Below are 67500 nucleotides of genomic sequence, written 5' to 3' on the forward strand. Positions count from 1 at the left end.
CAAAGCTTGAAATGTCATTGAATTACATTTTAACAGGGTATATTACATGTGTTCAGTTGCTATTCTTGATTTATTGAGGCAAAATTGCGTTCTAGTGCCGATTTTGACCAAAGTAATAGCAACAATGGTATTACTAATTTCTAAGTATATATCCAATTTAGAAGTATTTAGTTTCTTAAAATAATATTGAATTTCATTTTAGAGTAGGTTATTGTGCTTTTTTGACTGAAAATAATGATATATTATGGAAGAAAGTGTGATTTGGTGTTGCTTGTGACATAAGTAATGGTGTCACCGGTGTTATGTCACAAGTCACATTCAGATGCTCTAATTTCCATGTATATTTTTATTTTTGAAGTCTTTGGTTTCTGAAATATTATTAAATTCCATATTTAACTGTGGTTATTACACTGGTTTGACTGAAATTAATGATATATTGTCGAAATTGCAATTTGGTATTGCTTGTGACATAAGTAATGGTGTCATCGGTCTAATGTCACAAGTGACACAATGTCGCTAAAAAGATATGCTTTGGTCACATTTTTCCCAACATTTTATTCCAAAAGTTTCTGAACATTGCAGGTAATAAGCATATGCAATATTGTTGTTGTTGTTAATGTACAAACATTTTTATGAAATAATATATTTGCATTCTATGTTGCTTGTGACCGATGACACCAAAAAGCAACATTTTCTCCAATAGTTGGTAATATTATTGTACTGTGATTGTTGTTGATTGTGTCTTTTTGTCTAAAACTTACTAAATACAGTTTGATACTCAACAAAAATCATTTGGTTATTGAGTTTTTGTCTCATTTTGGTGTCACCGGTCACAGGTGACACCAGCAACCTATAGGTATTGTTGACGATATTATGCTGCGTTAGACCTTAAAGTTATCTAAAGGGCCTTTGATTCATGAAGTACAGGGTTTTTGCTACACATATAGCAACATGAATGGACTATTATGTCACTTTCATTTTGAGAAAAAAAATTGGCACCTTTTGACCTTGGCTCATATATATATATATATATATATATATATATATATATATATATATATATATATATATATATATATATATATATATATATATATATACGTATTTTAAAACAAAAGGTGAGTGATTTTCATTTTCTCGAGACATTGATATGCTCCAATTAATTTTGTCGAGCAATGTGATTGTCACTTGACAGAATATTACTTTTAAAAACATGTAGCCTCGCTTCATGATGAACAGAGTTGGGCGTCTGGAGCACCAGATTAACCAGACTACTATTGCTACTACTACTACTACTACTACTACTACTACTACTACTACTACTACTACTACTACTACTACTACTATTACTACTACTACTCATATTTCAGAGTGAGCAGATAATGTGGTCTAGTGGTATGACCCTCGCCTTCAGATCGGAAAGTCCTGGATTCGAGTTCGGATTTGAATGGCGTATAGTTAAATCCTTGGAAAACGCTCTTTACTCATATTCTTTCATCCTACACATTTGTAGAATTTGTAAAATGAGTAACTGGCCGTGAACAGCGTTTTCTCTCTCGAATAGAATAATATTTTTGCCCAACAGGCGTTACATCTCGTCCTATACGTCAAGTGTTGTTGTTGGCTAGGGACCTCTTGTAAAGCGTTTTGAGTACGTTAGTGGATATCGTTCTATATCAATGCTCATTTTAAATTTTGAGATTCATCATTAAGAAGAATGGATGTCGTCTCTTGAACTCTCTACTTACCGATCATTTTCAGTATTTTCCAAAAGGTGGCAAGGTTACCCAGCAGAAAATGGATTTTCTAAACTCAAACAATCTCTCTACAAAACAACTCAATGTTCTTATCAATTAAACAAAGATCATTGTGATGTACAAAATAAACTGAATAAGAAAAAATGTATATTGTGTCGTAACAAATGTGACGATTTTGCTGTAGATGGTAAGGAGAGGGTTAATCAAGTTTCGTAAATCTACACATCCTTACTAACAATCATAATAATTTTGCATCATGTTCACCCTACGTAAATAACAAATGAGACAGTTTGTCACATGACTCTAGATATCTAAACATATTTATAAAATTACTCAAGGGAAAATCTAACTTCGTATATCTAAATTATGACATAAGTAGAAAAAAAATCAATTTTTCCAGTCGCAAACAATATCTGACTAATACTGTCATCCATCGTGATAACAAACTTCATTTTTGTTAGTTATGATAACCATTTTCATTTTTTGCCCTCCTTAACCCAAAAACAAAATGACACCTTAACCCAAATAAATCGTTATTATCACAGATAACAACGGATATAATCTTTGACATTATCTCATAATATGATAAATTTGATACAACCATTGCACCAAGCCTGACATTGCACACCAACAATTGATTTTTTAAAAATTGTTTTAGTGCCTCTTGACCAAAAGCAAAAGAGAAAATGAATACACAGAACTGCTCAATGTGTGTAGTGCGTTCAAGAATTAGAACGGCATCCCTCTCTTCTGGGTTTCCTCCTCTTATCAGTTACCAGTCTATTTTCACAAAATTGCATCATCGGTGGCCACTTTCTTTTTTTTTTAATGTAACGTTGGACTGACTATTCTACTCATGCCTGCGTACACATATTTGCAGGTCTGATAATCGGACTCAACTATGAACTTTTTAAAACTTTGTTGTAATGGGCAATGTTTTGCATTGATTTGAGATTATTTTCATTGCAACAACAATGAACCCATAGTAACTTTGTGTATCAGACCTGCAAAGGCTGTTGTGCTGAATGACTACTACTACTACTACTACTACTACTACTACTACTACTACTACTACTACTACTACTACTACTACTACTACTACTACCTACTACTACTACTACTACTACTACTACTACTACTAACTACTACTACTACTACCGCTACTACGACTACTACTACTACTACTACTACTACTACTACTACTCTACTACTACTACTACTACTACTACTACTACTACTAACTACTATACTACTACTACTACTACTACTACTACATACTACATACTACTACTACTATACTACTACTACTACTACACTACTACTACTATACTACTACTATACTACTACTACTACTACTACTACTACTACTACTACTACTACTACTACTACTACTACTACTACTACTACTACTACTACTACTACTACTACTACTACTACTACTACTACTACCACTGCTACTACTAATTATACTTTTACTGAGGTTCGATCCCCAGACAAGACAGGCTAAATTTTGGGGAATTTTTTTTTCTTGTATTTTTCTTTCAGCCTTGACTGCCGCTGTTTCAATCTCACTTTTTCATATTTTTATACTTCTTTTCATTACTTGCTTTTTTTAGAAAAGATGATAATGGCCAATAATCAAAATTCTAATTTATCCTTGTTAATACTTTAGCTATTTGACTACGGTCATGTTACAATTATCAATTTGTTATCAAATATTTTAAATGAACATAAACTTCAAATTTATTGACTCAACATAATATCTACTTCTAAGTAAGTATGAATGGTGTAATTTTGACTCGAGACATAGCTATATTCTACTTCAAATTTATTGACTCAACATAATATCTACTTCTAAGTAAGTATGAATGGTGCAATTTTGACTCGAGACAGGGCTATATTCTGCACTCGCGATCGTAACATTAAATCTTTCGTAATCTCGCCCAATGCTGTGTAATAAAGTTATGTATTGATGCTATTCGTTTATGTAAAATCTCACATCTACCAGCCGGATTGAATGCACAAAAACATACAACTGTGGGTAACATTTAACGTTTATAGTCTGATTGATATATATCAGTGAGAAAGAATAATTAAAATGGCTGTCTAAAACATTAACAAAGAGCTGAGTGACGTCATTTTCGTTCTTTCTATATCGGTAACTACTACAGTAGTACCGAAGTATGTAGTGATGTCAATGCATGACTTTTCAAAAAATTAAGAGTTTTACAAACGATTTCTTTATGGTATTTCCGGTTTGGTATAAGGATTGGCCATTAAAAGATAAGAGATATGGTTTATTTACTCTTGACACTAAACGAAATGTTGAAGAAAAAAGTGAGCCAAAGATTACAAGTTCAAAGAAAAGAGCACGTGAAACTGAACAATTGTCTGTTTATAAAGGTGTGTGTGTGTGTGTGTATGTGTATGTGTGTTTGTGTATGTGTATGGGTGGGTGGGTGTGGGTAAATGGGTGGGTTTGTGTGCGTGTGTGTGGGTGGGTGAGGGTGTGGGTGGGTGTGTGTGTATAAAATGTGTAAGTCTTAATAGGTTATAAAGAAGTCTAGCATTATGTCTTCTACTGCAGCGTTAAGCAAGCGAGATAAATCTTTAAAAAGCAAGGCTAATAGACGAATCTAAACAGTTTTTGATCGAAAAGTTACAAACTCGAGCAACTGTATGAATCTGATGCTAAAAGTTGTTGGAAAAGGATCCAACTCAGAAAAACCGGGGTAATATATTGTATTTGATTGTCCTCAAATTCATAATTCAAATATTGTCTAGAGAAAACTGATGTCGAAGGGTAGGCGGGTAGGGTACTGATCATTGGTACTTTGAGTAATCAAAGTTTTAAAACAAACAACAACAACAACAACAACAACAACAACAACAACAACAAAACCTAACTAAATCCCAACAACAAAAAAGAAAAAGAAGATTGTATCTATTGGACGCTCATCCATGATAACCGCAATGCTCCTATTACTTTGTAACATTGAACAATAACTTCTGATTGGAAGAATAGCGCTTACAAGCTTACAGTTAACTCACTCAACCCTAACATCGACTATATCCGTAGTTTACCCGGGTTACTTTTACCCCATGCCTATTTATTACATTTTTCTGAGACAAATTATAGGCGTTATATCAAAGCTAATGTTTTTAGTTTTTGCATGTTAATGATAGTTGAATAAAACTATCTGTGCACATGCTCATTATTAATGCATTGTTTTCCAATTTTGAAAAGTATCAAAAATCTCTAGGATTGAGTGAGTTAATATACATGACAAGGCAAGTAACTTGTCAGGTGCTTGTAACATTCAAAAGCAATCGACCATGAAATTTTAGATTAGCAATCTTTGAATGTTTAAGCGTTTTTTAATCTCAAAACTAAACAACACAGCATTAATGTAATCAAATTAAAAGATACCATCTATTTTATTATCATCTCAGCAATTATAATGTGAATTACTGATTTTGCGTTTCGAGTAATCCTTCGATCTAGTGGGGCAATTATTAAAACACTCAACTGAGATTTTTTAAAAATTAGAATAAAAGCATCAACTTACAGGAAAATCCCTGTCTATAGTAATGAGCGTTTTGTTTGCTTTCGTTTGGTTTTTTTTTTTTTTCGTTTAAAATTCAAATTCAAACGTCATATTGTTCAATTTTGTTAAGAAAACTTCTAGTTCATGTCACGATCGATTAAAATGGCCCTCATATTGTCAAACCATCTCTAGCCGACACTTCTGTAGAGAACGAAGGCTTGTGTCTCTGAAAAATAAAACAGATTTTTGGGGTCACGATTGATATTGAAAGCAAAAGTATTGTGATCGGGATGAAAAATGAATATCGCTTATTCAAGCACCCTCTAGTTGTCATTGTCTAAGGGTATGCAGGATCATTATCAAGATTCAATAGTCTGATGTCACGTCCGCCCAGCAACGAGCAGCTTGGTTCTAAACACAGAAAATCGGTACTTTTTATTCTCCATGCTGGCTAGAAGTTTTTCAGCTGTCATGTGGTCAGAATGTATAAAAGTCAAAATATGATCAGATTTATAATGGTTTTTTTCCCTCTGGATACACTTTCATGCTCGTTGGAGAAGTATTTCATAAGGACGTCTAATAGTTTAAAACCAGTTACTAAGTTACTATGCGTCATTACGAGGGAAGTGAAGTCACGACTGTTGGACCCTATTTCAAACGGAGAAGTTAAGAATCTTATTGTTTTACGCCTCCAATGACTTAACCTATTATATCTGATTAAAATGTATTCTTTTTTTACAATGGTTGGTTTTATAATATAACAATTTGACATTAAGAATTACCATTGTGGTCCAGATACCATCCTGCATGAAAATGTATTTTAGTAAAAACCATAGATATAATCTTGAGCTGTTACATTATTTAGATAGATAAAAGTGACGCCTTATAATTCTGTTGCTATAATGCAGTAGTAAAATTGGGTTTTCCCCAAAACCAAAAGGGTTTAATAATATAGAGTCCTTGTAGTCATGGATCAGCATGGAAAGATAATTTAATATTCTTGCAGTCGTGGCATAGCATGAGATGATGATAAGATTCTTGCAATCTTGACTCGGCGTGGGAGGATAATGTAGGACTTTTGCGGTATTTGCTAATCATGAAGGAAAATTTAGGATTTCGCAGTCTTGGACCAGCATGGGAGGAAAATGTAGGATCCTTGCATAGGATTCTTGCAGTCTTGGATTAACACGGGACGAAAATGTAGGATCCTTGCAGTCTTGGATCAGCACGGGAGGAAAATGTAGGATTTTTGCAGTCTTGCATCAGCACGGGAGGATAATGTAGAATTCTTGCAATCTTGGCCGAACACTGGATTATTACGTGGGATTTCAGAAATCTTTGTTCAGCGGGCGAGTATAATATAATATAAATATTGCAGTCATGTGTTTGGAATTCTAATCAAGGACACTAGAGTGACGTGTCGTCTGAAAATATATGCTCTGTTTTGGAATTACGATAGAAATAAACTTGAAAGTGTAAAAAACACTTTTCTTTCACTCCTTAACTGTGTTGCTTTTGTAAAGTATAGAGATCTTTAGTTTTAGAATGTCGTTCATTAATCTTATCAGTTTGTCTTGTCTCTGGTTGAAAAAGAGGCTTAAGTTTAACATTACAAATTTGCATGAACGAGATATTACTGAGGTTCAGCATTTATTCTTGAAGACAAGGGTACTTGTGTTGAACATTCGTAATTTAAATATTTTAATAGCAACGAAATGTAAAGATATATAATAGCATACTGCACGCCCATGTTTATGTTCCTTTGTTTTATTGTTTGTGTTTTATTGTCGAGTTTTGTTGCTAATTTGGACACATCGTGATGTATGGGACACATTGTTCATTAAGAATGCCATGCAATTCAACTCATCAGGTTTTAAAGATGATTCTGCAAATTGAAATTACAAAGCCATTCATTTATATAAGCAACAAGTTATTATTATAGTCCTAAAGGACAGGGTAGTTCATTATTATAAGAACATAATTTATATTCTGGTATGAACTCAATCAGATATTGGGGTGCACATTTTGTAATCAAAAATACAAGCATGTCACAAATACACGAACATGTCAATGAAACAATCTGACAACTTTAATCTCGGTAAAAAGCTACTTGTTTATCTTAATGAAAAATCTCAGCGAACCAAATAATATTCTTAACAATATTTAGGATCCTCAATCACCTCCATGTTGGTCTCTTTTACGCACTCTGACATTTTAAAACGTATATTTTATAAGTTAAACGTAGAAACATATAACATTATTTCATATCTATACAATAATTAAGCCGTATAAAGTGCTGAAAAGTTTATAATACATCGAGGGGTCGTGTATAGATAGGGCAATTTATATGTGCAACTAACCCATCGCCCCTTTTTGGATACCCTTGAGGCCCTGCAAACAATATTAACCCGAATATGAATATACTTATAACCAGTTACCAGTTACCTTTGACTTAATTAAATCAGGCTTTGGACTTATGCTTGACTTAGCAATAAAAGTATGTTGTCACAATGCCTTAGTTACTGATTTAGTTCACTATAATTATAATAATAATAATCATGCATTTCGAAAACATTTTCTTCACACATCATTTTGGTGCCAAAGAATAGAAATTCATTTTAATACAGTGTCGTCAGCAAATTCAGTCTCAAAACTACTTAGGTTTATAATTTTGAGATCATAAGAACCTCGATCTAGACTTCGCATTTAGCTACTCACTTCCTTAGTAACTAAGCGACGTCATAGCCAACAAAACGGCAGACGTTGTTGCAAGGAAATTGAGAAGCTTCGCTCTGGGACGAAGATATTACTTGTATTTCTAGAATAAAAGATATCCTTCTGATATTGCCACTGCCTAAGAAAGTTGTAAAGACAAAAAGTCAAGGTCGTTAAAATGCGTGGAAACTGAAAATACTCGACTCCAACTGTGTTTAATGGGTCCAAATATCGGTGCAATGAAAGTCAAATAAAAGTCAAGCTGCCTTTGTGCTTTAGAAGAATAATAAAACTAGATATATGAAAAAGAGACAAGACTTATCCTGCTCTATGATAGGAAACAAAAGTGTGATGTCAAACATTGGTTCCAATCTCATTGGAATATTAAAACCACTCTTCCAGAGGACTGGATACGCACCTTGTGAAATTGATGTTCTGATTTCAAAGTGCTGGCATCTGTTTTTTGTTGTTGTTTATTTTCTAGTCTAAATATATGCTGATCGTTAATAAGTATCATCCTCGCCCAGCCAAGTAATCTGCATTTAATATACATCCTGTTACTAAAATAGTTATGCTATTTTATGATTCAATAAGAAACTTATTCAGTATTAGTCCTCCAAAAGACTATATACATACACACTTCCAAGGATTTGGATCCGGAAGAGTAGATGGTGCGAGGTTAAGACTTCTCTGCCCCAGTGTGGAATTTTTAAAATCTAAAATTATGTAGTTCATTTGATGCTCACTTTTGTATTTCATTGTTCTGTGCGTGTCAAGGAAAATATTAGGGGAAAGGATACCCATCTTTGTTTGAGAATCAGAGGTTAGAGCGAAGAAAGTATGTATTCAATCCCCGAGGGGAATAGATCCAATGTATGTAACACGTCGTAAAGAAGATGATTATCTTTATTAATGACCAGGATCATGTAAGTTGGTAAATTAGATGTCATTGATTAGAACTCTAAAACTAGAGGAATGGATAATACCTCATCCATTCATCCGGAGGGCTGATTATACAAAAAGTTTTGCCCGCCCTTCGGAGGGCTGAATACACATTCCCTGTGCAAAAAAGTCTTCTCTCCTACATATTATGTGACAATCTGCTACAAACGAAGCTAAAAATTGAAAACAGATGAGGCATTGATTAAATCTTTGTGTTACCAGCACAAAAATTATTGATTGGCTCAAGCAATATTCCAATCTAAAGTCCAAAACACTCTTAAGAACCGATTTTTCCGTCTCTGGTTTCACTCAAGACTAAGACTAAAATTCTTTTACTAGGTTAGTTACGTACTGAATTTAGAAAATCTTCATAAGAACGGGCCCATGAGGAAACGCATATAAGAAGACCTATGGTAATGTTGAAACGAACGATGGGGACATTCGTGAAAGAATGGTTCAAGACTTGGAACTCATTGAAGATGGTCGCCATGGACATTGAACACTCATGGAGGTCTTTCTTTTCTGCCGATCGCCATAAAGGGTGACTTACTGACTTAAGCCACTTGATTCCTTCTTTTTCTTCGTCTCGTGGAAATCTCCAATATTGTCGAGGGTCACTCCACAGTTTGTAGGGTCTTACATTGTAAACTTGTTAAAACTCTGCACATAGTACTAATTTTAAAAAATACATAGATTAAAAAGTCACGTTGTGAACTCTAGCAATCGCGTGAAGGCATGTTGGCAACCGTTTTCAGCCACTTCAGCTGGGAGACTATTCCATAGTCGGGCAGTGGAAGGAAAAACGAATACACGTGGGCGTCTTTTTTTATGTTGGAATGGTTACTCTTGTTGTGTATCCCCTCGTAGTTCTTGTGCCGATAATTTTGTGGATCATAGCCGCAACAGCACTCTTCCATCTGACTCGGTTTTTTGGCGGTCTTCCTTATCCGGGCCCAGGTTTGTCCGACTGCCTTCAACTCAGTTTCAATGCTGCGTCGCCATGTTTGCTTTAGTCGACCAATCCTCCTCTTTCTCTGCTTGGTGATATTACTTGCAGGTTTCCTGAGGGTATGGTCAATCAATCAATTCCCATTTCCTATTCTTTATTTCCGTTTCAATAGGTGACTAGTTCGGTTTTTGGTGCAGTTCTTCATTTGTGATGATGTATGGCCACCTGATGTTTAGGATGTTTCTGAGGCGCACATAAAGGGTAACGAGTCGAAATATAGTTAAACCTTGATTTTTTTAAAGCACGATTATTTCATAAAACAAGTGAGGAAAATCAGATTGAATATCCGGGTTTAAATAATTGCATACAATGTTTATTGTTACAGTGAATGACATAATCAGTCGGATGGTGAAAAGGTTTGAACTGAGATATTGCCAAGTTCAGGTAGAAGATCAATTTTTATCAAAAATGAGTACTTTTCATAAATGATTAAATCAACCCTTTTTGTACATCTTCGGGAAATATCAAAGCGTAACTTCACTTCTAAATACTTTTTACAGCACGTCAGATTGAAAAAGTATGAAATTTGCGAAAAGTTGCTGGGTACCTTTCCCATACATCTGACCATAACTTCATGAAAAATCACCCGATTTACTTCAACTTCAAATAAAGATTAAATTGCTCTGGGGAGCAAATTCTTTCAGAAAAAAATGCAAATCCAAAATGTTCACCTTCCGACTGATTATGTCATGCACTGATATAAAAGTGAACCACAAGGGGTCAATCGTGTATTGTATCTGATGATAAATCTGCCTCCTTACAGATATGCCAACGCAATTGTTTACCACCACCCCCCCCCCCCCCCCCCCCCCCCCAAAAAAAAAAAACGCAGTACATTAACAAAATACTTTTTGTTTATTTTGGCCTGACTTTCATCTTTTTAGAATTTAAAAATTTTAAAATTAGACTGAATTGAAATCTCTGGTGCACGATCTTTTAAATTATCGATGTAATCTTTATCGACATTATGGTCTAGTTGTATGACAATCGCTTTCCGATAGGACTACCCTGGGTTCGAGTCTGAGAGGCGCATAAATGAGTCCATGGAAAAGTCTTGTAACTCACATCTTCTCACTGTATTTAGATGTAAAATGAGTACTTGGCCAATAACAGGGTTGTTCTTTTCGGCAAAAAAATGTAATATCACATAACAAGCGCCATGTCCTACATGTTAAGCATTCCTGTTAACTTGGGACCACTTATAAAATGCTTTAAGCATGCTTGGTGGATATTAATAATAATAATAATAATAATAATAATAATAATAATAATAATAATAATAATAATAATAATAATAACAATAAAAATAATAATAATAATAATAATAATAATAATAATAATAATAATAATAATAATAATAATAATAATAATATAATAATAATAATAATAATAATAATAATAATAATAAATCTTTATTGTCCTCAAAATAGTGGCAATTTGTCATTTGGTTACACATTTATAACAATGCAGTATTATTGAGTACATACATGATATAATATTATATTGACATATATTACGTTGTAGAAATGCCCAAGTAAGTATTAAACTCTGACCAAAATGAAAAAAATAATGTTTTGTCAGTGTAAGGCAGGTATAATGACACTTAAAGTGCAGCCAATTGTATTATGAAATCTCCATAAAAACTAGTTGTGTCACCCTATCTGACGTTTTATCTGTCACCTGATACATGCGACCGACCCGTCTTCTCAAAACGGTATTTGTCGCAATTGTTTAGATTGATAGCCAGAAATGGGTGACTCGTGCCAGTATTTTTGTGTCATGAAGGTGAATAATTCAAATCTCAAAGAGCTATAAGAGTAAAGTGACATATTATCTGTGTGTGGCTATGTGGTCTAGTCGAATTACATTCGTCTTCGGATCGGAAGGTCTAGGGTTCGAGTCCCGCTCTGAGAAGCGCATGGTTGAGTCCTCGGAAAAGGCTCTTTACTCAAATTCTCTCACAGTACTCAGGTGTAAATGAGTACCTGGCCTTTAACAGCGCCTCTGTCTGGAAAAAAAAATTGTAACACCGCCTAACAGGCGTCGTGTCTCGTAATACATGTGAAGCGTTGCTGTTGCCGTAAACCGCTTTGAGCATGTTTAGTGGATATTGCATTAAAAAAAAAAAGCTCAAGCTCATATCACTGACCATTTTAACTTTAAATTCACATTGCGTCTTCTGTTTCACTCCTCAGTCTTAGGGCAGATCTTTGTTTTATTCCACGTCATTCGTCGATCGCTGTAGGTAGGAAACGTAATCGTTAACTTACTATTACCGTTTTGAGACGATTGGTCACATATCAAGGTATGCCAACGCGGTGGTCCAAAACTATTTTATAGATTATAATATACCTAACCCAATGGAACCCCATCATTTACTGGTTACTGTACAAAACTATGCCTAATTCTAAAAGTAATAAAACAACATGATAAATTAAATATGTTCAGATCATAGCATGTAAAATGTTAAAAACAAAGTTGTCATTTAAATATTCGTTTTATAGTTTTTATACCTCTGCCTAATCGTTATCTTTTAGTAGAAAATAGGGCATTGTTAAGGAAGTGGCCTACATTATTGATTACACAATGTTTATCTCACGTTTTTTTGTTTGTTTGTTTGTCTGTTTGTTTTTGTTTTTTTTTTTCTTTTGTTGTTGTTTTTTTTTCAATGTCATTTACCAAAAAAAAAAAAGAAAGACATTGATAATAAAGAAAAAAAAGATAATGATAAAACAGATATCTTTTTGATACGATAAAAAAACAATGAAAATAAATATCAAAATTTATTCAGAATATGTTTCACCATTGGCCTACTTCGTACATTTCAAAATAATTCATAATTTATTCATTTATTCCCTCAGCAAGCCATATATAAATATGTTGTACATCATAAGTTTGGCTTCATTTTAAATCAATACTCTTACAACATTTGTTACCACAAAACAAATGTCTTGTACTTATTCACACCTGAATCGAGTGGGTTGATATTTAAAAAGACCCAAATGACACCACGAAGGGAATAGTGTATGCTATAATAATAATAACAATAATAATAATAAAAAGAATGAATTGATTTAAGAATAGGAAGAAGAAGAAGAAGAAGAAGAAGAAGAAGAAGAAGAAGAAGAAGAAGAAGAAGAAGAAGAAGAAGAAGAAGAAGAAGAAGAAGAAGAAGAGAAGAAAAGAAGAAGAAAGAAGAAGAAGAAAGAAGAAGAAGAGAAAGAAGAAGAAGAAGAAGAAGAAGAAAAGAAGAAAGAAGAAAGAAGAAGAAGAAGAAGAAGAAGAAGAAGAAGAAGAAGAAGAAGAAGAAAAGAAGAAGAAGAAGAAGAAGAAAGAAAAAAAAAAGAAGAAGAAAGAAGAAGAGAGAAGAAGAAGAAGAAGAAGAAGAAAGATAAAAGAAAAGTAAATAATAATATAAAAAAATGAATAATAAGATAAAATAATGAAGAAGAATGAGAAAGAAGAAGATAGAGAGAGAGAATAATGATAATAATAATGATAATGTAATATAGATATGAATAATAATAATAGATTGATGCTGATAATATAATGATATGTATATGATAATGTTACGATAATGATAATACTTTTTAAAGACATGTTGTATATATTTTTTAAGAAAATGTTTTATAAAATAGATCCATATTGATAGAAAGAAATTGCATTAGTATAGACAGATCATCCATTATACTCATTACGATATTGTATTGCATTTTTATATTTACCCTCTAGCCTGCATTGACGATAAGTCAACCTTCCTAATTGTTTCCAATGTACATCTGCTGTTTAACCATTAATGAACGAATAGCCGTTTGTTTCTAATTTCATTGCATTCTTCTTTACTTTTTCAAATTTTTAATGATTTTTAAATTGTGTGGATCCCAGATTAAAGAATTGCAGTCGAATATTGGAAAACAGCAGCGACATGTTGTAAGCTCTTTCCATTAAAAATAAATCTCCTGATGATGGGAACACCGTACGTGAGCATCCAGAATAGATATGCAGCCTGTTAAATGATAAAATAAATTTTTTTTAAAAATCAAATTCCCTCTATTCATCCCAAGGGGAAATTTGTCTTTAGAGTCTATTACAACGGAAGACAGGAATAACTCATGCGTTAGCCGCAGTGTAGCGTCGCGTAGTGAGCTAAGGCAATGTGACTTGCTCAAGGCCACAATGCGCGGCAAATAGTCGAACTCGGTACAATTTGGCTACGATGCAAAGACCATTACCGCTAAGCCACGCTGCCCCATATCGTCGAACAACGAAGACGACGACGATGATGATGATGATGATGATGATGATGATGATGATGATGATGATGATGATTATGGTGATGATAATGATGATGATGATGATGATGATGTTGATGATGATGATGATGATGATGATGATGATGATGATGATGATGATGATGATGATGATGATGACGAGGACTTGATGATGATGTTGTTGATGATGACGGTATGCTGGAATTACTTTACTGTTGAAAGTGATACAATAACAATGTATTATATAATCCTCCATGTTCAAAGAAAGATAATTATCTTAAGAATAATTACTGAGGAAAACAAACACCGCTGACACTTCATGAGATTTGCATAATCGAATGCAGTTCATGAAATGGATCGGGGTCTGGAATTAGCGTCATTGATTACTGATGACGCCAACTACCATTACAACAATTTTTGATCAACAAAATGCTCAGAACTAACAAATGAAATGAGTAGTATCTGTGACCCAATAATTAGTATCTGTGACCCACCGCCTCAAACTGGTGTTATGTGGGGGTGAACCAGATGCTAAAATTGATTTCATTGTCAAAATGATTATGAAACAGGATATTTACTTGGATTAATTCTATATTATATCATGTCTTATAGAAGACAACAAAGTCATTTCCTCATCTCACCACCTCATTCTCCTGACCGTAAAGGTCGTAGAGGAGGCATGAGTGCAGCTTTGCCTGCTAGTCTTCACCGTGCCAACCTGCCCTGTCATCCGCTTTCCTTACCAAGGTTGGGCTGGCTTAACAAATAGCATAGTTTCTTTCAAAGTGATTTTTTTTTAAACTCTCAAATACGACTCATTATCTCAAAAAGTCGGGGAGAATCAGACATTGAATTTATAGTGAAAATGATGTATTCAAAAAATAAAAACAAAAACATAACAAACAAACAAATCAACTTTTGCAGCGAAAAATATTGTATGTATACTCCACCGTAAGGTAAAAAGATATACCCAAAGTTTCATGTTTGAATGTATAAATTCAATTCCCAGCACAAGGGCCATCCTGACATAATAACACTCTGAGACGATGGGCCACAAATTATTGGTCACTTTTATTATCATTAAAGACTTTTCGGCATTTTGGACGGTTGGCCACATTTTTCGTATACTCGTAAATTCGTTTTCTTTATTATCTTATTCAGTCAAAGTATTTCGAGGACTTTTGTGATTTTATCTTAATTAATGAAGTAAATATATTTAGCCCGACCAACCTATTCCTGTAAATGTAACCTAATACAATTTGCAGTAGGTTATTTGACTAAATTTAACCAGTTAATTGCCGTACTCTGGAAAGACACGAATTAAAATTTGGCCAGAAAACTCGTTTTTCAAATATCAGTTGATTTAATTGACACCCATCTTGGCAAAAACATTCAAACCTAGGTCCTAGCGAGGTCCCAGGTTTGAGAGTTGTTTGGCAAGATAAGAGTCATTTGATTTAATCGATATTTGAAAAACGGGTTTTCTGGGCAAATCTTTATATTCGTGTTTTCTAGCCTACGGTTAATTAGAGATAGCGTTGAATGAATAGAGTATGACTGGTCATCGGCGAGAGGTGGATAGAATTCTATGTATGAGTACAGTAAATTATTCATGATCGACAATGTGGTGTTAATAAAATCTTGTCCCAATGGATTATTAGAACAAAACACCCACAACAAGTCATTAGTGTCCAGTTGATTTAATCACGAATAGAAGAAAACACCTAGTGTCCAATTGACTTAAGTACAATGAATTATCTGTATATGTATACACACACACACACACACACACACACACACACACAAGTCGTGTTTTTGACGAGCAATAGATCCATTAATTTTAACTGTGACAAAACAGCTACGTTTTCATTTGTTATTCATATATTCTATCATCTATTATCACACATTTTCCCAATCATTAACAATGACATTGGGATGCTAAGATAGAATAGACATTTTGCTTGGTTTAAATTTGAGAATTCCAAAACTTACTAAAATAGATTTGTACATAGGAGAGTAGTTAAAAGCTTAACAATTACAAAATCTTTAACTTCATCGAATTTAGATTTAAGATTGGTAACGCTGATTGCATAAACAACATAAAAGCGTGAATATATCATTATAAACTTAGACAGATAGCCGACTGTCTGGATTTCAAGTGAGGTGTTAATTAATGTAGGTATCCCAAACTACCGCTGTGTGGCAGGCGAATTTGCCGGGATCGATCAAAAAGTGGGGTGTTAATATCTGTCTCTCTCTCTCTTGAATTAAACTTTATTTAATAAAAAAAGGATAATATTATATTTCAATATCTGCTCTACAAGATGAGCTAAATATTTAAACTATTCAAGCTATGTGAACTTTTTAACAGCTATTCAAAAACGCTCTCATAAAGAGATCCGATTGCAAATTTTCGCTGTGAAAACTGCGTACCGATCGACCGAAATTCGGGTCTCGTCACAAGATCTGCTCGCGCTAAAAGCTGAACGGACAGGGTTGCCAGATTATTTTTCAACAAAATGCCAGGGGAAGACTCAAAAAATGCCAAAACACTCAAAAAAATGCCAAAGTCTGTTGACTCCCACCCCCACTAAGAAAACTACTCACTTTTGATAGACAATTTACTATCATATCCTGGTGGCTTGCGTGTTTTCTTTTCTTTTTTTTTTTGAATTATACTAAATTTCCTGGTGGGGTAATGAAATAATTAAGAAAAGGTGTCATTTGAAGTATAATATACAAGAAAAGAAAATGCCAAATGAAAATGCCAAATGCCAAATGATTTTTCTAATGCCAAACGGTTTTCAAAAATGCCAGATTTTTGGAATCTGGCATTTAAAATGCCAAACTGGCAACCCTGTGAACGGACCAACAGCTGTGAAATCAAGTGTGGGAGAATCTCCTTTTAATGCCCTTTCGTGTGGTGTAATTTTTTCGTTTATAAACACAACAAAAATATTATTAAAATTTAACTGAATTTGCCCTATTTTTGACTGAAAATTTGACTCTCTTAACGGTTAATAAACGGCGAAAAAATTACACCATAAAAATCTGCAGCATTTGAAGGCTATAATATCAAAAATCCAGCATGCTGGCTTGATTCAACACATAGCGCCATCTTTAAAAGCAAAGCCTTTGTTTCCGCTTTCTCTTTCTTTCTCTCCTACCGTCCGACGCGTGAGTTGATACACTGCCGGTGACCGAGACCGATTGTATTGTAACGTTTCCAAACAGCCATCTAGAATAGTCAAAAGTGTTTCAATTATGGACATGGACTTACTTGAATTATGTGGTAAGTAAATCTTATTGTTTTTTATTTTATTATGATCGGTGTTTGAGTAGATCGAAGCTTTTCTCTATCTTGTCTTAATCTTATCATGATACTGTTTGCTCCACTCCACTAACTTTTCTGAATTAATGGATAATGTTTGTATTCGTGTTCATTCATGAAGGCTATTATTATTATTATTATTATTATTATCATGATGATTATTATTATTATTATCGGAGCCCACCGATCGCTAAGAATGAACGTGTCATTATCACTGATACTTCTAGATGAAAAATAAAATAATAGAAACTGGTCGTGTCAGTGTCCGTCCTGACTGCTAGACTTGTGCTTGTGATTGTGAGTCCTACTAGTACTAGGAAATGGAAAGTATCACACTATCGACGTCTAAGTCTAGTTGTTTCTCAATTTTCTGAAATTTAGATTAAGTCAAGCTCATTCATTAAGAAATTATTGACAATTGGGACGAAATCTGGTGCACATTGTTTGATCTTATAATAATAATCTTAACAGGATTGCTCCATTCTTCATCAGGTGTCATCAATGAGTAGTATCCAACTTGTTTGTTTTTCAATCGTTTTTTAAAGATCCAGTTTCACCCATGCCATGATTGATGGAACTATTACTATTATAATATAGTGACTCAAACTCCAGTTTAAATTTAACTTTTAACCTTTTACTGTATAGACTACTTGGTAGAAAGGCTTGTTTTTATTTGATGCTATGGGATTGACTTGGTGATGGTTGCTTGTTTATAATATAAGTTTTAGATTTATATTAAATTCTTGAATCCTGCCTATTTGAATTTGACAGTTGAGTTTTGATAGATAGTGTTGATGGTAATGAGTAATCATTTAGCGCGTTGAGCTTGTTGAAATACGGGGTAAGGCGGTGTATAGAAACTATTTATTATTATCACATCTCAAATAAGTTTGAACATTTTAATTCTCCATTTTCAGATGACGAACAAATGAGTCGTCTCAGGGCTTCATTTTTGATGAAGGGAGAAAGGTCGTAGACCTGCACTCCCACCTGTGCAAGTGACACCTGTTTGTCCAGCTTTATCATCTGCGCTTTGAAGCCAAAACGACAGTGTCTGAGGTAAGGTTTCTATGAATATATGACACATCTGTTTTCGTTGTCACAGGCCACCATTATATTTTTTTGATAAATATTTTGGTTGTTTTTGATGTTTTTTACTGCGCTAATATTATCAGTACAGTGAGGCTAAACCAGCTTATGATTTGATTTTTTGTTGTAAAACACAAGGTCCCGCTATGGAGCTTTCAGATTCATATAAGTTCATGATGGTTGCCAGTAGATTTTATTGTTAACATGTATGGTTGAGTTTATTTGGGTTTGTAGTTACAAGTGACTGAGTGACATAGACAAGTAAAAGACGTGTTTATGGCTCTTTTTATGATATAATTTAAGCATGCCTGCAACAGTCAGCAATTAGCAATGGGCCATGTGCTGTTGGTATAATAGCACTAGTTGAAAAGGTCTTTACTAGGTTAGACAAGACTAGATGTTTGCTATGGAATACAATTAAATTCTAAACCATCCCTGTGTTCCTCTCTCGAGCAAAGTATATTAATTTTTTCATACCTAATCCTTATCTTTTTTTAAACTTGTTGGATTCTGATGTATTATCAAGGGTTATCTTTTTGTATAAGGTTCTATTTTTTTTCTGTTCTAATATACTAATGCATTAGTTATAAGCCCTTCAATATTTTCTGGTTATTTTTTCCCTTCTAGGTGGAACAATGGTTCTCCATGTTAAGTCCAGACTCAAGTTATCCTGTCAATAGTATCTGGCGAAAAATTTTGAAGGTGGTGAAGGCGGCAAAAGGGAAAGATAAAACGTTTTTGAATGCACCTGTGGATCTTCACCACCTCAGTGATGCCCTCAATGCCATTGGTGTAGACATGACATTGGAGAAGAACAATTTTAAAAAGACTGTTGTGTCAAAGGAAATTGCTGTGGACCTCGGCAATTTTCTCCTGAAACATGGACATACTTATGGAGACTTCCATAAATTTCTAGGAGACATATCGTCTTCTCCTGTAATTTGCACGAGAGAGAAGTTGCGAGGCATGTATCTCGCTGCAGAAACAAAGAAGGGGAAGCTGATAAAAAATATCAGCAGGGACCCAGCAGCACTTCAGGCATGGCTCAGGAAACCCTTCTTTCCCTGTCATCTGACGGAAATTCAGCTAAACTCTCCTCCTGCCACAGCCACAAAGCCACCCTCGTCATCGCCACCACCACCACCCCCACTGTCATCTACTGTTGACTGGCCAGCACTGAGTCCTCAGCCAACCGTTTTATTTCCTTCATCTGTACTATCATCATCGAGTCAACCTTCTACTTCTACTAAGATTCTCAGCTCACCACCACCGTCGTCTACTGTTAACTGGCCAGCACTGAGTCCTCAGCCAACCGTTTTATTTCCTTCATCTGTACTACCATCATCAAGTCAACCTTCTACTTCTACTAAGATTCTCAGCTCACCACCACCGTCGTCTACTGTTGACTGGCCAGCACTGAGTCCTCAGCCAACCGTTTTATTTCCTTCATCTGTACTACCATCATCAAGTCAACCTTCTACTTCTACTAAGATTCTCAGCTCACCACCACCACCACCATCGTCCTGCATTTCTACTGTATCTGGTTCTACCCCTCATCTCTCCACGAATATTAATTCTCGGAATGTGTCCACACCTGATTCATGTTCAGCACCACTACCGTCATCGTCATTCACTTTTGGTTCTACCCCTCTACCCTCTACGTCTGTTTCTACTCAGAATCCAGCCAAACCTGAATGTACCCCTGCATTGATCACTTCTGTTTTATTGCCAGAATCTTTTTCAGAGTCCCACATCCCACTTTCTTCCACAATTGTTAATGTTGACCATGTTAGAAGATTATCAAAGTCTGTCTCTTCCAAAAAATTGTTTTCATCTATAAAGTCGATTCATCAGAATGTAATATTTTAAAGAAAGAAATTTTTAATTTAAAATTAAAGAACAAAACTTATGTCCGATAGAGCGGCAAATATGAAACTTTTAAATAAAAAAATTCATGAATGGCGTAAGAGTGTTTTGCATGATGAGGAATATAGACGGTCTATGTACACATTTTTTGTATTGTAACGCGCATTTTTTGCTTGGTCTATCTAAAGCTGTTGAGAGTGCTGTGTTAGAATTTGAGAGGGATGTAATTAAAGTGGGGGGTTCACTTGGGAGGGACAGTCAGCAAAAGTTTAATCATTTTCAGTCTAGTATTGGTAAAGAAAGTGCAGCCTTACGTGCTATAAGACTAACTGCAGAAGTATTGGGACCTCGGGGGGATGAGAAAAATGGGGCAAGGGAAGAATGGCTAAATTATTCTGAAGCTTATAATATTAAGTCTCAGTTTTGCAGTTTTAGAAGTAATCGTTTCAATAATATATTTGAAAATGCTCATGCTCTTTTGTACCATCATAAACATGTTCTTGATTTTCTAGAAAATGAAGTTTCAGGTGACAATTTAAAGCTTCAAAGTATTGTTGCAGATTTGAGGGATAGTAGGGTAATTTCTTTAGTTGCTGCTATTTCACTGTTTAATCTATCACTGGGCCATACTGGGAGTTGATGAAAAGTAAAATTCCTTTTGGGTCATTCCTCTCTTATGTCAAAAAGATTGATGTTATTTTTGAGAAATTTATTTGTTAAGGATGATTACTGATGATGAGGCAGAAGCATCTTTTTTGTCAACTGCTGTCAAACGAAGAAGGGTTTCAGATTCTGATGTTGATTGAATAACACTATGAGATTAAATTCAAGCTTCAGTTTAATTACAAAACCAGATAGAATGGACGTTTCAGGTTTCTCCTTTGTCAACAAACAGGATGAACCAAACAGTATAGATGATGTGGTAGTGCCGTTAAGTTGAATGCGTTTGTTGGTAAAGGGGAAACACGAAACATCCATTCTTCTATCTGTTTTTATAATTAAATTGAAGCTTACATTAGCGGGTGGTTGGATGGGAGCATCACCCTTGAATCATATACCTATGATGTTCGCATGGGTGTACGATCCGATAGTGATGTCGTTTCTTTTCTCTTTACTAGCCTATCCTGCTTCTTTGGTTTGTGATTGTATTTTTGACAGGGGATATTTTTTTTCCTGTAAATCCTCTGCCTGTTTGTTCTTGGTTATTTATAATTTAGCTTATGATATCTTTAGGTTATGATTTTGATTGACATTTGTACTATTTTTGTTAGATTGTTTGTTTTTTTGTTTCAGCGGTCTCTCATATAACCTCAATTGTGTTGGAAGAGACCTAAAGCAACAAACAACAACAAACAACATTCAATTTCACATTATTTATCGCTTCGAGTAGCAACATTTACATTATATTGATTAATGAAATTATGTATCTATTTCCATCACTTTACATTTGATCAGTGACATGCTTTGTTTAAACAATTGTTGTTTCTCATAATTATGTACCTATCATGTAGCTTTTCTGATTATTACATATGTTTTATTTACTCATCATGTTTAGCGTCAAGCAAGATGGCTTTCTATTATTTCAACATTTTTAACACGTCTGAGTGTACTTAAACACTTTAATATGTTTTTTTTACCTGGAAGTTCGTATTCATACAATAAGGGAGTCCAATATAATGTCTATTTCTATTTAAACATTTTATAGATGCATTTAAAATGTGTATAGTGGAGAGCCAATGATAACCCTTATACTCATACTGATGTTGGGCTATTAGACCATAATAGCAATATTATAGTCCGTGTTTAAATTAATCTTTATCATTTATAGGCTATGTGGATATGATCAGCTTCCAGAGTCCGCGTATGTATAATCTGTTATTAGATATTATATTGGACTCCCTGTATGAATATGAACTTCCGGGTAAAAAAACATATTAAAGTGTTTAAGTACACTCAGGCGTGTTAAAAATGTTGAAATAATAGAAAGCCATCTTGCTGACGCTCAACATGATGAGTAACAAGAGCGCTAAGATAGGTTTGCCCGGTGTCTGTGCATTTATATGCATTAAAGCGTGTCCTTATACCGTTGCCTTAGTTATATAAACTAAAATGTGTTAGGACAGGGCGTTGAATTTTGGGTTGATTGTTGAGGTGTCTCAAAATATGTACTTATGGATAGGTATAAATTTTCATGTTCGTGGGTTGCATTGGATATTGTATGCTTTTGTGTACTGACTTTTTTGTCTAATGTTTTTATTTATTTATTTTATTTGATCGACTGTGCGCCACCAGTAGGTGCAGCATTAACTTCCATTATTGTGTTAGGTCGTGGTATGAATTTTTGACTTTTCCCCCTTTTTTGACATATATTTCTGTTGATTTTCGAGAGCTTAAATCTTGATTTCTTCTCATAACTCTGTTTTTGTCATTCTTATTGTGAAAAGGACATAAAATTTGGATTCCCCATCCCTCAAATCATTTGTATGTGAAGTTTCATAGCCATATCTCATCATTTAAATTTTTTGTAGCGGAAACACTGTTTATTTCTCAAAATGTCTTCCTTTGGCGATTTCGGCCTTTTTTCGAATTTTGAGACGTAAAATCTCAGTAATTATTGCCTCTATCTCTCTGAAAAAAATTGGGCTTACTGTCTGGTGCCAGTTCTAAGGCTCAGATAAGTTTCATGCCTTAATTTAGATTACTGACGAGTCTGCAAAGTGCCGAAGATGGTACATCTGGCGATTTCGGTGAAATTATTTTCACGCGGGTCATGTTTTTTCTTGATTTTGATGCTGTATAGTAACTGAATTATACTAGGTGAATATTTGTTTGAGTATTTTTCTTATTATCTATGTCCATGGCTTGCGATTGCTTGCAAATTATTCAATTTTGTTATTATTTTGTTTGTTTTGATGCACCTTAAACTTGCTGTTTGGTAGCATGTTCTGTTGGTGTACGAAAATTACAAGTTATTAAATAAATAAAAAATTCGTAACTTTTTTATTTGTTGTCCGATTTTAATCATTTAAAGACTGTTGTTCATGGTTTGACAATCTGTATTTGTTCAATTCAAAATAACAGCAGTTTTCTGCAGTTGAAATTTTAGTTTGGGATACCTAATTAATGTCTTTATTGTTTTTCTTATTGGGTTTTTATTTTTTATTTATTTATTTATTTATTTTTTTTTTTGTCCATTTTCAATTTTTTTTGAAGCTGTTGTGTTCCATTGTCCATGAATTCAAATATCGATTGATTTAGGCAATTCTAACGTCGAAAATTCTTAGACCCAGAACTTCATAAGAAGGAACGTTTTTTAGACTTTGCTAGTGTGGTTCATATTGATAAATCGATACGAAATCCTTTTTTATGCCTTTTTTTCAAATTAGCATTGAAAATAATTAAATTTGTTTGTTTTGTTTTGTTTTTTGTTTGTTTTTTTTTCATTCTTTCATTCATTCATTTATTCATTGCAAGAAACATTTGTTGTTAAATCTTTTGATGATCTGATATAAAATGTTTGAAAAAGAATTGTAAACTAAATACAAGCGATTTTGTCAATAAAAGAGCAAGACCAAAAAGAAAATTCATAAAATGAGCACGAAATCATTGACAAAATAGAACTAAAGCTAAACCCAAAATGTTTGTTTTCTTGCCTTTCTAATAAAATCAGTTTCTCTAATTTGTATCCAATATTTTCATATTGGTATTTTATTGGAACGAGCCCGATGTTTAAATTGAATTTTCTTTTTAAGTTATGAAAGTTGCGTAAGAATATTATAGATTGATGATATCTGAAAAAAGGCAGAGAAAATAATTACAAGAAGAAAAAACATGTTGGTTGCTTTTTTTTTTTTGGGTCCTTTTTTTCCTTGTATTTTTCTCTCTCCTTTGTCTACTATTGTTTAATATACACTTTTTTCAGATCTGTATCTTCCATCATTGCTTGGTCCCTAATGTGTCACCGAATTGATGATATGAGTTATGGTTTTAAAACACAAGCTTTAATTTTTAAAACCTAGATAATAATTTTCTCAATAAATGTTAAAATCAATGACTCGTATTGCGTAAATTTCTATGTAATACCATATTGATCAATGAGTCCGATGCAGGCCTCATTGTAATGAAAACACTATCAAACCAACCCAAAATAATGTCCATTATAACAATATTAAAACTAGCCCAAGATTGCCTACATTTACTTGCCGACGTCTGTACTTAATCAAATGCAAGGATTTTAATCTTCAACGTCCAAAAATAAATCCTACTCTCGTAGGAGTGATTAAGATTTCTATTTTTGAAGCCAGGTTGCATAACAAAAATCAAAATGATAATATAATATGCTGCTTCTACCTTTCCTTCTTTTACCTTGTTTGTTCCATGTAATTGCTACTTTTGTTCAAAGAGACGAATTCAATTCAATGTTTTTATTAGTACCGGTGACGGGGAAAATATATATACATTTGTTGTAAGGCCAGCAATGTTGTATGGATTAGAGACAGCAGTTATGACAAAGAAACAAGATAAAGAAGTTGAAGTGGTAGAAATGAGGATGTAAAGATGGTCATAACGTGAGAAATGAACGAATTCGAAGGTTGACTGAAGTGAATAATGTGTCAATAAAATGAGAGAAGATAGATTGAAATGGTTCGGACATGTTAAGAGACGAGAGAGGGAGTACGTGGGAAATAAAGATTGGATATACACTTAGCGAGAAAGAGAAATAAGGGACGCCCATAGACTAGATGGATAGATAGGGTAAAGGACGATATGAAAGAACTAAGCCTGGAAGAAGATGATGCTATGAACCGAGATGCATTGAGATGTGGCCTCAAAATGCGGGATAAGCTGAAAGAAGAAGATTTAGTACCGGTATTTGTTTACATTTCTATGTACACACGCATGCTGAAATGATATCAATGAGATAAAAGATTTATGTAAATAGAAGTCTTGTTAGCTGTTACATTTTTGCACTGCAGTCTATTGACATAAATCTCTGTAATGCGTATGCTAAGTTAGTACAAATCTATCTCGTTCAAGGTAAGGCTAAAAAAAAAAGAAAGAAAGAAATAACTCTCTCAATAACTAACACGAAGAAATTATTTTAGTTTTCTAAAGATTATGTACCAAAAAAAAAATAACGTAAAGGATCAAATAATACGTTGTTTTTCTTTTGTTGTTATATTGCTTTTTGATATAATGTTTTTTTGTGATCACAGCCCTTCAGTGTATAGTTCTGAGTTTGGGTGGATTCTTTCCACTTATGTCCACGGGCTGGATCTCTCACAGCAGTGGATGTGTCTCCAGATACCATGGTCACTGTCTGGATGCGTTGAAGAAGGAGCGGTTACTGTGAGCAGCTGACAAAGCGCCTATGGGGACTAAACATTATACACACACGTTAAGTCATGCCATTCTAACTTGTTCATGTGAAGGCGACGAGTTTATGGGCTAAGTCAACAGAACAGGATTGTACTCCCAACAAGGAATCTGCTCGAGTCATATCTGCAATTATACAATAGTTTTATGTCTTAGATTGCGCTCAACTGCCTCTCTCAAGAGGGATGAGATGCGCAATATAAGTGCTTATCATTATTATAATTATCATGATTATTTTAATTATTATCAGTCATAATTATTATCATTATTATCCTTATATCATAATCATTATTGCTGGAATCACTATCATGATAATAGACAAGACCATCTGTCCTCTGACTGCTAACACGAAAGGCATCGAATTGTCTATGATGAATCACAATATATAAAATGCAAAAAAAAAATAAAATTAGATAACATAATCCACTCACATTACTTGAATTATGACACTTTTTATAACTATCAACAATTCTGTACAATATGATAATATCATATATTTTACCTACCGTAGAATTAATAATGTCAACTATTTGATGATTCCATTAACATAACAATCTCTCTCTCTCTCTCTCTCTCTCTCTCTCTCTCTCTCTCTCTCTATCTCTATCTATCTTGCTCTCTCTGTATGTGTGTGTATATATATATATATATATATGTGTGTGTGTGTGTGTGTGTGTGTGTATGTGTGTTTTGTTTTTTGTTTTTGTTTTTTTTTGTCATATGTTTGGGTTGTTTCTCTATGTGAAAGATTTATTTTTCAATATCTGCACATAGAAGTTGTGAGACGGAATGACTCGGAATTCCAACTTGGTGTTGAGACCAATCAAACAGTCGTCTCTACAACAAATTTTGACCAATCAGCTTTAAGAAGAAGGAAGATAGAGAGAAGAAAGGAAGACGGAAAGAAAGAAAGAGAGCGAGAGAGAAAGAGAGAGAGAATGAGAGAGAGAGAGAGAGAGTTAAAATAAACCATCGTGTTGGGGAAGGGGTAAGAGGAGAGAGATATATTATAACTGAGAGTGAACTGTGCTCACTCCCGATATCTTGACTTGACATGACTTAATCCTCTTCTCTCCTTGTGGAACATAGGGCCTCTTTGAGCTTCCGCCATCTACATTTGTCCTTGGCCATCTTCTTGGTGCCCTCTTCGCTCCTTGTGGACATAGGGCCTCTTTGAGCTTCCGCCACCTACTTTTGTCCTTGGCCATCTTCTCGGTGCCTTCTTCGCTCCTTGTGGACATAGGGCCTCTTTGAGCTTCCGCCATCTACTTTTGTCCTTGGCCATCTTCTTGGTGCCTTCTTCGCTCCTTGTGGACATAGGGCCTCTTTGAGCTTCCGCCATCTACTTTTGTCCTTGGCCATCTTCTTGGTGCCCTCTTCGCTCCTTGTGGACATAGGGCCTCTTTGAGCTTCCGCCATCTACTTTTGTCCTTGGCCATCTTCTTGGTGCCTTCTTCGCTCCTTGTGGACATAGGGCCTCTTTGAGCTTCCGCCATCTACTTTTGTCCTTGGCCATCTTCTTGGTGCCCTCTTCGCTCCTTGTGGACATAGGGCCTCTTTGAGCTTCCGCCATCTACTTTTGTCCTTGGCCATCTTCTTGGAAGCCTCCCAGGTGATGCCTGCCATTTTCATTGCTTCTGTCAGTGAGCGCCTCCATGTCTGTTTTGGACGCCCAATCTTTCGTGTTCATTTTCCCCTCGTGATTTCGGTGTTGACGATATCACAATTTTACAATGCTAAAAATTAAAATCGTACATTTTTTGATCATTTCGGCTTTCCATTCACTTTTCTGCATTGGATTCGCTACACCATAACACCCGATACAACAATACAACAATATTAAAGTAATTGCGTTCCGTTATCGGGCCTGATACATGTATGTTGATTTAAAGTTTTACTCTGCAACTTTGAGTTTAGTGAATACCTACATTGAGGAGATAGAATTTTGTTTCTTAAACTAAAAGAAAAAGACACAAAAAAAAACGCACACACAAAAAAACAAACAAAAAAAACACTTTAATTTTCAAATTTCTGATATTAAAACTCAATTTTCTTCTAGGAGTCATCCCGACATGACACCATAGTGACGTGTTGATACATAGAATATTCTATTAATTTTCTAACAAACAATTATTGATGTATTCAACCTACGGTCACAGCTATTTGATATTAGATTGCTGAATAGCTGATAATTAATCAAACTTTAATCATTTGAAAGTTGATACTTTAAATGATGTCAAATCTGGTATGTGATGACAAAAAATGATTAATGAAATGTCAGTTGGTGCTATAATGACAAATGGCTAATTAATGGCTAATTGGATGGCTTGTCATGAAACACATTCTCACAGCGATAAACTGTTAATGTCAACAATAGGCTAGGAATACATGATATTGATAGAACTGTATATGATATGATTAAATGCTATTTTATGGCGTAATTATACACCATGTAGCTAAATTAGAAATCGGCGATTTTAGAAAGGGAAATATATCTGACCGCACCTACTTTGACAAAGAGAAATAGAAGATTTTAATTTACGGGGTGTCTTGATTTCAGACTCATTATTCTATGACCATTACAGATATTTGCATCTAGTTTTCATGATCTAATATGGTAAAGCCATACATTTATACCTTCTATTATGGAACCACAACAGTGTAACAAAACTATCTTTGTGTAATGTGATTGCATGAAAAGAAATCGCCAATGTAGCTCAACAATATTGGTCTTGTCAAGACTTTTAATTTGATACCAAACACGGCAACACTTGGGTCATTTTACGAGACGAGCTTGGCAGTGGCCTTGACTTTTTGGATCTTTAAAATGCTCATAATTTGTCAACTATTCGTTCAATTTTAAAAATAGAAGTATTGTTGCATTTAATTTGATTTAAATCTTTCATTCTGTATAACATAAAATTATTTTGAGGGTTTTAAAAAATGACCTTTTTGTGACCTTTGTGACGTAATTTCTCAAAATGCCGGCTCAATATGCTCAAGCAAGATATTTAATCTAGAAATTTTCAACTTTGATAAAATGAAAAAGAAAAAAAATTAGCGGACACTTTATTTTAGGTTATGGTCAAATCCATGATTTGGAAATTAGACAGACTTATCATTCAGTGGTCATGATTGTATCCAAATAAACATTATTATAAAAGGCACAATAGTTTTCTGCAGGGGCGTGGCTATATTGGTTGACTAGGTGCCTGGCACCGCATCCATCTTATAAAAATGGATTACAGCATTAAGAAAAACAAACACCCCCCCCCCCCCCCCCCCCCCCCTGAGAATTGGTATGTATCGCCTCTTATTTATTCGAGTAAGTCTTTTCTTTAATTTTAAAAATTTCTTTTGTATTTACAAATATAGTATGTTTTAGTTATGTTCTTCTGATTCTGGCACCACCTTATACTGTAAGCATGACACGCCACTGGTTTTCTGCATTTCATGGTCATACCGTTTGGCATACAATATATAATTTAAAGAGATTTAAGATGTTCAAATGTGAACGAAAAATAACTTTGTTTAAATATTCGTGTATTAATATATTTTGTATAGTTTTAAAAAATCATTTCATATGGACTTGCTTGCCATTTTGACTGCTTGGCAAAGCTTGCAGTAGTCAAGTACTCCGTATCACAATTCTTCATAGGTGAGCCAATTGAAAAGTATACTCAATTTAATCTTTGAAGAATACATTAAAATTTAATGCACGATGGTTGCAAGGGCAAACAAAATACTTATTTGCTATGATCTCCTACAGTGAAGAGTTCCATTACAATTTGTTCAAATAATTGTGTAAGACGGTCTAAAATTATTATTTGTGAGGTGTCAATGGGTCACGGCCGTATTTTTATATGTTTATTGTCTATGATTTTACAAAGAAGATGAGTATTGCATACATTGTATTCCTTTTAATCGTGTTTCATCGTCAATCTAAGACTAAGAGAATCTCTTGATCTTGAGTGATACATTGTAGCAAATAGCAAAGAGTGGAATAAGCTGCTTATATATGGGACCCGATTTGAAGAGTAAATTATCCCGTGCAACGTTTTATAGGGAAATAAGCATTTATTGTGATTCATTCTTTGTATCTAACGTTATAAACTAAATGCATTTACAATAATATCCGCGCTTTGTTAGTGGTTGCTGAATCCTCTTGCGCAAACCGCACCTGCACACAACAACAAAAAAGTGGACATCGATCCGTGATAGGATTCAGTATTCTGATAATGTCACGTCCGCCCAGCAACGAGCAGCTTGGTTCTAAACTAAGAAAATCGGTACTTCTTATTCTTCATGCTGACTAGAACTTTTTCATATGTCATGGGATCAGAATGTAAAAAAAAAAGTCAAAACATGATCAGATTTATAATGTTTTTCTCCTCTGGATACACTTTTATGCTCGTCGGAGAAGTATTTCATAAGGGTGTCCGCCATTGTTCAGATAGTTTAGAACCGGTTACTAAGTTACTATGCATCATTACGAGGGAAGTGGCGTCACGACTGTTGAATCCTATTGGTCAACAGTCAGACTTGGGGTTTGAAACTCGTTTTTCTTTTTAGATCCAGGCCAAACTCTTGGAGTGGGTGTGGTTGACGTAGTAAGATTTGTTGAACATTCGGCTAAACTGATCATGAGGTTGAAGCAAGGTTTTATTTACTCTGTCTTTGTCTTTTGATTGATTCTTCTGATAAAATACCTAGATCGAAAATAAAACAATCATCTAAGAATTTAAACACCGTTTCATAACTGCATATTTGAAAAGATGCATACTAGAATTTGTTTCAAAAAATCGTTTTTTATTAAAACCACCTTCATTAAAATGCAGAGAAACCTTGGCTTATTTGTTTATTTTTAGCATTGGTTTATTTTTATCAAGGGAGTGAGAAGGACAGAAGTGGGAGTAAATTCGATATAGAGATAAATGAAAAGGTCGTGCATGAGTGGGAGTCTTACATATTTGATATATGAAAGGAGAGCTTGACTGCATAAATCTTCCCGATTGCCGCCTCGAATATCTATGTTTACTGACATTTAATATCGACAATGATCAAGCTCATTTCAAAGTTAAATCCATTCATTATAATTCCAAAAGTGGCGATACTAGATGAATAGTCAATTAAATTTTTGACCTCCAAGGATTGAAGCTACTTGGGTTAAGATACATTGAATACCAGCTATTATTTATCAAATTAAAATAAAAACAAGATACAGAAAATAAACACAACTTTTATGCCCGCATCGCCTTAAAAAAACAATAGAAAACAAGCTTGCACAAAAGTAAGATGGTTGATAATATAGTATTCTTGAACTCCTACATTTGGAAGATTGAACAAGTCCCAGTAGTGCCGCGCTGAAGATCGGTCTGGACCGCGGTCCGACGGTCTTTTAGCTGTGAACCGAAGACCGGTCCCAGAGTGGAAGACCGGCGACGGTCCTCACTTCTTATCACCTTTCAACTAGTGCGGGGCGGTCCTTGCAAGGACCACGGTCCTACGGTCTCGCGCCATAGCCTACTACTTCCCCAGCGATTCGTTGCTTCGGTTGCCTATCTTCCACCAATCACCACCCATCCCACTTAATTAATCGCACCCACCCCCCTTTGCCATACACTAAACGACACAGACGACCATACAGGCAGACGACCACCAACCTCCACTCCGCAAACCGCCCTTTCGTGTGTGAGATGGGGGGAACAGGAGGCGCACGCCTTGGACGATTCCATTATACGGGGTAAATTTCAAAATTTACTACACCATAATGATCGCAATGACAATGATCTATGGTGAAGGCATGACCTCTCTTCTCTAATGGGTTATTGTTTGAAATGTATGTGACTACAAAAGATGTGTGTGTTTGTGTGTGTGTGTGTCGAACCTAGCAAGTAGCAAATCCGATTTTTTGTTTTCTTTTGTCCATCTCTTGTCACCACTCCTTTCTATCGCAGTGTTGTCATTTAAAATAATACAATAATATTAAAATTTCGTTTGGTGTTTTTACTAATCAAATAATATGAGTTTCATTAGTTTCTTCCTTCCAAAAAACCCAGTTATAACGTCTGAATTTTAAAAAAGTCCAATAGAATATTTGGGGACCCCGATAGCTCAGTTGATAGAGCACTCTCTTTATACGCAAAGGGCCAGAGATCGATCCCGGGTGCAGTCGATTTTTTTTCTGAATCCCTGTCTACTCAGCAATGAATGGGTAGCTGAGTTTGTTAGATCTGGCGAAAAGTCACCATCGACCCCTCTTATCACCTCATCCACCCCCTCTTATTATAACTTCACGTCTCTCTCTTACTCTTCAATGCTCGCTGCCCTCTAATGTGTGTGTGTGGGGGGGGGGGAGGGGGGGAGGGGGGGTATGAGTTGCGTGTGTGTATCAACGCCACGAACAACTCGAGCAACGCCTTGGGCGATGCCATTATCTCCGTTAATGGGGATAAATTTCAAATTTTATTAAATTATCGAAGTAACAATGAAGTACGGTGAGCAAATAAAGAAGGCATCACCCCTCTTCTCTAATTAGGTTACAATTTGAAATGAGTGTGACTACTCCGTGTGTTTTACTCCTGTAGGCCACGGTTTTCATCGTGTAGCGGTCTTTAACGGTTCAAGAATGAACGATCCCACGCTCTCAAAGGTCAAACCGGTTCGAATTTCCAACAGTCTCTCAGGAATGTTCAATGTCGAAAAGGACCGGTCCTACTAGGACCGGTCCTTTCGGTCTTCATTTCCCAAGGACCGTAGGACCGTGGTCCTTAAGCTTGCCAAGGACCGCCCCGCACTAAGTCCCAGTTGAGCCACACGGTTTGAGTTTTCGTCTTCTTATATGTTCAAGCAATTGTGAGCATGTCAGTGATCGGATTGGTGATAATGGTCATAAAATCCTATCACGAGTTCTTGGGTATAAAGTTTTACATACAACACTTCACTCGACTCAGGTGGAATGAGTACCTGAGGTGGTAGTAAGAAAGTAAAGCTTAGCAGGCGACATGTACTGCATGAAAATTATATTTGGTTCAACATAGTCCACTGGGAAAATAGATATTATGTTCTAAAATATTCATAGTTATTATTGTTGAACCTACACACAGTTTACACCAGTTAATCAAGAATAATTTTGTGTCAAGAAAACTAAGTGATTCAATATGTAGAATGACGCAAATAATTTGCGATCACACCCAGTACTTAACACTGGACACAAACACCAACTCCGCTATCCAATAATGATTATTGTAATTAAATCAACGTAGATTCAATTTATTCCATGGAAAAGTGTAAGTAATTGTATACTCGTGATTATTCAACACTTTGATATTTAATTCTTGATATTAGGATTTAGTAATAAGATCAATTCATGTGTTAAAATCACGTGATCTGGCATCCAAAACAGGGAATCTGATTGAGATATCTAACCCAACATTTTAGTCGGAATGAGCGACTTAAAATCAGGTTTAAGTCAAAATGACAAGAAATAGGAAAAGTTTTCTGAAGTTTAAAAAAATATAATTATATTTCTCAATCTATTTCAACTAAAACTTAATTAACTAAGCCGTTATGAGACGTCTGTTAGGCGATTTTAGACTTTTTCTCGACAGATACAACGCTGTTAAAAGTCCTTTTTACATCTGAGTACGGTAAGAGAATGTGAATAAAGACCAAGGACTCATCTATGTGCCGCTCAGAGTGGGAATCGAACCCATTATCTCTCGATCCGAAGGCGAGTGTCATACCACTTGACCACATATTATCCGTGATACAGTGATCTGGAAAAGTGAGCAACATAGAACCGGACAATACAAAAAGGAAATACAAAAACAAACGTGAGCTGATATCGAACACTGCCACAGGCAGATTTTTAAAAATCCATTGTCTTGGTCAAAACTATTTTTACCTCAAGTTTTAATTAATTTTGATGATTCCTGCACTTGTCAAAAAGTCTAAAATCAGAGACTTCTGGGAAATTTGGGTAGTTCCGGGTTTGAGACTTTATGACAAATTGAGGTCGATATCTCGATCAATAATATGTGAAGATTTTTTTTCTGGTTAGAAGTGATACATTTGGTATGTTATGTAAGTGTGAGACAGAATAGCGTTGGTAGAAGAAGAATGGAGATCTTGCATAATACACGTCATCTTCTATCATTTTAAGACTAGGTCTGGGGTGAAATTATCAGGCATGAGGCAAGAGAGGTCCGCCAAAATTAATCTGGAAAAGAATTCTTGATGATGCCAAAAGTGGCTAGATAGATAGATTATATCTGATAGATAGATAGATAGATAGATAGATAGATAGATAGATAGATAGATAGATTCATAGACGGATGGATAGATTGATCGATAGATAGATGGATAGATAAATAGATAATGGATTGATAAAATGATAGATTAATAGATAGATTTTATGGTCTGTGCTGATGTGATGCTTTCGTCAACATTGCCACGCGTGATCACGAGGCTGTATCCGTGACACTGTTTCTGTAATATGTATTTCTTTGTAACTTATATTATGATAACGGAGGACCTACCTAGATCTTGCTACATGGAAATTTGAATACAGTTACAGATTTGGTGATGCATCATCAGAGGTAAAAGGTTGATAGGATAGTGTTTTTAAAAATTACGCCCTTCGTCAGATCACGGATTCGTGGGATGCCGTCGCCTAGGCATTCCACGAAGAAATATAGATAATTTATCAAAGTCTGATGTTAAGAGGGATCACCCGTGTTGTCCGAATTGAGCTATTGGGGGTTAATTAAGCGAAAGGGTCTGCAGCGGGGTAGGTCACAGTGCAATGCTTTAACACGTCGGCCTGCTATCAAGCCTGTTTTTCACCTAAATGTATGTTTTCGGACATAAAAATATTGAGATCATCTTAATCATCGATAAATTTTCTTTCTGTTTCACCTACCTTCCTATTAAAAATCGATACAAAATTTTGTTGTGTTTTTTTTTTCATGCGTAAACCTACGGTTCACAAAAGCCGCTTCAACACCCGCGATTTTGTGAAATTATTAAGGGGTGGCCCTAATTTCGACACACTCCAGGAAGACGGTTTCAGAGCCATTTTGCCCATGGAACAGGAGTTTATCCCGGTTTCTATAGTGTGAACCTTACAATAACAATTACTTACTTTCCTTTGATAGGACGTTAGGCTATCGTAAAGTACTTTCCGCCAAATCTAACAGACCCAGCTACTCACTCACTACTGGGTGGACAGGGGGATCACAAAAAAACTCGACTGCACCCAGGATCGATCACGGTCACTTTGCGAGTGAAGCGAGTGCTCTATCAAATGAGCTATCAGACACCCGAGCCTAAAGTAGGTTTTAAAAAAATAATAATAGGCTACGTCCATTCTCTCCAGTGGGCCTAATCAATTCAAATCAACTTTTGTAATTTCAAAATCAATGTTTCACGCCGACGTAACACCACATTGAGACAGATGGTCATTAATGTATCTGTTTGTAAATAAAATACAAAGAATCCTGTGGAATAGTGTGGCCATTCGCACGTATATAAAATGTGTGAGTGTGCGTGTGTGTAAATGTGTGTGAAAGAGAGAGAGAGAGAGAGAGAGAGAGAGAGAGAGAGAGAGAGAGAGAGAGAGAGAAGAGAGAGAGAGAGAGAGAGAGAGAGGAGAGAAGAAGAAGAAGAAAAGAAGAAGAAGAAGAAGAAGAAGAAGAAGAAGAAGAAGAAGAAGAAGAAGAAGAAGAAGAAGAAGAAGAAGAAGAAGAAGAAGAAGAAGAAGAAGAAGAAGAAGATTATTGAGAAGGAGGAAGAGGAGTAGGAGGAGGGGGAGGAGGAGACGGAAGAAGAAGAAGAAGAAGAAGAAGAAGAAGAAGAAGAAGAAGAAATACATACTTAAGGACAAATTATCTCATTTTATGTCGTGATTTATCATTATACAAATTCGTTACCAAAGAAACCAACGAGCAATCTATTTATAGAACAGAATGAAAGGATGCTTTGTCACGACTTACTTCCGGTGTGCCATTAACATTTTGCAGCTGCCTTTGTTCAATGCACATAGAATTCCATTAACTATCCAAAGATTCATTGTTAAATGAAGGTTATCGAAGTTACCGTATTTCGTATGTCGTGATTTTGTTATATTTAACCTAGTTCGTGCTCCCTTAAAACTCAAATTCCGGTGGCAATAATGTGACCTTGTGATTTTGCCAGTAATTTTGTGCTCGTTGGCAAAAATTCAACATTTGCTGTACCAAAATATTTTGACTCCCAACCCTATTTTTTAAAGAATAGATTGTCATTAAGGCACGTGATGAGCACAAATCGCCAATCCATTTAATTGATTAAACCTCGGCCACCTCGCCCCGATTTGTTCTGACCCCCCCCCCCCCCCCCCCCCCCCGCCACCACCACCACCACCACCACCACGACCACCACCCTGTCCACCCAGCAGATTATCTGGCGGAGAGTACTTTGCGAATTCTAGGGCCCTATCTAAAGGATAACAAGCAATTGCTATTGTCCGTTTCATGCTATAGAAACCGGGATAAACTCCAACTCTTTGGGTCTAATGGATCTAAAGGACTACCCGAGGCTCATTTGCTAGATAGTTATAGTCAGAGATGGAGCAGATATGGATAGAAGATTGAAGAATGAACAGAAAAAGGCTGTTACTGTTAGAATGCTGACATCAAATAATATAGCCACGGAATGAAAGAAGAAATGTCACGATAACAACAAAATAGAGTGAAATGGAATGATTAAATAAGGGCAGGTCAACTAGTGTGGCCCTCGAGATTGACAATGCAATACAGTGAAAGGATTGCAGCTTGGTATAAATAGACACTTATTGAGCAACTCCAATTAATAATGAAACAAGCTTTGACATGTTGTATTGATGTTTTGCATAATACCTACTTGTTCTCCTCACCAGACTCATTGCACCAACACACAAAACCGTGTTTAACATTTACATTTTAGAGGGACTTTAATGAGAATTAATCACCCAATTGGCGATTCAAAGACAGTAAAAGATAGAGCAGTGACGTCATTTTCATTCTTTTCATACACGTGGATTGTCCTCAATTTATTACTCAATTTTTTATACGATTAAAGGACACAATCGGTGACAAACGCATTCCTTCAATAAAGAGCATCGCTAAATTTCTGATTACAAACAATTCAACAAATATGTATGAATATTCTGATGTAATGATACAGTGAATTTAACCAGTTGGCTGTTGTCGTACTCTGGAAAGAGACGTATCTAACATTTTGGCCCGAAGACTCGTTCTTCAAATAACGATATATTTAAATGACCCTCATCTTGGCAAAAAAATCTCAAACCTGAGACCTCTTGACGTCGCATGTTTGAGAGTGTTTGCTATGATGAGGATCATTAAAATAAAATCGATATTTGAAGGACGAGTTTTCTGGCCAAATTCCTAAATACGTGTCTTTCTATAATGGCAGTCAATTGGTTAAAGTGCTGATTCACCAATTAAAATGTCTCTAATCTATTTTGGTTACCGAATTACGGATTTTCCATCCCACGGACCAGAAATATCACTTCATCCCTATATTAATGTGATGATATGTGGTCTAGTGGTATGACAATCGCTTCCGGATAGGAAGCTCGACGCATAGTTGAGTCCTTGGAAAAGACTCTTTACTTACATCCTTTCACCGTACTCAGATGTAAAACGAGTCCCTGGCCGTTCACAGTGTTGTCTTTGTCCGCAAAAATTGTAAAATTATCGCCTAACAGGCGTCATGTCTCGTCTTACATGTTAAGCGGTGCTGGTGGCTAAGGACCCTTTGTGAAACTTTTTGAGCGTGTTTAATGGATATTGTTCAATGTAAATGTTCTAGTTTAATGTCAGTCAGTCAGTGATTAGACTCACCGCGTGATGACAACGTGTCACTCTTCCAATACAACAGGCTGCCAAAATCTTCCATAATGGACATACTACTATCAAACGTGTCATTTATTTCGTTGACACATTTAGATGAATTTCTCACAATTCTGGTAATAGAGAACAATAAAGTGTTATGTGAAAATGCTGGTTCCATTCTCCTTGGAAATGTGAAATGTCATCACGAGGACTGGATAAATACATTGTGCAACTGGTCTTCTAGTTTCATAGTGATAAATAACAATGTGAAATTGAATGCCAGCTTCAATTTAATATACGAAAACAGATAAAATGGACGTTTCGGGTTTCCCCTTTATCAACAACAAAGGATGAATGAAACACTACAGACGAATGAGATAATGTGGTAGTGGTGTTGTTAAGACCACATTATCTCATTCGTCTGTAATGTTTCATTCGTCCTTTTTTTATATAAAGGGGAAACCTGAAACGTCCATTTTATCTGTTTTCGTATATTAAATTGAAGTTTACATTCAATTTCACATTGTTATTTATTTCTTCGAGCTTCGAGCAGCAACATTTACATTCGTTTCAGAGTGATGGCATCTAAATAATTGCTGGTCGTCAAGAACGATCGTTCATCATCGTTCTTTTACGCGCCGTTATCAAAAGAATCTGCCGCAAATTGTAATATCGCCAAACCGGCGTCATGTCTCGTCCTACATGTTAAGCGTTGCTGTTGGCTAGGGACCCTTTGTGAACCTTTGTGAACCATCCTGATACTAGAGTAGTTATAACACCTTATGACTCAATTTGTCACCTTTGCATTGTTTATTCATTGTCTGGTTACACACTTCCCGGGAACTTTGAATCGGAAGGCAGGACAGTGTGGCATCACGACTTCTGCTTCCCATTAAACGTTTTTCCCATTTTGATAGAGAGGACGAATGAAAGTGTCCGTAATAAAACCTTCCGAAGAGAACAAAAAAAGGTTTAAAGAAATGTCACAATGCAATTTGCGTCTCCACCGCTCACTGCTGTCAAGAAGAGTTCATGAAGTCTATTAATATCTATTCTTCCTCTTATCAATTGCATTACATTATTGATGCGATTTTCTTGTCAGATTAAATTTGAGAATTGTAAGAACGCCGCTTTGTTTATCAAAACAATAAACAGCCTACAGGCCATACCGGGAAAATGACCAAATTTATGGACTGTTGGAAGTTTCAAAAGATGTGAGCATTTTTCATTATCAGACTTATTGTTGAAATCTTTATTCTTAACGTTACACATCTTTTATATAATTAGACCTCTATAGTCAAATTTTTAATAAGTGGCGCGTGTTTTTCTTCTTTTTCTCAGCTGCCCCCCAATGCATAGCTGCAAAAATTTGTATGAACCTCTGAATCAATTTGTCTTAATAAAAAAAAAATTTTTTTCATGAATTTTAAAAAAAAATGGAAAGGATTTCGTTTGTTACAGCTATATTAAAATTGATAACAGGTGAGGATCGGAATTCATAGAAGATTTACATTATCAAAGTTATGAATTTTCCGCAAATCCATTTTGAAGGAATTCGCTAAACTGGAGTGTTCGGTTAATTGAAGCTTAAACGATGTACGTGCAGTATTTGAATATGAAGCAACGTAATATGGCAATTATTAACTATGAGACATCTACATTTTATAACTATCAATACACATTACGGTTGAATACAAAGGAAAGTGAAGATAACGCGCTTCCAAAATAATTTTGATTGCAAAAGTTTGAGAAATAGCGTTGTTTATGCCAAAGAGGATTACATAAATTTATGTAGACTGGTCAAAAGTAAAAATTCATCAATTATGAGACAGTGTCTCCACAAATATGTGTCCAACAATAACAACAACAACAACTACATAAACAACCAAGGAATACTGGACACATCAATCAGCACAGTCTGTTGACGAGGATAATGAAAAGGAGAAATGAAAGGACTACAGAAAGATTCCGAGCATTACTCTATCCAATGAAATGTAATTTTCCTCTAGTTTGCGAAGGTTGAGGCATGCCTGTTCTCAGTCTACTCTTTATTATTTATTGCCTCGTCGGTGAGAGTAAATTTGGTGTTCCTCCCCTCAATCTTTCCTCTACTTAGGCCCAATGACCTCGATTGGATTGCGCTCACAGTGATATGGGGGAAATCGCGCAACTTCGTGTCAAAACTCCCTGATTAGACAGTCTGCTTTGAAAGCTGTTTCTGTTTCATATCTTTTTTTTTAAAACTAAGGAGTATAGTTAGCATTTTGATAAATGGTCAGAATATGCAGTACTGTCTGATTGAAACAATGAAACCATGTCAGCTTTTATAATTGCCAAAATTGGAGCCTTAAAATGACCATGGGCCAACGAATGGTAGTGTTGTCCAATACAATACAGCTGGATGCTTCCATGGAGGGCAGCAAACGATATTTAGTCAGTCTTAAAACACTTTTGCATTGACCCCAGAATAATATTCCAGATGATGCAGAAAAGAAAAAAATGGCATGGCATCCTTTTAAATATCCAGTATCATCACCACCTGCAAGAATAACAATGATTCTCTGTCCAGAACCCATGGGCCTTTTTCTGCTTGAATAATCAGACGTCCAATATTTTTTCGGATGTATATTTACGCTCACCCATACATCTTTGGATGATATCCAAATCAAAGTTATCTATGATCCTTTTCCTGCCACGTCGTTCTACACTGGTTATATTTCTGTCGTAATTCGATAACGATCTTCTCATGATTGATTGTGAAATTCCAAAACCATTGTCGTCCTCTTTAATGACTTATCGAGAGTGGAACCGATAGAGATTCCGTACCATATTGTGTTGTTTTAGAGCCTAATATGTTTTTAAAACCTTTAAAGGCCATGTGAAAAGTTCATAGACACAGATTTGTCAAAGTTATGTAAACAGTGTTTGTTAATTTGACAATATTGAGTATACAATCACTATTTCAAATGATTTAAAGCGAGAGATTTCATATCAGTCTTTGGTAATTGCGACATGATGTAGATAATATGCCATAAATAATAAATTCAAAATTTAATACAAACTACATAAGTCGTATGTTTATAACACTTAAAGCGAATTATTATTATTTGGAAAGAATAAGCATGACGTGAACTCATAATCACTACGTCAGCACAAGATTTTTTGGATATACGAAGAATTCATTCATACTTTGTGGTGCGTAACTTTTTTCATTTTTTTACAGTGTAAAATCTCTAATTTTATGTCAGCTGTTTTAAAGTAGTTTTTTTATAGGTCTTAAAGAAGAAAACTTTTTTAATATGGCATCAATACGATCCAAAATCTAGATCCAGTTAAGACAAATTGATTCAGAGGTTGACACAAATTTTTACAATTTTTGATGGAGGGACAGCTGAGAAAAACCAGAAAAACACGCGCCATTAATAAAAAAATCTGACTATAGTATGATTATTATATAATTATTATTATGATATTATTATAATATCATGCTATCATCATCATCATCATCATCATCATCATCATCATCATCATCATCATCATCATCATCATCATCATCATCATCATTATTATTATTATTATTATTATTATTATTATTATTATTATTATTATTATTATTATTATTATTATTATTATTATTATTATTATTATTATTATTATTATTATTATTATTATCATTATATTATTATTATTATTATTATTATTATTATTATTATTATTATTATTATTATTATTATTATTATTATTATTATTATTATTATTATTATTCTTAACGGCAGGATATAGGTATTGAATCGAATTGCTTTCACCATGGCAGTGAACTCCAGGGGGTTATATTATAACTAAATGAGACTGGTCTGAACTGTCGTGATAATTGAATACTAAGCTCAAATCTCAGATCATTTTGATACCGACATAAAATTAAATAGTTCTGGTCACATACTATTTCAATCGTTACTGCATTGGATATGGTCGAACAAGCCCCCATTTCGACTACAACAAAACGCCACTGTCATTTTTTATCATATTAGAACCATGCATAAGTTATAAGTCATAAAACATCCACACCTCTCTCAACCCTCACCGCCCCCCCCCCCCCCCCCCCCCCCCTTTTTTTTATCCGCGCCTCTCTCCACCCTCGCCCCCCCCCCCGCCCTCCCCCTCGCTCCCCGCCCTTTATAAACATTTATTTTCGATTTAACCTTTGAATGGATATCCTATTTTTAGAATAATATTTGTGATTCACCACCTCAAGCTTGTGGCTCGGTGGCTTAGTGGTACGGATTTTTATCTAGTCACAAAAGTTTAGCGATGTTAAGCGTAATCAGTCCCCATAGTGCACATTTGTGGTCCTCATGTTGTGTCCATGAGTAAGGCACGTTCACAAATGACCCCACTTGACTCAGGTGCGAATGGGTACCTGACTATAGACAGGGACGGATATAGTAGAGCGCTAGTATAGAAAGGACACCTAACAGGGGCCGGTACTGAATGAAATGAAGATATTATGGTTCCATGTGACCTATAAAGGAAATAAATGAAACAATGTGAAGTGCATTGAGCATGGAATACGTGAAGATGCGCTATATATTCACAGTAATTTGTAACTTAAGCGTCTAACAGATTCCTAAATTTAAAATTAAAGCCAATGTGATCAGAAATATGGGATCTATTTTTTATTTCCTTTTTTATCTTCTTCCATTTTATTTCTAATTTTTATTATACATTTCGTTTCAATTAATACTTATTATTATTATTATTATTATTATTATTATTATTATTATTATTATTATTATTATTATTATTATTATTATTATCATTATTATTATTATGATTATTATTATTATTATTATTATTATTATTATATTATTATTATTATTATTATTATTATTATTATTATTATTATTATTATTATTATTATTATTATTATTATTATTATTATTATTATTATTATTATTATTTACAGTGCAAGAAACTTTTCAATGAATTATCGTTTTAAGCCAAATTTTACAATTTTCGATACTTTGTACTTGGTACTTCTCTTCATAATACCGGGTTGAGGTAATGAGTCACATATCCTTGTCAATGGATGCTATACGTTTAGGTAAAATACTCAGAATAACCGCCAGTCGGATATAACGTACCAACAATGTGTAACATATACGTTTTTCGTTTGGTATAATTTTGTGAGAACTAATTACAATAAATTGCTATCTTAAAACAATAAGAAAGAGCGGACTGACTTCAATTTCATTCCCTCTACGCGCCTGCGAACCGAATATAACGTAACAACACACAAAAGTATGTGTAAGCTTGAATGTTTATAGTCTGATTAATACAATTTAGTGAGAGCTAGTCACTAAAAATGGCTGTCTAAAAACAATAACAATGAGCTCAGTGACGTCAATTTTGTTCATTCTGGTACGTTATAGATAGTATGCAGATGACGTCACTCAGGTCTTTGTTATTGTATTTTGCCATCCGCGTTTATGAGTAATGATCACTGAACAGTATTAACCTGATTATAAACGTTCATGGATACACACAGTTTTGTGTGTTGGTCCGTTATACTTCCGGATGGCAATGTTATGAGCTTCTTAGCCAAGCGCATACTATCTATAACCGGCCGGCGTATTGTTGTGAGTTTTTATTGGCTAAAGGCAAATCATTATTAAAGAAAGGTGAGTTTATGTAACTAGGCGATAAGCTGCATCAATTCTAGCACTCCCTTGTAACCATTTTCTGTGCTACCATCATCCCCTCTCCCCCCCCCCCCCCCCCCCCCCCCCCTATTCCCGCATGTCCCTATCGACCACACGATCCCAGTTGACTCAAAAGAGACCCATCCCACCAACTCAATGCAAATCACACAATGATGGACATCCAGCCAGAGACGTCACTCTCGACACTAGTCAAGGTCAACTAGCCACCCTAAGGTTAAATCAGTACTTTACTTGACCCCAATAAAAGAGGTCAATAATTGCAGGGAGTGGCTGGGAATGTCACTCAACCTCTTCTAATTTGTACGAGGTTCGTATCTTGGGAAAGTCAAAAAAAGGCCGTGGTGAAAAATTGATAATAATAATAATAATAATAATAATAATAATAATAATAATAATAATAATAACAATAATAATAATAATAAAATAATAATAATAATAATAATAATAATAATAATAATAATAATAATAATAATAATAATAATAATAATAATAATATAATAATAATAATAATAAAATAACAATAATAATAATAATAATAATAATAATAATAATAATAATAATAATAATAATAATAATAATAATAATAATAATAATAATAATAATAATAATAATAATAATAAAAATAACAACAATAACAATAATAATAATAAAATAATAATAATAATAATAATAATAATAATAATAATAATAATAATAATAATAATAATAATAAAAAATAATAATAATAATAATAATAAATAATAATAATAATAATATAATAATAATAATAATAATAATAATAATAATAATAATAATAATAATAATAATAATCTCATTATATCGGAAACTCTATGTTGAAAAAACCAAAGTGTCAAAACACAGAAGGTCTACAAAATGTTAACCTGTTTCATTGTAATACTCTACTCTACAGATCAATAAGCAATAATTTCACTTTAGAATCTTGTCACGTCTTCGTTTCCAATAACGGTCTCTGATATAACTATGATATATCAAACGAACTGCTGTTTAAATCACGTACTTACAAACAAAACATAACAAAACCAAAAGAAAACAAAAAAAAACAAAAAACAACAAAAAAGAACATAAAACCCCCTGTTAAGTATAGATAATTCCTGTTGTGCCAGGGTTGCGATACTGTAATAAATTGCTTCTTTCCCTTCCCGTAGTCGATGCCAACCGGAAGTGCCGGTAATAAGAATTTGAGCCAGTATCTTTCATTGATTCTTTGTTGTTATCCCACAAATTGTGTGTTTTTCTAATAGTGTCAAGGAAACATTTTGTTTTATGAAAACAATTAAATTAAGATTGATATCTATAATATCACCATGTTTAAATTCTAATAAGTTGAAACAAATAATAATCGAATTTCCTTTATTCTGCCCAAGGGAGAAATTTTTGTTCACGATCTATTCCTTACAGGTACAAAGCAAAGACCATACAATTGGACCACACTAGCATGGAGTTCACCAATTACTGTGGTAGCAGTAGCGATCGCTAAATATCTCCAAACAGGAAGTCCCCAGCCAGTCTTTAAATTCTTCACCGCAGCTGAGGACAGCATCGAATAACGCCCCCCCCCCCCCCCCCCCCCCCCCCACCCCAATCTCGTCACAGAACAGTGCAGGACTGCTGTCTCTGACTCACTCATACTAAGTAGTCGGTTTGATGCATGCGACCCAGTTTTCGATTTCTATACCCGAAGCCTGGCATCAGCTCTGTCAGGTTTTTGATTACCCCGCCTCCCTTGGGCATGGTATTTGACCAATATACCCTTCAGAATTCGCCAACATCGAAGTTTTTAAGTTCTGAGTGCTAAAATGTTTATTTTTTGCTGGATTCGAGTCATTATGTTCTGGGAGCTTCATTTGTGATGGTTTTAAAGAGTATTAAGGGTGAAGCCTTTCAGGCAGTGGACTAATTTTTGAGTTGCTTCTTCTCGCCCGAGTTCTGGCGGTGCGACTGCGCACTTAGTTTGAAGCCAATGTGTTGGTGTCTATTTGAGGCATCCAGTTATTATGCGCATGGACTCCCGGAGTTTGATGTTGAGAGTTTTCGTGTGGGGGCTTCTGGGCCAAACGGGGTCGTAGTGTTCTCCAGCAATATAGCAGAGTGCTAATGCTGACGTTCTCATGACATTACTGTGATAAGACTTTTGTAACAAAAAATACAAAACAATCTTACAAATCTTTTTTGTCAGTGCAAGAAACTACCATCGTTACTTTTCAATGAATCATGCATGTTATAATAACTGGACGCAATTAGGCCTTGTTTTAATGGACATATGTTCATTTGTTTGAAGGTGTTTCCATAACAACTAAAAATAATAAAACCATCGACCAATGTCTTTGTCATTCGTAACCGACGTATTTTCCTTCTGAATCGAACCTCTCTCAATCTAAAAATAGCTGCTATCTTGCCGTCGCTATGATGTATCCTAGTAGTAGTAGTAGCGTATGGCTACACCTCCAGATTATGTTTGTCGATCCATGATGTCAGGTCATCTCCGGCTTCAAAGATTGTTTTGTACCCCTCTTCTAATTTTGTTACTGGGCATTGTAGGACATGATGATCGATGGTTTGACGTGCCCCTTTGCAGTATTGGCAGATTGGTGAGTCAATGAGTCTCCATCGATAGAGGCTTTCTTTGCTGCGACCATGGTTGGTTCTAAGTCGGTTCGCGGTGGCCCAGTGTTTTCTTTTTGCTGTTTTAAAGTCAGGAAGGCGCAGAGTGGGGTTGGTAATAAATTGTCCATTTTTTGATGGTTTGATTGCCATTCATTGGCCCAGGCAGTGGTGATGTCATGTATACTAGTAACTAGTCTCAGACTAAGTTTGAAGTCCTGCCTCAGTAAATGACTAAAACTTGGCCAAACTTAGTCCGAAGGTGACGTGATTTTAGTCTGGGACTTGCTTAGTCAGCTCACTTGAAATCCGATTGTTTAAGTCCTTGACATAGTCAGAGACTAAGCTCTAGTCCGCGTTCATGAAAAAGGGCCCCTAACTATTTGGGTCATCAGACTTGTAAATAAGTACACTTAAAAATAGATCGATCCTCCTACTCCTTTTCTACAGCCGTTTTCAAACCTGAGGACCACACGTGCGTATGACCTCGATCGACGCGTACAACACAGAACATTTATATTTTCTGTGGCTTGCATCCCCAGACAGTGATCGAGTTACATCCAAAGCAATTGTACAATATGGAGTTACTGATTCGATCCAGCAACAACTATAGAGAAAGCCTAGGTTCCGTCCAGACACAAGAGAACTACCTGTCTGACGTCATTTATCCCTGATCCATGTCCTTCCTACAATACTATTTTTTCAAACAGGATAGTTACCTAATCCCCGTTATGCACTGGAGCGTGACACACACACACACACACACACACACACTCTCTCTCTCTCTCTCTCTCTCTCTCTCTCTCTCTCTCTCTCTCTCTCTCTCTCCTCCCTCTCTCTCTCTCTCTCTCCTCTCTCTCTCTCCTCTCCCTCCCCTCTCTCTCTCTCCCTCTCTCTCTCTCTCTCTCTCTCTCTCTCTCTCTCTCTCTCTCTCTCTCTCTCTCTCTCTCATACACGCATCCTCTCTCCCTCTCAATCCGTAAAATATAATTTTATAATTTTTAGATTTACCAATTTATCTGTGCTCGTTGCCAATATTTAACATAAGTTAACATAGGAACAATTTTGAACCTCATCCCTAATATATATTTTTAAAGACTAGATTGACGCTGTCCCAAGTGTTCGTTTTCGTATCAATCGCCACAAAAATTCTCCAAAACTTATTTATTTTGAAATACCATGGAGGAAAATCGTGATCGTCTGTTTTTTCTGAGTTTAATAATGAATAAATAATCCAAACTTTCCACAGAGTTGAACCTACTCGTGCTGAATTATCTGGTTTTGATTCATTTTTCATAATATTTACTGGGATTTTCCAAATGACTTAAAAATGAAGTATATTTGTGGCGAACGTTACGAAAATGATGTTTTAGCACAACCCCATAGGTCTATAAATTTTAAATAAAAGTATTCAAATTCAAGTCAAAAAATAAATCTGTCTTTTGTTAGCAGTGTTTATTGTAAAAATTCTTGTAAATGACAATTTTGTATCCCCTTTACTACTCTCTCGTCATTTTCATCGTGACTTTTTTTAGCCTTAAAGATAATATGTCTGAACCAACATTTACGCCTCTTTGTTCCCCAAACCATGGAATGAAGGGAGGTGTGGATGGTGGGACAGGGGAGGGGGGTGGGGTGTCACGTCCGCACTACACCTTGTCCTGCCCTTTATGACCTTAGCAGCATTCAGTGGGGAACTAGGACACCAGATATTAACCCTCTTCCGCACTAGGACAGGACTGTCCTGGGACAGTCCTGTCCCAAATCTGTAACATATAGAATTTAGAGAAATCTTCCGCACCTATTGGGACGGGACAAAACAGTCCCGTTGTGTCCCAAGCCGTTGTGAAATGCTACAAAATCAACGGGACAGGACTGTCCCAGTCCCGTGTTCATATCGTTTGTGATAGTAGAAAAATATAGCAGACTTCCGCACTAGGACAAAAAAGTCCCAGACTTGGCGGCGCCGTGTCAAAATTGAAATGCCTGTCTTTATTTTCTACATCCCTACTACTACTACTACTACTACTACTACTACTACTACTACTACTACTACTACTACTACTACTACTACTACTACTACTACTACTATTTCTACTGTTGATTCTGCTGCTGCTAATGCCACTAATATATTAATACCTACATCCCTTACATTTTGTATTTATTTCCAATTCCATTGTATTTATTTTCCAACAATAGTCCACAATTTATTTTAGTTCACTGTCTTCTATACTGCATTACACAGTTCCTACCCGCCTCCCCTCTTTTAACATAATTAAGTACGCGCCTTTTATAAATTTCTATTGCTCTGTTTTAATTCGCGCTTCCTCACAAAGTAGCATACAATTTCCTGCCCATCAATGTTATTGTTTATGCATCTTAACAACGCCACTACCACATTATCTCATTCGTCTGTAGTTTTTAATTCATCATGTGTTGTTGATGAAGGGGAAACCCGAAACGTCCATTTTGTCTGTTTTCGTATATTAAACTGAAGCTTACATTCAATTTCACAGTTATGATTTATTTATTTATTTCAATTCTGAATATAAAAAAGCAAGAACAATTCAAAAAATAATTCTATGTGATGAAACCACGTACAGAAGGCATAGCAACATAAACATTTTCGGCAATTTAAAAACGTATGTTTATAAATATAATTTAAGAAGTGTCACACTTTGTGACACAGCAGTAACGTGTCTAAAATCGGTCGCACATCCTTTCGGTACCTTGTGGGATCAATTATCTTTATCGTTATTTATTTCGGGAATTTTCAATGAAAATATTTTTAAGTAAGTCCTTCTGAGCCATTTGGACTCATTGTAAGACAAATTAACTCATTTAGAGCCTTGTAGCCAATGGTGCAGGAGTTATTCCGGTTTCAATAGCGTGAAGCGGACAATTAACGTATTTGTTTGAAAACCTTTGAACAGGACGCTAGTCTATCGCAGATTACTATCCCAGCTTGACAGGTACACTTTTACACCTGAATGGAGTGAGTGATTGGAGTAAATTTTCTTGCTCTAGAAAGTACAAATTGGCTTCGGTCGGAATCGAACACAGAACCTCTGAGTCCAGAGTACAACGCGCTAACCATGGGCCATCTTGTCTGCTAAGCTTATAAATCCGGAACTTATCCATGTTGCTGTAGCGTTGAGCAGACAGATAACAGTTTAAAATTTAAAAAAATAAAATTCCCTTTTTCATCCCATAGGGGAAATTTTTCTCGAGGGTCTATTCCAAGGGAAGACTGGAATAACCCAGGCGTCAGCCGCAATGCATACCGCAAATTGAGCTAGGGAGAGGTATAACCCAGGCTTTAGCCGCAGTGCAGCGCCGCGAATTGAGCTAGGCGAGGTTACTTACTCAAGGCAACACAGCGCATCAGCGGGTGATCGAACTGATGGCTTTCGGGTACGAAGCAAAGACCGTACCACCGAGCCATGCTGACTTTCTATTATCCTCTTGAATGATGCTAGTCCGTCAAAGATTACTTTCATCAGCGAACTGGTACTCATTTGCACCTGGGTAAAATGAGGTGATTCCAAGAAAGTCATTTTAAGATAAGATCGGAGATCACCATAGAGTCTACGGAATTGACCCTTGAGCAATCTTTGGGTCATTAAAGGATGCACCCAATATTGTTTTCTCTTTCAATTTGTCTTTTTTTTTCCACGTAGTAAAGCACAGAAATATGCAACCTCTATTTCATCCATTACTAGTAGTAGTAGTAGTAGTAGTAGTAGTAGTAGTAGTAGTAGTAGTAGTAGTAGTAGTAGTAGTAGTAGTAGTAGTAGTAGTAGAAGTAGTGGTAGAAGAGGTGGTAGTTGTAGTGGTGGTAGTAGTAGTAGTAGTAGTAGTAGTAGTAGTAGTAGTAGTAGTAGAAGTAGTAGTAGTAGTAGTGGTTGTTGTTGTTGTTGTTGTTGTAGATGTAGTAGTCGTAATAGTAGAAGTAGTAGTAGTAGTAGTAGTAGTAGTAGTAGTAGTAGTAGTAGTAGTAGTAGTAGTAGTAGCAGTAGTAGTAGTAGTAGTAGTAGCAGCAGTAGTAGTAGTAGTAGTAGTTGTTGTAGTAGTAGTAGTAGTAGGAGCAGCAATAATATTACTCTTGCTATAAGTATATTTCATGATTATATAAATCTTATGTAAACAAATCCCATTGTACAGTGTAAAAAATCATTATCGTCATGTCGTATCTTATGTTGATTCATAAAATGTGAATTATTAGAGTTGTACCAAGGACTTATTTTTTTAATTATTAATTTATAATTCAAACTATTAAATAACTAATCTATTAATTAGAAGATTTTACATTATTATTATCACCATTATAATTATCATTATCATTATTATTATTATTATTATTATTATTATTATTATTATTATTATTATTATTATTATTATCATTATTATTATTATTATTATTATTATTATTATTATTATTATTATTATTATTACTATTATTATCATTATTACTATCATTGTTTGCCTTGCTTTATACTTTATTATTGATTTTATTTACTTGATTTGTTGATGAAAATATTATATTCTTGTATGAGTTATATTGACTTTGCCTGCAAATAAACTTTTGAATCTTGTAAAAAAAAATTTAAAAAGAATGCATTCGCGCAGGTGTGTCCCGGGACAGTCCTGTCCTAGTGCGGAACCCCTTTTGAATAGAAGTTTTCTCCAGTGGGACAGGACAAATTTGTCCTGGGACAGTTTTGTCCTAGTGCGGAAGGAGTCTTAGAAATCAGAGAGGAGAGAGAGAAATATGCAAGGTCATAACATATATTTCTATATCATTTGTAATAAGCATAGTGAATTTCCACGGTTTTATTAAGGTCAATGCACTTCACGTTTCGTCGTCAAACCTCCTTCAAGCCTTAAAGAAACAATGATTGATACAAAACACAATTTAATTTCTGTAACACATTTTGATTAACAGTATATTATTGTACCACTATCGGCCTTCAGAGTTGATTGAGGAAGTGTGGGCATCAAAGTCTTATTTCGAAATTCTCGTTTAATTGTTATTTTGTTCGTTTGTTTTTTTTTAATTTGTTTTTGTTTTTGTTGTTTTGTTTTATTTTGTTGGTTATGTATTGCTATGTTTGTTTGTTTGTCTTCTTTATGGGCTTGTTGTTCTATTGTTTTGTTGTTTTGTGGGGGGATTAGGGTTGGGGGAGGGAGGGGGGGATTGCGGTCGATGTGCACATCACATAATATTATTTGCAGGCCTGATATCTGAACGCAGTTACGGGCTTTCTATTTAGCATTGCTGTAATGGTGTGATGTCACGTCCGCCCAACAACGAGCAGCTTGGTTCTAAACAAAGAAAATGGGTATTTTTTTTATTTTTCATGCTGGTTAGAACTTTTTCATATGTCATGTGATCAGAATGTATAAAAGTCAAAACATGATCAGATTTATAATGTTTTTCTCCTCTGTACACACTTTTATGCTCGTCGGAGATGTAGTTAATAAGGGCCATTGTTCCGATAGTTAAGAATCAGTTGCTAAGTTACTATGCGTCATTACGAGGGAAGTGACGTCACCACTGTTGAATCCTATTGACAGTATTTCGTGTTGGTTTGAGAGTATTTCCATTACAACAATGAGCCCATAACATTTTGTAGTTCTGTACTTTTCAGACCTGCATATATAAGTACACATTGGTAAAGCTTTTTTTTTTTCTCATCCTAGATTGGTTCATAATCTTGTGACAGATCACACTCGTTGTAGCTTGATATCCTGAGAAGTTATTCATTTTTTTTAGCTTTATGTGGCGCAATATCCACTAAATGTGTTCAAGGCGCTTTACAAGGGATCCCTAGTCAACAGCAACATTTAACATGTAGGACGGGACATGATGCCTGCTAGGCAATATTACAGTTTTTCGGACAAAGGCAACGCTGTTAACGGCCAGGTACTCATTTTACACCTGAGTACGGTGAGAGAATGTGAGTAAAGAGCCTTTTCCAAGGACTCAACTATGCGCCGAGCGCGAGGCTCGAACCCAGGACCTTCCGATCCAAGCGAATGTCATACCACTAGACCGACATAGCCGCACATATTAATCACAAGACCATTCAAGGACACATCACCCTAATCCGCCTTATCTTTGACAATCTACTCTACGTCAATCTGCCAACACATCATCAACAGCAATCATAAAACATGTGACGTCATTGGTTATTCCGCTACCGTAAACGTTCGATGTGACATCATTGATTGAATGATGGATTGATTGATAACCTGCTGGAATATTATTAGAAACGCGTGTGACGTCACAGGTGAATGTCAAAGGTTTTATTTGATAACGAGACGGGAGTGGTCATTCTATTATGATACATTTGTATGTGTGAGTTCGTGCATGAGTGTGTGGGCGTGTATGTTACAAATAAACCGTGTTTAAGCTTTTATTATTACTATTTTATTATCTACAGATGTATAAACACTAGATAGATAGATAGATAGATAGATAGATAGATAGATAGATAGATAGATAGATAGATAGATAGATAGATAGATAGATAGGTAGATAGATAGATAGATAGATAGATAGATAGATAGATAGATAGATAGATAGATAAAGAGAGAGAGAGAGAGAGAGAGAGAGAGAGAGAGAGAGAGAGAGAGAGAGAGAGAGAGAGAGATTTCCTCTATGTTCAATGACCTTCACCGTACGTTTTGCCCCGGCCGGCACTGCTGCCATCCACTCTCGGTCACTGTCCATGCTCACTGACGCTTGACCCAGTCATGATACCTTAACAGCGGCCAATGCTCCAGTCACCACTTCTCCTGCTGCCCATTGCCACACACGGATAAAAGGTGCCTACCTTTTAGTTTTAGTTTCTGGTTTTCCCGAATGACGGGTTCGAAACGCACGGAAGGTCAAACTGTCGACAACCTCCAAGACCCTAACTCATTCAAGGTTGACCTGCCCAGTGACGTGTGGTCTAAATTTAGATTTGTTTTCCTTTCCCGCACGGTCCTGCCATGTGAACACACCGTGTGCATCATTGTTGAACAGACGTCACACATTTCTTTAATTCTGGTCTGAATTTTTTTACTTTTTTTTTACAGATGCATTCAGATATTCCCAACTCGTCATAAAGTCACAGAACTATTTTGACGTCCCAGGTTTAAGTATTTTTAGCAAGTTTGGGATTACCTTAACCATCCATATTTAATTTATTGAAGTTAATGTATTCTGGCTTTAAAAGAAAAAGTGTGGACAATGTAGAAGATTATGATATAATTATGTAAGGATATACAATTTACCTGCCTCTATCTATCTATCTATCTATATATATATATATATATATATATATATATATATATATATATATATATATATATATATATATATATATATATATATATATATATATACTGGGTACAGCTGGGGCGACCATCCCCAACCCAGCGCGTCCACAGGTGGCGGATCGTGGAACGGCCTACAGATCCTGATCTATAGGTTAGCTGTAAAGCCGCGGACCAACTGGCGATAGTCGTGGAGAGTGAGGTTGGGTAGTCTGGCAGCACAGCTACACATACAAAATGCCTCATATACTCTATGAAGGGACTATCAAGGTGAATGGGAGGCGCCTTAAAACCTGCCAAATGCTCCCACTGCCTTGTGGGTTATGACCAGGAGGTCAAAAGGCTATGGAGTAAACCAGATAAAAATCCGTCAGAAGGCAACGGGAAACCACTGACGTATCATCCCAAGATCGTCATGATGTCCGTCCAAGCGAATCTAGTCAACGACGTCAATGGATGTTTTTCGAGCAACTCGATTACAGCCTCGTCCGGTAGAGATAGCCATGCAGGTGAACAGGTGACTCTCGACCGTCATCCAGCTACTGTGCACCACCAAACATTACGAACAGCAACATGGAATGTAAGAAGTCTGTACCAGAAAGGAAAATTAGCAAATGTAGTTATGGAAATGAAGAGATTGAATATCAATGTTTTAGGATTATCAGAAGTTAGATGGAAAGGAGCAGGAGAACTTAATTATGATGACTGTAAAATTATATACTCAGGAGGAGGAGAACACCAAAGGGGAGTTGGAATTATACTAGATAATAAAACGGCGCGAGCAGTCAAAGGATTCTGGCCCATATCAGACAGAGCAATGGCAATCAAACTACAAGCAAAACCTTTTGATTTTGATATTTTACAAATATACGCCCCAACCACCAGTCACGATGATGAAGAAGTGGAAAATTTCTATCAACAAATAGATAAAGCAATGCATCAGTTTAAGTCTTCAGACATAAAACTCATCATGGGCGATTTTAATGCCAAGGTGGGCCGAGAAAGAATAGAAGATATTGTGGGCCCACATGGTCTGGGAGACAAAAATGACAGAGGTGATCGTCTTATTCAATGGTGCCGTCAACATGATCTGACAATCACAAATACCTGGTCAACAAACCACAATAGAAGGAAGTGGACATGGAAAAGTCCTGGAGATGGAGTGAGAAACCAAATAGATTACATACTCATCAGCAAACGTTTCCGAAACTCGGTTTTGTATGCCAAATCTATGCCGGGGGCTGACTGTAACAGCGATCATATACCTGTGCTATGCCCCATACGAGTTAAATTGAAAATCTGCAAAAGAGCAAAGGCTAAACCTAAATACCAACTAGACATTCTCCGGGAGGAACAGAAGATACAAGAAAAATTTGAACTATCAGTAAGAAACAAGTTTGAAGTGCTTGGAGAACTAACAGATATAGAAGAGAAATATGAGCAGTTTAAAGACAGTGTTGCTGCATCATTAGAAGAAAATGTTCCAACCACACTTAAGTTGCAGAAGAAGAAATGGATTACTCCAGAAATATTAGAACTAATGAATGAGAGAAGAAAGGCCAAAAATCAGGAAGAAAAATACAAGACTCTGAACAGGCAGATAAAAAGAAAATGCAACGAAGCTAAAGAAGACTGGATAAATGAACAATGTCACTATATAATGTCCTGCAAAGAAAAAAATGGCAAATTCTTCCATCAGAAAATCAAAGAAGTGACAAACAAAACTAAATCAGGTGCTAAAAGTGGATGCATCAAAGACAAGCGTGGAAACACCATCATGGACAAAGACTGCATTCTAAACAGATGGTCAGAATATATTGAAGAACTTTTTTTTGATAATCGAGGAGAAATGCCTATGATAAAAGAACTGGAAGGGCCTTCTATAATGAAAGATGAAGTTAGGAACGTCATGAAAAGCATGAAAAATGGAAAAGCTGCAGGACCTGATGCCATAACAATTGAGGCCTTGACTGGCCTGGGTGAATGGGGGATTGAATTCATCACAAACCTTCTAAATCAAGTGTATGACACAGGAAAAATGCCAACTGATATGAAACGATCCATTTTTATAGCACTACCAAAAAAGCCAGGGGCAGTTGATTGTGAACAACACAGAACTATTAGCCTAATGAGCCACCTCACAAAAATTCTTTTGAAGATAATTTTACTAAGAATAAGAAATAAAATACGACCTGAAATTGGGGAGATGCAATTTGGTTTTGTTGAGGACAAGGGTACCAGAAATGGAATATTCACATTATCAATGCTGATGGAAAGATGTATTGAAGTAAATAAAGATCTGTATATGTGTTTCATCGACTATTCAAAAGCCTTTGATAAAGTACAACACGAAAAACTATTCAAAATTCTATCATCCTTGGACATTGATGGTAAAGATTTAAGAATATTACGGAATTTGTACTGGGAACAAGAAGCAGCAATGCGTGTTGACAACGAACTAAGCAGTTTTACACCTATTAGAAGAGGAGTTAGGCAGGGGTGTGTTTTGTCTCCAGATTTATTCAACCTCTATAGTGAAATGATATTAAGAGATATCGAACATAAGAATGGGGTGTGTATTGGAGGAAAGAATGTAACAAATCTGAGGTATGCAGATGATACGGTTCTACTGGCAGAGTCTGAACATGAACTACAAGAATTACTGGATGTTGTAGTCAGGAGTAGTGAAAATATGGGACTGGAACTGAATATATCTAAAACAGAATGTATGACGGTATCTAAAAATAATAACCCACCAGCCTGTGTAATAACAAGCAGAGGACAAACAATACAACAAGTTGAATGTTTCAAATATTTAGGCTTCAATGTAACATCCAATGGAAAATCAGATTGTGAAATAAAGAAAAGAATAGGTATGGCGAAGAATGCATTCAACCAGCTGCATACAATTATGAAAAACAGGAATATTAGCATGAAAACAAAAATCAAGGTCCTGGATTGCTATGTACTGTCTGTGCTGCTATATGGTTGTGAGAGCTGGACCATAAACAAGACCATGGTTAAAAGACTGGAGGCAGTGGAAATGTGGTTTTACAGAAGAATGATGAGGGTGTCATGGATGGAAAGGAAAAGAAATGAAGAAATTTTAGAAATGGCAAACAGAAAAAGATCACTGATAACAAAAATCATCAAACGCCAAATGGAATTTTTAGGACACATTATCCGCCACCCTGGTTTGGAAATACTCGCCTTGACTGGAAAGATGAATGGAAAAAGAATAAGAGGAAGACAAAGAATAACGTATTTGAAAGGGATAAGAACTTGGACAGATGAAGCTGAGAAAGGTGGCGCTGCTTTAATAGAATTGGCAAGAGATAGATCAGCTTGGCGGAAGATGACCTCCGACGTCTGCTTCAGATATGGAACTACATGAGATGAGATATATATATACCTCTCTTAGTCCCTCTCCCCTTCTCTCTCTCTCTCTCTCTCTATCCTCTCTCTATCTATCCGTCCCCACCCCTCTCCCACCACCCATCTATTTCTCTCTCTCTCTATTTAATTTATGAAACGGTAGCTTCATCATTCATTTGCCTTAAAGAGTTCAAGGTCACCTGCCGAATTCGACACCCGAATATAGCGTTTTTATTCTTTCACAATATATATTTCCATAAACAAGATATTTATTCGTTTTCTTTTTGCTCTTTTTTATATCTTTTAAAGCCTGATTTGAGGTTATTTGTTTTCTTTATTTTAATTTATTATGAGGTTCGATTAACCCTTCAGACGGGTTAAACTAAACATATTTTTACAGCTGCATCAGGGGAACATGTGTCACAATGCGACTCGCGCTTCATTGAATCACTAAATCTGAACAAATTTGCTTTATATCTATTATATCGAAGTAGAGATTTATTAAGTATCCATAGTATGAGTATACGTAAACTCATCACTTGTGCCCATCAGATCAATCATAGCAACACACAATGTAACCTTTAACGTTTGTAGTCTGAGAGAATTTGATGAGAACGAATCACACAAACCTGCGGTCTGAAAACAATGACAAAGAGCTGGGTGACATCGATTTTATTCATTCAGTTGCAAACGAGATGACAATCAGACAAAATCATTGATTGAAAGAGATTCAGTTTCGTGGAAAAGGTAAACATTTTCCATGACCCTTTCTATGACGTCGTTTAGGGTTATACTTACATAAAATCATAAACTTTACTTCCGGATCCGGTGTCCCGATGGTGTCGGGTCTTTGTTGTTGTTGTTGTTGTTGTTCTTACATGTTATATGCAGATGACGTCACTCACCTGTTTGTTGTTGTATCGTGTCAATCTAGAAAGGTCACCATTACATATCACATTAAGTTGATGGAATGGTATAACATTATTCACTACCAGTAGCTAGGTACACCTTTTAGAGCTGGTACTAGGGTTCGAGGACCGGAACATCGGAATCGGAAAATTGCTTACCGGTTTACCGTATTCAGTCTTGTATTCAGGTTGCCAGAATTATTTTGATATAATATAAGAACAAGACCTTATATTTTTATTATTGGATGGGAACAATAATAAAAAAGATTCTAATATCTTCTTAATTATTCGATTTTTAAAAAGTCATGGCTATAATAATATTTTCATGGGAAAGTAATACCACCAATAAACCTTGAGAAAACATTATCTATACTATTTTGGTCTCATCTATGGAATATCATACTCCAAACATACGTCCAAATAAAACTATTGACATTTCCTAACTCGTGACCTCTCGTAATAATAGCCGACAACTGGACCCGATGAATGAATACTACTCTGATTGAATACTATAGACCCGGTGATGTGCTTAATTATTACCAATGTTATTATACTTATAAACTTGTTGATATTACAGCGTGGTGGAAATGTGAATATGAGATGGCAAGATCAAACTCACAATATAGAAATATGGAAAATGTCAAACCAAGAATCTCACTCAAATTATGGGAAGGACATGAAGATGGTCGGTCTTACCTTGTAAAAGATATGATAGAGCAGGAAGTAATGACACCCGTCAGACCTTTTATTGGAACCCACAAGAGACAGGAAATTTTGGGCGTCCGAAGCAGACATGGAGACACTCACTGCCTGACGAATTGAAGACGGCAGGACTCACTTGGGAGGCTACCAAGAAGAAAGTCAAAGACAGAAACAGATGCGGACCCTTGTGGAGGCTCTATGTTCCGCAAAGAATGAAAAGGATTAACGGGATACTTTCCATCAGGTCTTAGTTTAAAGACTCAGCTCCTCAATCACGTTTTAGATGTACAGATAAAACTGTGTACAAAACTGAAACATAAGACACTTACAGCATATCAAATCAAATAAATCAAATTGTATTCAGGACACATATCCAAATTTCTAACAATATATTTGGCTGGTTTGTTCAGTTTGGAACATAGTTTGTAAGTCTAAATAACAAAAAGTAACTTTTAAAATATACAATCGTTCAACAGTATCAAATCATGAAATTAATAGCAGAGATGAAATAAAGGTTAGGTATAAATCGGTCCCAATACAGAATTCCCTCTCATGATTTTGAATTCATTAAACGTTTCTATCTACTGCAAAAGTTGACACCCAAGGCTAAATAACATAATGTACCAGAGCGGTGGGTTACATAGTAATGGGTCAAAACGTTAGAAAGATATATAGCAATAAAGATAAAAATCAATCGATTGACTGAATGCAATTGCTATATATGTATGATATTTATAGAGTTGTGATATTTATATATTTGTGATATTTATGGCTTGTATCACAAATGATTTCTATATCTGATTTGTGAAGACAATATATAGCACAAAGGTCACATAAAACTCTGCCTATTGCGTGGGCGTAGGAAATCCCCATTAGGATTGTCCCATCTCAGCCCTAATCCCGGAGCTCAACTCTTGACATCTTATCTCATCCCATCAGAAAAAAAAAATCAGAAGGTAATTTCCCATTACTAACCTTTTTCAGGGTTAGACAAGTACAATCAGAGGACTTCTCAGAATAAGTAAAGGCTTGGGTCACACGTGAGTGGATGGCGTACGATTGTTCTTTTGCGAATGTTTCTAAGAGTTTGTAAATGCCAACGAATAGACCAATGGTCGAGTCTTCAGAGATTTGGCATTGAATAAAAGACGGCCAACATTGATTCGATACCATTATATTTTATAAAGCATTGTTCCATTTTGAACTTATTTCTACCATACTATATCTGTTATATCTAGTCTGTTCCAAGTCCCGTGCGCATGGAATATCGCAAATTCCTCCAAAGTTACGAACAAAGTTACGAAATGTGGTGCCGCTTATATTTCTAAGTGACATTGCGAATTTTGAATACCGATAGTGATAGACCAAACCGTTCCCTCATAATGCCGAATTCCTTTGATCTTTTCATCGTTTGCAATAAATTATGACTAAAACTTTAAAATGTTCATGGTAATGTTATGTTGATTCTCTTTCTCGTGGGGAAAATATTCACAACAAAGTTGGATTCACTGGCGTAGTTTAGCAAATAATTTTGGGTTGTTTCAAATAGTGTAACAATATATATAATTTAAATAGGACAGTGTTGAAAAGAAAAAAAGCTCATGCGATTATAATTTATCTCTTCCCCTGCGGACGACAGATCCGTAATATTAATATACTATACGACACAACAGCCCGTGAGGTGCTTATAAGTTTTCTTGGACAAAGACATTGATGTTAAAAACCAGGGGGGTGGGGGGGGGGGGTCTTCCGAATTTTTACGCCCATCTTCGATAGGGCGAGGAGAGTTGTCTTTCACAAAGACATAATCTCAGACCAACTGTTGAGCAAGACAACTTATAAAGGTCACACAAGTCATGTCATGAAAACCCACTGCTTACCCATTGAGGACGGTATGTGTTTGCTATACCTAAATTATATTCACTGGGGAGAATAGGGTTACGTGAAGTCGCGCCAGGCAGGCGATGGATGAGGATGGAGGGCAGCTGAAGGAACTTCAGAACTGGTCTCTTCTTCAATGTGCTAGGCAGAGGATATCCTATGGATACAATGGCTGGGACACACGTCCTGTAAGGACACTGCTCTCTCACAGAAAGCAATGGCAAACTACTGTGAGTAAACCTGCCACGGAAACCCGAATGAAGAAAAGCAAAACAAATAACGATATGAGACCTGATAATGAGACCCCCAAGTTAGATTGGTCTCCAAAGCGTATTGGGAAGAACCTGACGCCGGCGGGAGTACCAGCCTAGTTGATGAAGGCATAACGCCTGACTGTACAGACCTGGGAAAGAACCGGAATACATGGTTAAAGCGGAACTACCTCATAGGAACTTGGAACATAAGAAGTATGGCAGCCGGTAAACTCAACACCATCATCAATGAAGCAGAAGAAAACAAAATAGACATTCTGGGACTGTCGGAACACAGATGGGCTGGAAGTGGACATTTCACAACCAGCTGCGGAGGAAGGATAATTTACTCAGGAAGGGAAAAATCTGGACAAAGCGGTGTGGCAATCTATCTCGCAAAAACAACAGTCAACAGCCTCATTGGATACAAACCAGTGAGTGATCGCATTGTTAGCATTAGACTCCAAGGTCAAGCTAAAAACATCACGTTTATTCAAGTTTACGCACCAACAACTGCTGCAACTGAAGAAGCAATAGAGAATTTCTATGATGCCCTACAAAAGGAAGTGGACAACAAAGATAAACAGGACATATTAATAATCGCTGGTGACTTTAATGCCAAGGTAGGACGAAAAAAGAACAGTGAAGAAGATGGAATCATTGGAATATCCGGACTAGGGGAAAGAAACGAAAGAGGCGAGACACTCATAGATTTTGCACTGGCAAATCAACTTGCAATAAAAAACACCATGTTCAAAAAACATCCAAGAAGACTATTTACGTGGACATCGCCAGATGGAAGAACAAAAAACCAAATTGATTACATCATGATTGAAAAAAGATGGTACACCATAATTCAAGACGTCACGACCAAACCAAAAGCAGACTGTGACACAGACCACGAACTTTTGATATCAAAACTGAAACTGAAGCTTAAAATGAAGAAAAAAGTTACAAGACCTATTAGATACGAAGTTGACAGTATCAATGAAGAATTTGCGATTGAAGTAAAGAATCGTTTCCAACTGCTACTTCAAGATATCGAGGAAAAGGAACCGGATGAGATCGCAAATGAGACAAGGAAAATATACTTGGAATCAGCTGACAAACACCTTCCTAAAAAACGGTGCAAAAAACAACCATGGATGAGTGAAAATACACTAAACAAAATCAAAGAGAGGAAAGACGCAAAGACGACTCATGGCACTCATAGCAATGTATACAAAGAGATAGCTAAGGAAGTGAAAAAGCTGTGCAGAACGGATAAGAAAGAATATCTCATGAGAAAATGCAGAAAAATAGAAGACCTTCAGAGAGAAAACAAGACCAGGGAAATGTATGATGAAATAAAAACCATCACAAAAAGTTTTCAATCACGAATAGGGGTGATAAAAGATGAGCAAGGTAAACCCCTCACAGAAGCAGAAGACATAGCAAATAGGTGGAAAAGATATTGTGAAGATATGTACACAGAAGACCAAATAAACGAAATCCAACCTTTGCAAAACAACATGCAAAATGAAAACAAAGAATCTAGCTTACCACCTCTAAAATCTGAAATAGAATGGGCAATTAAATCACTTAAAGATGGGAAAAGTCCAGGTTGTGACAACATTCAAGCTGAGATGATAAAAGCAAGCGAAGATGAAGGAGTTGAAGTATATCTAAGACTTTGTACGAAAATTTGGGAGAAAGAAATTTGGCCCTCAGATTGGAGGAGAGCAATTTTTATACCATTGCCTAAGAAAGGAGACTTACAACTATGCTCCAACTACCGAACAATATCACTCATCAGTCATGCAAGCAAAATCCTTCTAAAAATTATCATGAACAGGATTGAACGTAAACTGGAAGAAGAAGTCGGTAACACCCAGGCAGGTTTTAGAAAAAACAGAGGGACAAGAGACCACATATTCAATTTGCGTCAAATTATTCAGAAGCATCGAGAAGTAAATTCTGGCCTCCACACTTGTTTTATAGACTATTCGAAAGCTTTTGATTGTGTTAATCATGAGAAACTAGGGGAAACTCTCCTGGAGATGAACTTTGATCCTAGAATTAGAAACCTGATAAGATCCCTCTATGAGAACCAACAATCAGCGGTACAACTAGAAAGCGGAACAACAGAATGGTTCAAAGTTACAAAAGGAGTAAGACAGGGATGTATTCTATCACCCCATTTGTTCAGCATTTACACTGAAGGTATAATGCGAGATGTGGAAAACGATGTCAGGAGAAGTAATTACAACGAACCTAAAATGCAAGGTCTACCCATAAAAGATCTGAGGTACGCAGACGACACTGCACTATTGTCCACAACACCGGGGGGACTAGAGAATCTAATAACATCTGTAAAGGAACATAGCGAGACCAAAGGCCTTAAGCTGAATATAAAGAAGACCAAAATCATGAATACTGACAAATGCAAAACAGATGCCATCATAAAAATCAATGGAGAAGAAATAGAAAGAGTAAAGAATTTTGAATATCTTGGAGCCAGGATTGAGTACAACGGGAAATCGGCCCCAGAGATCAGGAGGAGACTAGCAATGGCAAGATCAAAGCTAGAAAAGATGAATAATATCTGGAAAGGGCAGTGCATTCAAACAAAAATCAAAATCCTCAAAAGTGTTGTTTTCCCAACTGCAACATATGGATGCGAAGCATGGACTATCAGCAAAGCAGAGAGCACAAAGATCACAGCTTTTGAAATGGCATGCTACAGAAAAATACTCAGAATATCATGGACTGAAAAACAAACAAACAAAGAAGTCCTGAGAAGGATCGGAATAAAATCACCAATTCTTCTTCAAACTGTAAAGAAATTGAAACTAAACTATTTTGGCCACACGACTCGCCACGAATCATTAGAAAAGCACATTCTGCAGACAAGGGTAGACGGCAAGAGAGGAAGAGGTAGACCAACAAGAAGCTGGGAACAAGATATATGTGAATGGCTGGGAATGACAGCAACTCAAGCAAGTAGACTGGCGGAAAACCGTAATCTGTTTCGCAAGAAAGTTCGGGAAGCAACGTCCTACGCAGGATCAGCTGACTAGATGATGATGATGATGATGGGGAGAGGTGGGTCCTCTGAATGTAATAATGTGAAATATCACTGAAGCTAAACTTCTTTAATAAATACCAGATGCCATGTAAGTTTTGTATTGTATAACCTTTTAAAGGAACCGCAGTTTTCAAATACAAGAGGTGCATAATTAAAATGACATAATTATTAATTTGACCTCTCCACTCTGAGTTCCTGGTTGTGGGCAATCTATTTATAGTATTGCTATTCGCCGCGTGCCATGAAAAAGAATTATGCGCTTCGCCTCTCTGGATAAATACTTGTAAATTTTCCTCATTGTGACAAATTGTACATGTTTAATTCATATTGTTATCAGTGTTTTATGAATATAGAAATCACAACAGGAAGGTACGTCTAACTTTCAACTATTAAAATGTAACAATTGTTTATGTTAAGTGTGTACTTGTGGGTCATTTTAAATTCAGGGTTCGGTTTTTGTAGTTTGTTTTTTTTCAAACGCAGTTCCGCTGTTTCATTTTTTTCTGTCTGGCAAGCGTTGTACTTGCCCTCATAGCTTGCACTCACAAAACGATTCATCTAGGTTTCGTTTGTGCCATGGACATCAAACCAAAACCGAGCGGTTTGGAGTACGAAAGCCCTTTCCATAAAAGACAAAACTCTTACAAACCAATTGCCTCCCAAGCTCTAGTGCGCACGGTTTGTGCAAATCAAAGGAATTAGCAATTGATATAACCATAAAAGATACATAATTTATATTTATAATTCATTGGGTCTAGTAAATTTACAGTTTAGGATAGAAAAAAAAACAAGATCGAAATGTGTGATCATATATTTTGAAGCAGACTATACCAACATGTTTCAGCCAAGTTGACCCATCGGAAGGATGCGTTTAGCTTCAAGATAATCCAAAATGAACATTTTAATGATCAGTATAATAAAGATAATGATGATATTAATAATGATGATGATGATGATGATAATAATAATAATAATAATAATAATAATAATAATAATAATAATAATAATAATAATAATAATAATAATAATAATAATAATAATAATAATAATAATAATAATAATAATTGTAGCACCACCTAAAAAGTTCGATCTCGAAAAGATGATGCAATTTATTGTGGAATTTGCGTGTTGTAATTTTTTAAAGAATTCACTTGTTGCTATGCCTGGGAAACTGTGCTGATAAGAAGATAAAACTGTTAGAAGAAAATCTTTTGTCAGACTGTGAATATATATTCCAGGATGGAATTTCATTTTTCAGCAAGATGGTGCTAATCCCATACGACCAAAAGAACACAAATTTTTCCTCGAAGTAAGAATAATTATTTCATAGAGAAAGACAACTGACCGCCTCAACCAACCGGCCAGAAGCCATGGATAAGGCAATTTGGAATTCTTTTAGACGACGTTGGGTCATCATTAAAGAGGACGGCGGTGCTATTTTGATCACTTAAAATGCTAACTTTGTAATCGTTGGACCAAAATAGGCATGTGAGTGTGCTATATAGAGGGTTTCATACATGACGAGGAGAATTATGTTGGAAATAATGTTATGGTGACATAATTCATGTTTGCTAAAAATGGGAACAAATTAAATGTTAAGATCATCGCCATTTTCCTTTCTGCAATGTTGAGTCATTTTTCTCTGATATTGTATTTCTGAACACTGTTTTGAAAAATCATTGTATCTTCTTTGTTTATCAATTCATGTTCATAAAAATTTGGCAGTCCACGTAAAGGAAGTTCTTTCATTTTTATTTTGAATTTGAAAGAAATTCAATGAAGAATGTCATAGATACAAGCCAGCAAAAAGCGGCGCGTTTTTGTTCTTTTTTTTCTTTTTTTTTTTATTAATTATTTTTTTAACTTTTTTTTTGTTGTTCCTTTTTTGGGGGTTTTTTTTTGTTTGTTTTGTTTTTGTTTTTGTGACCACCTGATATATAATAAATGTGTGTCGCTCTTAATTTCATAATTCTGTCCCGATCCCTTGCGTAATGCATCTCAATCTCCACTCTTCCTCCTTCTCCTCCTGCTCCTCTTCGTCCTCAATTTCTTCCTCCTCATTTCTTCTTCCTCTTCCTCTTTTTCCTCTCTTCCTGCCCCTCCAATCCTCTCTTCCTCCCCCTCCTTCTCCTCTCTTCCTCCCCCTCCTTCTCTTCCGCCCCTCCTTCTCTTACTCATGATCTTCCTTCCTCCCTTCCTTCTCTTTATTCCCATTCTACTCTGTCTCCTCTTCCTCTTTCTCATCTTTCTTCATCTCTTCCTCCTCCTGCTCTTTCTTGTCCTACTCCGCCTCCTCTACCTCCCCTTCCTCCTCATCCCTCAGTTCATTCCTCCTCCTTCTCGCCCACCTTCTCCTTAACTCCCCTAATAAAAACAACACTCTATAACAACAAAAATCCTTTTCTCTCCACCGGATCCCAGTCCCACAATATGATACCCAATAACTACCAATCATGAAAAGGGAAAACACTGTTGTTTATTGGAACAATTAGAATAAGCGAGGGAGTGTTGTGTGGCTATTACTATTATGATTTCCAATCAGTCTAATGGCTATCGACCACAAGATACTATAGTTCGTTTCGTAATTCATATCCAAGCTTAAAGGTGTTTAGCTTTAAAATTGTTTGTTGTGAAAAAGATCCACGAAAGCAATGAACTCTAGATTCCCAATTGGCGAGTCAGTGTGAAAACCAATTGGTTAATTGGTTAAGGGAGCTCATGATCAATAAGCGCACATTTCGTTACAATAGGCTATTGTTTCCGATTGAGGCTAAATACCATCATGAATGTTGTAGTTTGTAGTGAATAATGGCTTTAGTTAGTAATTCAGTGATTTAATTCTATAATATTTATTTACTTTTGATGATTTTCCTCTTCTTCAGTCTTTATGATAACCTGATTTTCTTTGTAAAGTTTTTTGACAAGTTGATGTTGACGAGCGTTACAAGTTCTTGTTCCTGGATTTTTGTCCTTGGCATTTTGAATTGGGATCTCAACTCAACTTCCAAAAGGGTTATCCGTAAAAACAAATTCGTGTTTAATTTAAGGTAAACGTCGATTTAATTAAATTTTGTGATATTTATTGAGACTAAAAATTCTCTAAAGAGGCAAAATGGGGCATTAATTATTTTTCTCATTAAAAAAAAAAGGTAGAATGCAATTAAGTCAAATAACTGATCAGGAAAATGAGAATCTAGCACCCATCACGGCTGGCAAACAAACGCACACATCGTAATAGAGCTTTTAAAGCTTCTTTTTACAGAATGATTTTTGTCATCTCAAAGTCTCAATAATGATAACAATATTCTTCATTAACAAAAGTGAAAAATAAAAAAGAATACAGTGTGAAATTGTCCAAATCGCTGTGCACAACAGCCGAGGCTTTTTCGTCGCAGAATTACTAAAAATTTAATTATGGAAACCTAGATCTAGTATTTTGTCTCTTTATCCAATCGTAATTTTTTTTTAAATGTGAGCGCATAAATATTACTTTCTTTATTATTTCATTAAACACCTTTTATTTCTTTTTTTCTCACTAAATTATGGTACCTGAGGTATGAATTGAAATGTTTGCTACTTGACGCATTGATTTTAAAATAATGACCGTTTGGTCATGAAATAGTAGTCTAAAGTCTAAAGCACCTGAAATTTGAAATCGGTAACCACAAAAGTTTTTGATATAGTGCAAATGAGCAATCCGCCTTGTTTTCAAATTGAAAAACTTATTTTGTTTTTGGTAGTGGTAATATGGGATTGATTTTCATCAGTGCCATACAACAAACAGGTTTATAGAAAAAAATCTCTAAGTCTAATCTAGGAAATAAATTATAAAACGGACTACAGGAAACAGCCATGAACAGTATCT

At 35.6% G+C, this 67500-nt stretch overlaps 1 protein-coding gene across 2 annotated transcripts; it reads left to right on the forward strand.

Moving 5' to 3' along the window:
- Nucleotides 1-17110: 17110 nt before the first annotated feature.
- LOC144964720 (uncharacterized) lies at nt 17111-23531 on the forward strand. Of its 2 annotated transcripts, XM_078899261.1 has the most exons (3): nt 17111-17534; nt 18491-18632; nt 19290-23531. In XM_078899261.1, the coding sequence occupies exon 3, from the start codon at nt 19308-19310 to the stop codon at nt 20529-20531; it is 1224 nt and encodes a 407-aa protein (XP_078755387.1). In that variant the 5' UTR covers nt 17111-17534; nt 18491-18632; nt 19290-19307; the 3' UTR covers nt 20532-23531. The 2 variants fall into 2 exon arrangements, with proteins under 2 accessions (XP_078755387.1, XP_078755388.1); XM_078899262.1 differs by having other exon boundaries at nt 17111-18632.
- The last annotated feature ends 43969 nt before the right edge of the window (nt 23532-67500 follow it).

Source organism: Berghia stephanieae, chromosome 2 (genome assembly GCF_034508935.2).
Source record: "Berghia stephanieae isolate SIO BIC M18660-M18661 chromosome 2, UCSD_Bste_1.3, whole genome shotgun sequence".
NCBI lineage: Eukaryota > Metazoa > Mollusca > Gastropoda > Nudibranchia > Aeolidiidae > Berghia > Berghia stephanieae.

Coding starts and splice junctions, on each gene's coding strand:
- LOC144964720 (XM_078899262.1), top strand. CDS start 19,308: ATGTTAAGTCCAGACTCAAGTTATCCTGTCAATAGTATCTGGCGAAAA.